We start from the raw sequence: 60,948 nt of genomic DNA on the forward strand, positions 1-60,948 counted from the left end.
CCCTGCTAGCGTCCTCGATGCCTGCCACAGAAGGCTGCATCCGACAGCAAAAGGGCCACCGGGAAGCCATATGTGGCACGTAACTTTTGACAAGCCAAAAGAGGGGCACATTTGCGAAAACCCCTTAACCATTATATCGGTGCTCAGGGAAAATGTGCCCGCCGTCCTTTTCACGGTTGAGGATTTTTCCATGCACGACGCTAATCGATACTGATCGATGGGCTGTGGTTGCAAATTATATTTTTATCTCCCCGTTTAATGCAGATGCAGTCCGTTTTTACACACCCGAGATCGGCAGTGTCGTCGTCTAACCACATTGTTGTAAATCGTTGCACTTGCATGGCGACTTGCATCGAGTGGCGCAAGTATCGAGTATTTTATTGAGTGCAAATATGCATGGCGCAGCACTAAATTACTGTGCCGCCGCGTGGTTTTGTCGTCCTGAGTGCAGAGGCGACAAAAGGACAGACAGAATAGACAGCAGAGCATGTCAGAGCAGAGGGATGGTTAGTTGTCGTCGGCTTCGCTCTCTGGTTCGCTCGTGTGGAACACGAGAATGGGCCCTTTTTGGCGGCGGTCTGTGTCTCATCAACTTTTGTTAAAGCGTCACCCCATTCGCATGGCGCTCACTTAATGCACAGAAAGTGCATTCGTGGGATGCCAATGGCCGGTTGGTCATATCATCGCCAAAGACCTAGATTCGCCGTGAGGCAATGATGAACGAAAAAAAAGGGAGAACCCGGTGTAACTTTCGGTAGGAGTCCCCGAAGTCAGCGAGTCCTTCCGAACTTGAACACCCGCGGGCTGTGATGGTTCATTCCGGAGCTTTTTGCGAGTGTTCATCGGCAGGCATTCCCGAATGGAGTGGTCGGGTTGTTGATGGCGCTCACTACTCATCGCTCCATGATTGCCCTGAAGAAGTGCCAGGGATAAAAAGTAATTCCGGCTCGATGGTTTGACGATGGAAAACGTGCTGCATTTGGCGTCCGACCTAGTGTATCTAGCTAACGAACGCAAAACCAGAACATCGTGGGTGTAATGATTTAATGCGGTGTTTGCTTGTGACGAGTTTTATTCCGAGGGTGTGTGTGTGTGTTATCATTGGTGTAATTTGACTGTCCTGTGTGCTGTTTGCTGGTTGTTTGCATTTTTATTCTCGCAGTGGTGAGTGGAAACTCTGGTGCAAAATACCGTCATCGTTCGATTGTTTTGCAGCAATGGTGAAGTGTGGGGTTGGTAGGGTGGCTCTCTTCTGGGTGGTTTTTGCACGCTCCGTTGGTGGAGAGAACGGAGTGCTTCCGAGCACGGATGAGGCACGGTTTATTGCGAAAATTTAATTACTCCCGTGGAGAGGCCTGGCAGCATGTTGTGTAAATTATCATCTACATTTCGTTATGCTTTTAAAAGTGTGCTTCCGTGGGTCTTCACTATGAGATTGACCTAGTTCTCAATGAGAGACTTGCATTTTTCGATTCTGTGCGAAGTTCGGTGGAAATTGGTAGAAAATAAGGATGCGAATGAAGACCAGCATAACTGGATGCATTCAACAGTGCGTTCGTCCTGTGAGGTCCTTATTGTGGACTGTATCACGTTCAATCTACAGACACACATTGAACACAAATAATGATATAGCGAAAAAATCCTCCATTCCGCAGCTTTGGCTGTAGTAAATCCATTCACACGTGTTGATTGGTCTGAGCCAAAACTTTCCCATATAAATATTCTGCTAGCACGCGTCACACAACGATTCCGTGGAATATTAATAATTCCCATTTGACCTAGCATTAGCTTCTCGCCAGCCGTTCGTTCCATCGTTTGAATATAGCAAAGAGCACACGCCTGGTGGTGGTTCACCAGGCGCCTCCATGAGCTCTAGTGCCCTGAACCGCGCGACACCGGCGAACATTAATGACCGAAAAGATGCAGAGGTTGATGACTTACAGATTTTGCTTCTCTTCTGTTTATATTTTTCCCATGTTTTCGCTGGTAAATTAATGTTTTTTTCTCTTGTGCCTTTGCACATTCTGCTCCATTCCTCGCTGGTGGTGTGGAGAATGTCGTGTGGAAAATGATTCCCAATTAATCACTGGTCTGCGAATGGCAAGGAGAAGACAACCATTACCACACGACGACGATCCCTAACCAAGTTAGAGTGCATTCGAGTCGTTCTCAAGCTTGCGTGGGTTGTTTGTTTGTGACATTCGTTTGTATTTTTTTTTTTACTTTCCTCCCTTCGTCGAGAGGAAAAGTGTTGTTGCGTTCGTTGAAGAACGAAAATTCCTCGACGAATTTTCCAAGAACATTTTCCCAATATTTTCTACCCTACACCAAACGTGGCGTGTCGAGGATGGCAGGTGCAATTTTTCTTCCCTTTTCTAACATCCACATTAACTGGGCTGTAGATTAATGCGCGATTATCTCGAGCTCGAGAAGTGCCGATGGAAACGTTCAAGGAAACCACAATGTTGGACCGCACGAATATAAATTGCGACTATTTACTTTTTTGTTGCTAAAATTTTTTCCCCACCCTTTTTTGTGAGTTTTTTAATCGAGTTCCGTGAAAGTGAAATTTACGCTCCTTTGCGTTATTTATAGAAATAACAAAATCCCCGATGGAACTGCTAATGATGCGCGCAGCGTGTCATTAAAATGTTTTGCCTTCTCCACTGAGACTACGAAGAATCTCGTCCCCATCCTCGCTAAATGGGAACCGATACGCCCAACCCCCGTGACTTTAGGTCTCTTTCTCCTTCGTTCGGAATTCGTTCCGTTCGCAATCGCGTAAACCCGCGTCGGTCGTGGTGTAACCTTGAGTCGAACTCGCTTCCATATCCAGCAGCGACGAAACGGAGCGGATCATATCGCTAACAACACCCCAAACCCCATCGCAATCTTTCTCACACCCTTGTGGCGGATAACCGACGAAAGACGTGTGTCACCACTGACCGGGCGAATCGACGATCGTCCCCCTAAGGCACAATGCGGTCAATGTCGGTCTAAAGGCGGCAGAAGAGTGTCAGTCCTCTCACATGCAGCCACTTGCTCGTAGACGGGCGCCTCGTTGAGCGATGTTACACGTTGGCTGCGTTATGCGTGCAGAAGAAGAAAAAGGTACACAACACACACACACGACACACATTCGCAGCGAATCGCTGCTAATGGTTGCTTTGGCGCGCTACGATCGATGGGTGGCTTCTTTTTCGGCAACGCCGATCGCGAGCGAGCCAAATTCACAAAATCCGGTCACTCGATCGAGGGTCAATATTGGGGCGTGTGTGTGTTTGTGTGCTCGTGTGGCGTGTGTGCCAGCATCCCAATCGAAGGCGCGAAAGTCTCGATGCTGAAATGAAGCGATTTTTTGCCACACGTTGATCGTGACTCGTTTGGCTGGCGCGTTTTGAATGTGGCGCACGTTGTTCAAACAGCATGGCTTTTGAAATTGTGAGATTAAGTAGAAACTGTTCTAATAATGATGACTGCTGGGCTGCATTAATAAGAGCTTGACACAAATATTGAAATCTCACGGCAGCAAAAGTCTAACCTCCTACCAGCTGTGTAGAGAGTCAAAAGTGTTATTTTCACATGCACCATCTGGGGACCACCTGTGGGTTTCTTTCCTTTCTTCATTTTCCTACTCCATAGTGCGTGCCGGGCACCTATTCGGCGTAGTAAACATAGCGTCGAACGATCTCTTACAATCACTGCTCCATCTTTCATAGCTCTCCACAGCCCACTCCGTTCGACTTATGCTCTGTCGTAGAGAGCGAGAGCGAAATCCGGTCTCGCACCAAATCATAGGTAGCATTGATGGGGAGCTGTGAACCGCGTGTGTTCGTGTATGTGGAGAGTGTGGAGCTGTCAATTAATGGGACAAGCTCCACGCGGTCGCTATCGGAAGTTGTGCTCTCCGAGGCGTGGAGAGCTTCCCGTGCACGCGTTCGCGAGTTCGAATGAACAGGAAAAATAATAATAAACCTACTGAACGATCACGTTGCTGGCTGGTGTGTGATTCTTAGTTCGAGTGTATTATCGCCCGCCATTAGAGTTAGTGCAAGTTCTTCTCTTAGTCACTGCCGGGAAGAAACTACAGCCTTTCCGAGCGTGTTAATTCCTTGTGTTTCATCTTTTAACTATTTTGCGTAATCACTGTATGTGCGTTGGCGTTGTTGGCTGGTGTGTGATTCTTAGCTCGAGTGTATTATCGCTCGCCATTAGAGTTAGTGCAAGTTCTTCTCTTAGTCACTGCCGGGAAGAAACTACAGCACTCCCGAGCGTGTTAGTTCCTTGTGTTTCATCTTTTAACTATTTTGCGTAACCACTGTATGTGCGTTGGCTTTTCGCAGCGTTTAGTTTTTCGGGATACTTTTCATTTTCACGCCCGCGTGGTTAAGAAAACCGCGCCTGCGTTGCCGTTTCGTGGTGGATGTTTGACGCTAGAGTAAAGAGAGATAGAAAGATTTTGAGATGGTTTTCATCATTCAGTGGACTGAAAAAATCCCGTACATCGTAGTAATTTAGCGCGCACCTCACATTCAACATTGACCACTCAGCTCAGCTCACGATTCAGTGTCAGGGTCGCGGTGCTTCAATTGCTGCGCCATCCACGAAAGCCGGCCGACCGGTTCGCAGAGCGCACGTGAGAAAGCGAGAGAAAAGGAGAGAGATCCTTCACGCCTATAGGCCTTTACTCGGGCAGCCTCACAAATTGTCCATCGGGAATGAGCTAAGCAAGATAAGAGAACCGTCTGGGTCGGTTTTCCCTCTCCAAACGAAAGCAAACAGCTTGCACGGTTTATGGGTGAGACTCGTCACCATACAATTCCTCGCATACTACGGTGGCTGGTTGGCGAACCGCATGGTGCTTAGTGAACGGTGACGTTTGGCAATATTATTTTTGCCACTTTTATGGTTTCACGCGTGGTTCCTTTCGTGCTGCTACGTCGAGAAGTTGCCGGCGTGAAATTGAACGTGAAAAAGTCCCCAGAGTGGTTGCAGGTGTCGGAACATTGTGACCTGGGGTTGTCCGTCATCAGTCTCTGCATCTGCGCACCGACGTGGAGCTGATCCCGTCGGTCAGTCGCGCACATTCCGTTACGGTAACACACGGCCATTGGATTTTTGCACCGGTTCGGAAGGAGTGTTATACCGATAATATGTTCGAAAGCATTCTTAAAATACTCGTTACGTTGCTGTACTCCTGCTGTACATGGTTTTGGCAAAATGTATGTTTGTACTGTGTAACTACAAAACCTGTATTTTATTTCATCATTTCGTGTATGGCTCAAGTTATCACAAAGTCACTTTGTTGCCATGACAACGATTGAGTTTGAAGAAAGCAATATATGTTGATGCAAAGTAGGTAAACATTTCTAATTCAATTGTTTTTTCGCTCTTTTAGATAACTACCAAATTTGCGACCATTATGGACTTCAAACAAAACGGCTCAACGACATCGTCACAACCCCCTCACACCCAATCAGCCGTAAGCGGTGGACTTTACGGAACCGATGGCCGTAACGGAAGCTCAGCTATTCGCCTGCAATCCTTGAAACAACAGCAACCAGCCACGACGGGTACGAATGGCCCAGTTACGATGAATTCCTCGGTCACCGGTTCTGCTCCATTGCGCCGGAGATGCCGCAGTGAAAGTCTTCCAATGGCACCATTTCTCTACGGGAGCACGGATCAGCAGGGACCCAGCAAAACTAGGAAAATGCTTCCAGGGAATAGCCATCAGTCCCATCACCATCATCATCTCAACCATCATAAGCAGAAGCTGTCTGGCGGAGGAAACACGACGATGTCCTTACATGATCACCAAGTATCGATGTCGCCGGGCGGACTGTACATCGAATCCTTTTCTCTGCAACAGCAGCCTCATCACGGTAACCGAAAAGTGCTACCATTGCCCACCCACGATCTGCTGCCAACGATCGGCACAAACTCACATGCCACCGGAAACAGCGCTCAGCAACCCGCGAAAGAAAACGTTGCACAAAATCATCTCTTCGGTGGCGGTGGTGTGAATGCGAAGGACTTGTACATGAGTGAATTGGACGGTCTGCGGAAGGATCGTCGAAACGGTGGATACTTCGTCCCAAACGAATGGCAGCTTGAGTCACGATTTGCGCGCAATCTTGAAGCCAATTTTACCACCCGTGCCACCATTTTGGAGCGTAGTGGGCGCAAGATGCGTGCTCGAAGTGAATCGGAACCGCAGGAGTTTATGTACCACAGTGCCCACAGAAATAGCGGCCTAATTTCCGCCAACACCAGTCTGCTCACCGGACAGCGGACTATCGCGTCCTCCCAACGTGATCGACAAAGTAGAGATGTAAGTGTTGGTGCTGCTAACCGGTATCCTGGAGCTTAGTAACATGCATTTTCTATTTCCTCTTCTTCTAGAATACCTTAAAACGGACACGGGATACCATCTCCCCAACACTGGAAGCGGACGAATCCTTTGCCATGTACAGCAATGGCGAAGGCGCCTTTGGAAACGAGTCGCTATCATCTCCAGCCGTCATCTCGGTGATACCTCTCTCCAGCCAAAAAGATTCACCACCTTCGAAAATAGTGAATGCGGCAGAAGCGATGGACGTTAGTCCAACCGACCATCTTCAAACGACTGGTAGGGTTGTAGCCGGGCAACGCACCAAATGTTCAAAGGCCTTATCCGGTTCCACGACTGGCCAGCTTCGTTCCTCGAAAGTGGCAGTTAGGGCAAATCGAATTGCACACAATCGGCTGAAGCCGAAACTAGCGAGTACACTTACCAGTACTGGTGTCGTCGGTACGGCTGTACCTTCCGATGGTTGTCGGAAGTCTACTTCCCCACAACCGCTAGCTCAAAAAGGCTCGATGACTTTGCCTATAATCGGCATAGTGCACAATACAGGCAACTGTTCGCCAACTCCGTCGGGTGTTTCGATAGGAACGAGCGGCGGAGAATCGGTGCACACGCAAGATCTCGACGCGGAAACGATCGATCAATCGGATGCCGGTGACGATGATGACGATCTGGACGATGAATGTAACGGAGAGGATGATGATCTTGACGATGAAGTTGTGATCAGTGGCGATGAAGTGTTGGATGATTCGTTGACCGACTCGGAGGACAATTATCGCTCGTATCTGGCTGCGGCCTATCAGAAGCCAAAATCACAATCCGGTTCACCGTCTCCGTCTCTCGGTAGCAAAACGCCCGTAGTCACATCGATCGGTGGAGTAATGGGAGGATATGCACCGGAAGGTCCCCTTGCACCAAGCTTGTTTCCGTACGTTCCTCCGTATCTTACGTTTGCGACGCACGAGGAGAAAGGGCCCCCGATGCCTCCCGCCATCCATAAAGTGTTGAAATGGAAGCTGACACTCATTACCCCAATCGTAGTTCGAAAGGTGCTACTCAACAGTGGATTCCGTTTGTTGAAGAGTAAGTAGCATAAATTTATCTACCTTTGATGACAGCGCTATAGTTTCAACTACAATTTTGTGGGTATTTTTACAGAAACAAACGATTGGATTGGAACTTGGGGAAAACACATGAAGAGCACGTGTTTCAAAACCTTGCGACCGTATCAAAAGTTCAACCATCTTCCTGGAAGTTTCCAAATCGGCCGAAAGGATCGAGTGTGGCGTAACCTGCAGACGCAGATGAACCGCCATGGCAAGAAGGAGTTTGGTTTCATGCCTCGTACCTACATCATACCTCAGGATTTAAAAATGCTACGCCAATTGTGGCCCCGCTACAATCAGCGCAACTGCAAGTGGATAATAAAACCGCCGGCGTCGGCCCGCGGTACAGGCATTAAGGTAGTCAATCGCTGGTCACAGATCCCAAAGCGGAAACCATTGATCGTGCAGCGTTACATCGAGAGGCCGTTGCTCATTAACGGCAGCAAGTTTGATCTGCGACTGTACGTGCTAGTGACATCGTTGAATCCGTTGCGTGTGTACATGCACACGGATGGGTTAGCGCGGTTCGCGTCAGTAAAATACAGCGAAAAGTCGGAAACGCTGAGCGATCGGTATATGCATTTAACGAATTACAGTATTAACAAACTGTCAACCAACTACAGCCAGAACGAGGATGCGGACGCATGCCAGGGGCACAAGTGGACCATCAAGTCGCTCTGGTCGTACTTTGCGGAACAGGGCATCAATGTCGATCGGTTGTGGAGTGCACTGCGTAACTTAGTCCTCAGAACAGTACTCGCCGGTGAAGGGTCTATTCATGCACTGTCGAAAGTAAACGTGGGGTGCAAATACAACTGCTATGAGCTATTTGGCATCGATGTGCTGCTCGATTCAGAGCTCGTACCGTGGCTACTGGAAGTAAACATTTCGCCTTCGTTACACTCGGCTTCCTCGTTGGATCTTTGTGTGAAAGGACCTCTGGTGAAAGCGCTTCTAAATACCGTTATGTATCAGGTGTGTAATCCTTTGTTGCTTCTCGTCACGAAGTTACTCGTGGAAAACACGTTTGCTTAACGATTGTCGTTTGTTTCCGTTTCATAGATTCCTCCTAGAATACCAATGGCCGAACAGAAGGAAATTCTTAAAGAGCAAGGTCTCGAGGGACCACTGTGCTTCGATAAGCGCATCTACACGACCGGACTGTCCAAGACCGAAAGACTGAAACATAACCAATTCATCCAGAAAGACATGTCACGTGAGGATGTATGTTGAAGGGTCGTTGTATGCATTGGGCCCAAGTGGTTGATAAAATTCATTGTTTTTCTTTCGATTTCAGTATCTCAGCAGTATATTGGAAGAACTAACGCCAGACGATGTGCGATGTTTGCTGCTAACCGAAGATGAACTTGCCCGTAGTGCACCCCTGGAAAGGATCCTTCCGGCTCCGAACAGTCACCGATACATTGGGTTTACCGAGCATCCTAGGTACTATAATCGATTGCTAGATGCTTGGGAGCATCGGTACAGCCAAAACCGATCGGAAGGAGTCGCACTGCTGCAGTCACTTTGTGCACGAAAAGTGCATCTGCAGGTTCCTCCCAGCACATTGAAAAAGGTAAGTGTCGTGGGAAAGGGAAGCAAAGCGCTCTGGCTAGTTCATGTTCTCGAAAAAGTATCTGGGTGAATGAAAGTCAAATCAAAAGGTTTGCTTCAATTTAGATATTTTCTTGAGCTCAGAATTACATAAATATATCAACCACATACATACATACCTTCGCTAAGGAGCGACAAAAAACTACACCTTTACATCTCACGTTCCAAAAGAAGAGGGGCACCAAGTGCCAATGGAACCAGGCCATGTATGCCATTATGCGGCTAACCCTAATTCTAGCAGTACCTAAGCACAAACACGTAAAGCACACTCCTCCTTCTCACACCGAACCACACAAAATGCGTCCATTATTTATAGCTTTATGGTTTTCATGGACACGCTGTTGCATCCTGGCATTGCTAGAATGCGACACTTTTACATCTGGACTACAGATTTTCAAACAACTTTCATACATGGCTTTTACTCATTTTGTAAAGATTCTGAACACGTGGGCACTCCTCTATTTATTTTGGTTCTCTTTTACTACATCTTTCTCTTGTTACTCTCGTTACTTACATTTGAACTTAATATTTCGATACATTTTTCTTGTTATACTTGACCGTTTATTATACTCTACAAACATGTACATATAGCCAACAACAGTCAACACACTATGTTCTCTTTCTCTGCTCTTGTTGTACACTGCTCTATTATCAGTATACACACACTAGATAACAATCGATTCTGCTGAATCGGATCACACAAAATTATTGTGTTTACTAAACGTTTCTCTTTCTCTTACTGAATTTTATCGATCTCTGGGTCTACATTCTTCCCTCTTGTTGACTGCAAACGTAACATTTTTGCTAATTTTATACTACTGGGAAAACCAATTGAATCACAACCTAATAAATTTGATGTCTAAAACACTTGTATAATACCAACATCTGATAAAACGATTCCGGCTAATCGAACCGGGCAATCAATCGAATGCAAATATTGTTGTAAAAAATAAAAATGAAAATGAGGACAGGATATTTGGTCAGCATTCCGAGCCGCGTACTGGCGTTGTCGAACGATACGGGGTCGTAAGTGTGAAATCATCTCTTTCTAGGTTGATTTGATTTTTGACATTTTTTTTTGTTTAAGTCTTGTAATGTCTCGAAATGTATGTTTATTTTTTATCGTTTATTTCTTTTTCATTTAATTTATCTTCTTGTGTCTTTACGTCAAGAGAAAATTCGCGTAAAAGTGTGTTTCATTTACTTAAAAGTCCGTATGCTTACAATTGTTTAAAAAAAATTATCGCTTCGATCAACATTTTGGCAGTGATGTTTGCCGATCCAATGAGTTTTATTTGTCTTGTTGAATTGTTTCCCTTTTTTAATTAGGATTGTTAATATTGAGTTTTGATTATTGTTCTATTAAAATATGCCGTTTTTTGAATTAAACTATAGACGCCACACTTGTAACTATCGACCAGCTTACTCTTGGATATTGTATAGTTCATTAGCGTTGTGTTGAATTAAAGATGCATAGATTTTTCGTGAATACTAGTCTAGTGGGTTGCAATAAACAATTTTCGATTATAATCTAGAATGTTTTACATGCAGAAATTGCCACCAATGGCATTGTATTCATACTGCTAAGGAAGGTAGTTTGTTTTTACGTCTATTTTAGTGTTTCGTCGAATAGTCTTATAAATACAAGTACTATCTCTTAGCGTTATTTCTTCCTTCTAGAGTTAACAACAGAGCAAGCTAGTTTACACTCGTTACGATCCACTCCCATTGTGATAGTTCATATTCAATCAATTTTTCCAACTCAAATATTCTACTGAACAACAACAACTACAACAACAATTGGAACACTAATCAGGTTGGGAAATTCTTGTTGATTGTTTTTTTTCACGATTTTCCAATTTGCTACATGTGACTATACGCTGCAGCTGAAGCAGTGTATTCCATTCTAATCGAACCATTGCAAAATGCTCTTTTTTCTTTTTTCCTTTAAAATGCTCGTCTACCATGCGCTCAATAGGCGATCGAAGATATCATCGAAACGATCAATAATGGTGGTAACAATATTTGGGGAGTTCCAAATCCTTACTGAAACCATTGGACTCGTTTATCCACCCCTGAGACTGAAACGCATACCAACTGGGTCTCTGGGGGCAATTTCGGTTCAAACATAGATCCTTTCCTTGCACAACGTTTATCAGTCCGTCTACTTCAATGTGCCCAATATGTCCTTGTGTCCCTCTCAAGAGCCTTTATCTTCCTAAGGTAATATCGATAAAATAAGTTTCCGTAAAGTGACGTGAATAACTCCAATTCCAACTAGTCTAAACGGTTGCTTTGATTAAAGATACTGTGTTGGTGTTTTTAAACAAAATTCACAATCTGCATTCCGTTGGATTTTGAAAGTTTTTCCCAACAACCCTATAGCAAATTTCTCACTGCCTAATTTCGTAGCGTGTTCAACGTCCTCTTCATAGATTTTCGCATCGATGCCTGTTTAGTATTTAGTGTGTTCGGCCATATGGCCAATCAATTTTTTTTCGAATGTTTCCATTGTCTCTATTACGAAAGTAACCTTTAACTACGTTCAAAAATCGATCTTAGCGAACCAACTACCCATAATTTTCGTCATCTTCATTCACATAGTAGCGCAAAAAAAACGACATTACAACTCTCTCATAGTGCTGGAAACATGTCCTTATCATGTTTATTCATTCCTGTTACAATTGTATCACCCCTGTCCTATCGGTGTTGTAAAATGGCGGTTACTATTTGATATAACATAGCATTCCCTCGTCCTCTATCTCATGGTGTAACATTAGCGTATTTGCATCGTTTAATTCCATCATGCCCATCACATTACTATCATGCTACATCGTTTCGTGTCACTTTGGCATTGAACCGTTGTTATAATCTTAAACTTAAAAAACCGCAGCCATATCGCAAACGCATCCTTAGATCAAATCGTATTCTTCTCAGCCGTTAGCTCGGTTCTATTCTAATGTTGTGATGTTTTTTTCTTTCCCTCTTATGCTCGTTTCTTATTTCCCACCCATGGCATGTGTTTGAGCAACAGGACTGCAACAATAAGCCACAAACGGATAGTACAAACAGTGAGAATGGTTCACAAGACAGCGGGATCCACACGGACCTAACGAGCCTGTCCGAACTGCCATCGCAAGAGTCGTCTTCCGTCTATCAATCGCAGGAATCGATTGACCAACTGCCCGAGGACACGCCGCGCCGTACGGTGCCAGTGGGTTCCGTCAAAAGCACCGTAGAGCCGGCGACAAATGACGATTCGCTCGTGGTCACCGCTCAGCCGATAGTAATCCGTGCCATTTATCCGCCCGGCAGCGATAATCTGCTAAGCACTCAAACAATACAAGTCCCAGTGGCAGTGAGCACCGAATCTGCTGCCGATGCTACCGTGAACGATGCGGCAAGTGGGGACGTTCCAAAGACAACACCGACGCTTGCGGACGACGATGGCGACAACGTGCGGTTGGGGGACAAAATTAAGAAAATCCTAGACGATGCGTTACTGCTGAAACAACAAGAATGTGGAACTGATACGGAAAACGCGATCATTGTACAGGAATAGTACTATCGGGTTGCATTGTAACAAACAGGGCACGTTTTCCAGACGTGCCTAACAGCATACAATAATGCCGTGTGTTGTTAGGATCGGTCAAAATTTTCCGCACCCTGAAAAGAGATGTCTTTTGTATGCTTGTTAAAAGTTTGATTTTTCGTTCGGATTTTCCGTTTGAATGTTTTGTTCGATTGTGATGTTGTTTCGTTTCGATCACATTCGTGCGCATTGTTCCTGTTTGGAGCTTTAGGTGGCTCGGCTTTGTAGTATGCGACAAATTGCAGCACTATCGTCGTCACACTCCTCTCTACTGATAAGTTTTCGATAAAGCTCGCGGTTTACAGGGAAATTTTCTACATATACCATTTCCATGCTCATGTTAAATGTGTACGAGACTTGTGATTAGAATCGAACGGGATTCCTCATTGCAATGCAGTGGGTGTGTTTCCTTTCGCGAAAAAAAAAAACAAAAAAAACTGCCAACTGCTTAATCGTGCAGACAATGAAACGAACGCTGTTTGCGATGATCGATCCTTGACAAACGCACTGAATCTCTCCTTTTCGAGGGACAAATGAAATCGCGTACACCAACTGACGGCCAACGACGCTTGTGTGGTTAGCTAAACTTAAATTGTGAATTATTAGGCGTAATCGAGCGCCTGTACCATAATGTGTTGAAGTAGTAACACTCAACGACGGAACCGGTCGTTAGACTACGCATTATATATAGGAAAATATGCGACGGGCATTAGTATAAACCTCAACAGGTTTAGGATGTTTAGGATGGCATTAGTCAGGCGAATTGGTAAGCAAAAACATTTCTCCTTGTACTACTATTTTCTTTGGCACACGGAATTGCTCCCGGTATTAATGGTGTGGTAGAAGTGTGTTGTTAGTACACCATGTCTGAGTTGGGAAAGATTGTAATCACTTATGTCAAGCTCATACAACACGGAACAGACGCCTGGTTTACGCCGTAGGAGAGATTAAACACAGTATGGGAATAATGAAAAGAACGATATATTTGTAGTACATCAAATCCGAAACTTTGAATACGCGAACAACTCATATACATAAAAATTTACAACTTTCAACATTCCTCAGACCAGGCTTCTATAACCCCCGAACAGATTGGCGAAATTTCCCATTTCATATATTGGAGACATTTTCTTTGTCCTTCTCGTCCGATATCGTGCTTTGACCTACTAGTTTTCCCTTGGTAACATTTTTCTTGGCAAGTGCCGCTATTCTTTGGCGCAGCATCTTGTTTTCATCTGCACATTTAGTCGTGATCACCGCACGTACCATGCTCTCTTCCACGTGGCACCGCTTGCAAATGATTTCAACCACGTCGGCAACCACCTTCGGATCCAGCCGGTCCTTTACCGGTTTGTCCGATTGGGTTACATACGCTGGTGAGGGCCTTCCGCTGAGTGAATGACTGGCGAGTTGCTCTCGCGAGAACACCTCCAGCAGGAGCTTCCGGGTGGCACATTTATAGTTCGTCCACTTGATCTGCTCAAGCACGGACTTCCGGACGAGTGTGTTGTTTCCGCCGATCGCTACCCTGTCGCCCGATACGTCATCCATTTGCATTTCCACCGACAGTCGTTTGTCGTGCTCGTTTTGACCATCCGGGACGATGACGTCGTTCCGTTTTTCGTCCTCCTTCAGCGAATCATCCCAGTCGTGTTTGATCATATCATACACCTCTATGGAAGATGCGGATTTTCCTACCACCACCCGTCCGTCACCAGTGTAGTTGGAGTCCAGCGGCTCGAATTGCATTTCTGAGTTTGTTTTCAAATCGTCCATGCTTACGGATGCCACGCCGTTTCTCGAAGCATGGTCGTCGATCACGATTGCCGCGTTGACGGACGAGCTCCAGCTCTGGTTACTGTTCACGTCTTGCTGCAGCTCACCGACGCAATCTAGTCTCGATATGGTGGTCCACTGATCACTGTTTGAGCCTGTCTTGTGATCTGCCAACTCTCGATTCTCACAGCTTGTCTCGTACGCGCGCATAACCACAACTTCAGCTCCAGCGGATGGTGGTTGATAATTCTCGATCGTGTCGGGTTCCCGGTTTTCCCGTGTGGACATTGTCGTTGCATTGCGATCCTGCAACGCTGCCACCTGCTTGCAGAGGCTTTTGAGGAGCTTCTCTTGGACTTGCATCTTTTCGTGCAGCTCGTACAGTAGCTTCCGGTTGTACTCATTCTCCATGCGCGAACCCTTCTGTTCGGCCATGACACTCTCGAGGTACGATAAAATCTTGTAGAATTTTGCATTTTGATACGAGTTGTTCTCCGTCGATAGATTGGTCGTTTGTGTTTGCTGATCGAACGTCATTGGGGCGGTGGGTTGGCTCATTCGATTGATCCTATCTACGCGAGCAGCCATGGTTCTTCCCAATGGCGCTTCACCAGACGATTCCAACTTTACAGGTACAGCAACGTTCGCACCGGCCATACTGTCGCGGTAAACGTTGGACACGTCTGGTTCTGTTGGTCCCAAGATCCTAAGGTTTTCGGAGCCGGAATCGTTACGGTATCGTTTTGCCCGTCCATTTTCCTAAAATGTGAATAAACGAGATGTTGGTGGATGAAAAAAGTTCACCACGATCATGTGCACGTGTTAACGGAAACGTACATTCTCGTGATCATCCGGAAACTGTCTCGATGCTGGCTTCGTTGCTTGCGTCTGTTGAGTGGAACCAGACTGTTCTTTGCTGTAGTAAGGTTGTCCCTGTTGTGGCTGTTTCGGGTGATATTGATGACGGTTGCTGGATTTAGCGATCAGGTTATTCGCAGCCATGATTCTTAGCTGCTGGAGTTCTGTTTCGATGAAATTTTTGTCCTCTGCAAGGGGTTTGGTACGACATAACCGAATGTTACTCCTCGTAAAGAGGTGGGAGATTTTGAATGGATGATTGACTTACCGGAAATGATCACGATTGTTGCCGGCATAATGTACCGTCCCCGCATCACGTGTATCATCTTCCCTGTGTAGAGTGCCGAATCACGTTTTCGCTGCGTCCCCTCGTCAACCGGCCGGTTCGTATCACGTGCAATTTCAATGATTTGTGACGAGTCTATCACCGTGTACGCGCTGGGTTCGTCGTTTGTCGTTTCAAATTCAACCAACGCCCAGCAGAATGGGATGGAACATCCAGGTGCTGCTGGTATACTCCGTTCAGGACTTTTAGGCACCGTATTATGAGTAGGATATTGTTGCGACGAATACGTCAGTGTTCCGACAGCATTTTCTCCTTTGTAATCCGATGAGACGGTTGCTCCCGACCCGCCAATGGGCTTTCCATGTGGCAAACCGCTTGAGCACACGGGCAGGATCTTTGAAGGAGCCACTGCAGTTTCAAACACGGCACTGGGAGCCATTACGGTTGCCACGGATGTATTCACAGCAGACGGTGCGTCCGTGCCGGTAGATATGTACTGTACTGTGTACGTGGATGACGCACTGTTCGATCGCAACGACGGATTGGGCGGAATGTACTGCATTCTTGCACTTTGCTGATGCATTTTTCTTTACTAGCGGGATCGCTTTAACCAACCAACTCTGCACTTCTCACAGTCGTTACTGTTCTAATGAGAACTGAGCCAACTGTTCGATGAAAGCCAAAGAAACCAGAATAAGGACCCTCGTTGCAACTGATCCTGCAGCAGCAGCACACATACACATACACCACCCTTAATGTATGTTTCTCGCCAATTCTTTTCAATCTTTTTTTTCTACCCATCCCCTCCGCATAGCAGAGCATAAATCTTTTCTGTTGGATTCCTGCAGGAATCGAAGGGAGAATGGCGCACAGGTAAAGACCGATACCAAAAGTGGTACGTTACAAACATGAGGGGTAGAGAAGATCCTCATCAGAGAAGGGCTGTGGGAACACGCTGGTTTACCTGTGGTTTACGAAAGGAAATTTCTCAATCTTCTAGAAGCTGTCTCAATAGTTTCGTTACCTCGTTTTCTTTCCCTTTTGAAGAAATCACTGCATTATTTCGTGTATCTTATAGCATATTCGTTTATTTGCACATGCAATAAAATGGTAAAATTTTTATTTTCTATTTTGGTAGTGGTTATTTTTTGCTGCTACGATGAAAACGAGTTCTACCAGCTTCTTTTACTTTGATCGACATTAGATGCGGATTGTAATATTTGGAAATTTAAAGACTTATAACTAACAAATGGCGAATAATGTAAAATTATCATTTTCATTGTATCTTACATCAGTAGCATGCTTCATGGTGCTATGTACAACGAGCTGGTATACCGGGTTATACCACCCTGCATACGATCTCCAAATGTATCTTCGAGATTTATCTATCTAATATCATTTGCAATACTTTGCTACCACTTCCTTTAGCAGGGCGTGCTGGAATGTGGTTAAATCCGACCGAAGGCACAATTCATCCCGAACTGATACCAACGATTCAACATCCTTCGCCTGGCAGGACACGACAAGTGACTGGAGCAGGAACACAAGATCCTCCGGAAGCTGTGGCTGGGAGTGGCTCGTGTCCCGATGGCCACCGTCACCGATGGTAGAGTATCGCTCGATGAATTTATGGTCGTACCGTACGGACGGAGGCAGCTGAAGCAGGCATAGCAATAACAGCCGGGACACCTCGATCCGCTTTACTACGTCTTGGTACAGCATTTCGCATTTGCGTTCCGTTAGGTTGTCGTATATTTCCGATAGCTTCTCGAATGCGGCAACATAATCCCGCGCAGCAATACTTTCCTCTGCGGATTGTTCCAGATCCCATATGCGATGGCATGGCGAGTTGAAATCACTTGTGAGCTCCACGTTCGGGTTGACTTCTTTTAGTTCCCGTATGATGGCCGCGCCGATGACCGATTTGTCGGGGAGCCGGGAAAGTGCCAACGTGTAGCATCGAAATGCGCCCTCGTGATAATCCTGGGTAACGTTTGTAGCCCCTATTCTGGTTTGCTTCTCGTTCGCGATTCGAAAGGATCGAGCGGCTCGGAGCAGAGCATCGACCTCGCCCATATCGTTACCGATGAGCTTGTCGCACTTACTTTGGCCAATGTAACATTTTGCGGCATACTCTGGCTGGAAGGCTTCGTTGAAGCTGTTGGCCAACGAGCCAAACTCTTCCGATACATCAGATACACTTGGTCCAAAACGTCTGGAAGCATAGAACAACAGAAACACATTGTAAAAAAGGTCTTTATCACAGCAGCTTGCAATTAACTCACTTGATTAACACCCGCTGTATTTTCTTCAATTTATTGCACGTAGTTTTGTACTGATGAATCAAATCGGGGCTAGACATTTTAAAATGCTTAACCAATTGTGTCTTATCAGAATATGGTTATGTTAAACGAATCAGATGTAAACAAAAGGCTGTCATTTCATAAATATGAGAAAAAGAAACGAAAAACGTGCCGGAAGTGTTGTGTTTGTACACAGCGAAATTATTCCCGAATAAACAGTAAGTTGATAAATTAGACTAAGTTTTGTGCTTTAAACCAAAAGGCAAGCAAGTTTGCTTCCTTATGCGTTGGTGTTTGTCGAACTAGAGCGATTGGGAGTTGTGCAACGTTGAAACAAAAGAGCATCGTTTATGCAACCTCATTTCAGACCATCCTTCTCGAAATGCATCATGCCAAGTTTATCGCACGCACTGTTTTAGTGCAAAAGAACAACGTCGAGGAAGCTTGCCGAGTCCTGAATCGCATTCTAGGCAAGGAGGAGATTTTCGATCAATTCCGGCGTACTCGCTATTACGAGAAACCGTTCCAGGTATGATTGTGCTGGAACAGCTGTTTGCTTTCTGGTTTTAATGATCTTTTTTCGCCATTCCAGACCCGGAGACGTATTAATTTTGAACGGTGCAAAGCTATTTACAACGAAGATATGAATCGTAAAATCCAATTTGTACTTCGAAAAAATCGAGTAGAACCGTTCCCGGGATGTAATTGAGCAGTGTTACCTAACGCATTTTTACTCTGTATCTAGTTATCTTTTTGAAAGCCGAAAACATGGAAAAAGAACAATAGAAGATTATTTGATAGTTTCCAGTCAAACACTACCAAATCATCAAGCCAATGCAGATTATTTTAATATCATTCGATTACCAGAATCGGTAGAACTTTGGGTAGTGAATCACAGTGTGTGGTTTAAGGACAAAAGCGTTCATACATTAAGAAACTACAGTAAGTGGCGCAAACTTATATTTTAACCTCACAAAAGAGCAGTAGACAAAACAAAAATCCACAAATGCTCGTTCCAAATATATTTATTCCACAGCAGGATTTCCAAAGATATTACAGAAAACTCGTTTCGGTTGAGTTGCGTAAAACGGAAAGTAAAATATCCTACATTGTAAACCATCCGCCGATATAGAATGTCATCTGCGGCTCGGATGACAAGACAGAGAAAGAGTCAAATAGCAAAAAAAGGAGAAAGGAAGAGCGTGTAAGCAAGAAGATACGAAGAAGAAGAAACAACCGTAGGAAAAACGCTAGGAAAAACTGTGTCCCGGGTTCCGCTAAAAAAGGTTGTGTTTTCGTGCTAGATTTTTCTCTCCGGGAAAAGAAAAGTCGGGATAAATTTCGGCTTCCCTCTTGCGCCAACGTCTGTCTCCGGTTAATACTAATTTGCCGGGTGGGTGAGGTGCGGATTCGGCCTGTGCCGTCGGTTTGCTGCAACGCGTTCGGTGGCAGGTTCTTGCGTGATAATTAGTGGTCTTCGTCCCGGTGTTGGCCACCAGTAGAGAAGGTGCATAAGAATAACAGGAAGGTGGGCCGAAAACAAGCTGATTTTTCGCTTGCCAAGTCTGCTGTGTCGTGCAGAAAAACGCAAGGGAGGCATTTTTGTCCATGCGTGAATGTATGTACCAGTCGTTCCTGTGTGTGTGTTTGTGTGCCGTTGTGTGTGGCTAAAAGTTGGATCTATCAGCGAGGCAAGTGGGCAGCTCCACCATCAGGGCAGTAGTGCGTGTAGTGGAATCAGCCTTCCAAGCTAGGCGGCGGCGTTACAGTCTTCAGGAAACGGTGATTTTTAATTAATTTGCCCCGCATAGAATTGCGAATTGGTGGGTTTTTTCAAGCGAGAAAAACCAAAACGACCCTCGACAAGGAAAGCCAAAGATCAAGTGGTAGTGGTAGTGCTTTGGCTGCGAGCAAACGTGAGATCACGCACAAGGAGTGGCAAAAACATTCGCGAACCGCCGAATTAAGAAAGTCAACTGGGCCACGAAGCAAAAAAAAAGACGCTTCAAGCACGTACAGCCAAACCGAAGTAGTACACTACCTCCACCTTGCCAATCGCTGCCGTGGCATTGTAAAAGCAACATAGGATCCAGGGCAAAGGCGATTCGCTGTTTGGATGAGCAAAAATGATTCTGCTGGAGATCAACAATAGGATTGTGGAGGAAACGCTAACAGTCAAGTATAGAAATGCAATCGCAGGGTGAGTAATCGAGCTGCTATAGCGGCATCATCACGTCATCCATGGACAAGTCTCGGAGTTTTGCAGTTCTCTTTCCTAGCTACTACTCCACAAAGCCAGCTGCCGTTGCCAGCGCAACGAGTTACAAAATCATAAATGTCATTTTTTAACCACAAGCGCTGTCCCCTTGGTTTGCTTGGCTAAAAAAGTAGCGAAATGTCTTGCAAACGTCGATAAGCAGGACGTAATGCAGTTGCAATCGACACTTTTGGCTCGCGAGCGCATAAACATAGAGCCCCGTCAATGGCCTAAAATGGAAACTTGTGCTCCATCGGTGACGCATCCACATTGTGATATGTATGAGGCATAGCCGCCTGGACAAGAAACCCCAACCACCCGACGGTGATGTGTTCCATGTGCCCAACCCTCGACTCCACCACGGTAGCTAACATCGGGGCGATTTTCTCTGCTGAACGCCGTGGCCAACACCCAACCGGTCGGATCTATTGCAGAGGGGAAAACGGCCAAAACTTGTTCGTTATCGCGCGCTTATCAACGTAAATTTCCGCCGCTTAAATCGACACGAACACAGAGAGATCGCAAAAAAGGCGCTCTTCGGGATTGGTGTTTTCGACTGATAAAGCGCCACTTATCTTTTCCTGCTGCAGTATGTTCCTTTGATTGTCCATATCGGTATGGAATGGAAGTGTTGACCTAGCAAAAGGTGGTGAACATCGTCGTTTTGAGTTCGATTTAATCGAACTGATGTAGGGCTAGCCAAGACATTCGATGCAATCCTTTGGAGACTTTAGCTTGATGATTCACACGTGCGATGAGCATGCGACTAGAGTGCAGCATTGGGAGACATTAAAAGTATATTCGTTTCAAAATGTAATAATTTAACATATAGTATACCTCAACGACAGATAAGAAGTTCGTTTTTATGAATCTCTTTTGTTGAGCTTGGTCTTATCTTTCCGATGGCGAAGTATCTTTCGTTCACTGTTATCGATTAAGTAAAGATACTTGCCGATGCAACAAGAGAGCAAAAATTCCGAAACTTTGTCATAATGGGTATTGCTTTGTTTCTTGTTTTCATAGTCCTCAACAATATATGTAACGCATGGTTGTAATGCAAATACTTCCCATCTTAATTGCAGAAACAAAGCGGAATCCATCGATGTGACCGTAGCCGACTTTGACGGAGTGTTATTTCACATTTCCAATATCAATGGCGACAAAACGAAAGTGCGAGTACGTATTCCTTCTAGGCAGCATTATCGACATTAATCGTAAAGCTATTTGCACGGCAAAGCGCAATGTAGGCGAAATGCTGTTTCCATTATCCAATTGATGGCCGCTTAGTCTCTTGGCGACGACAAACAATCGACCCGCTTAACATGGGACGTGTCGCAGGTTTCGGTATGGAGAGAAGAGTAAAGACTTCCTGAAGGTTGTCGACCGAGGCCAACGAAAGCAATGCCTAACGACGATACTACTATCCCTCAACCAAGTTGTTAAAGCCAATTTCTTGTTGTCTGATTGTTTCTTCCTCCATTTGCTGTATATTGTTCCAGACAAGCATATCGCTAAAGTTTTATAAACAACTGCAAGAACACGGGGCCGATGAGCTGCTAAAGCGAGAGTACGGTGAGCTGCTAGTTGCACCCGAGGATGGCTACAATGTGTCGGTGCTGGTCGATCTGGAAAACATTCCGGAAAACTGGGAAGAGACGGTGCGAAAAATCGGACTCTTGAAGCGAAACTGTTTCGCGTCCGTCTTCGAGAAGTACTTCGACTTTCAGACACAAGGCGAGGGTGAAGGCGAAGGGCAAAAGAGAGCAGTAATCAACTATCGGAATGATGAAACAATGTGAGTGGTTCCACGATAAGCAGGAATTGGATAGGAGCCATCCTTTGGTTTTGTGTCGATATAAACGAAACCCATTTCTTTAATTGTTGACTGGGCCGTAAAATCTCAAAATAACTTGTTCGTCTTCCACGAACATAACAAAACAGCGTTAAAATCGTAAAGGAAACAGATGGATTAATGACCAATTTATTGACGTTTTATTGATCATAGGACCAAGTAAAAACTGTTTTGTTTCTTTTTTTCTTCTCCTTCATAGGTATGTTGAAGCCAAACCGGACCGTGTGACGGTCGTGTTTAGTACGATATTCCGTGATGAAGACGACGTAGTGTTAGGCAAAGTATTCATGCAAGAGCTGCGCGAAGGCCGAAGGGCATCGCATACAGCTCCGCAAGTATTATTCTCCCATAGGGAGCCCCCACTTGAGCTGGCCAACACGGGAGCTAGGGTCGGTGAAAATATTGGCTATGTCACGTTTGGTAGGTGTTTTTTTCTTCCCACCGTTAAAATTTTATTTTACTAATTTTGATTTTTCAAATTGCGTTTCTTTGCAGTTCTTTTTCCAAGGCACACCGCAAAGGAAACGCGTGATAATACGATCAATTTAATTCACATGTTTCGTGATTACTTGCATTATCACATTAAGGTACGTAGCAAAAGGATTCCTCTAGCACGTTTGAACTGTTCGTAAAAGGACTGATCAAACTCTAATCTCTTTTGTGTTACAGTGTTCGAAAGCGTACATTCACTCGCGAATGCGTGCAAAGACTTCAGACTTTTTGAAGGTGCTCAACCGTGCTCGACCGGAGCAAAAAATTACGGAAAAGAAAACTATAACGTAAGCATTTGTACTCTTTGGAGGCTTTACGGATTATTAATACGATTATTTTTTATCTAAATTATAGCGGTCGAACATTTATCAGGAAGGAATGATTCTAGAACTTGTCGGACGTCTAGTTGTTAAATGTGTAAGTATTCAAACGAACCTAATAAAACAAACAAGTAAAGAAGCGAAAGAGCAATGAGTGGATATGAAATGGTCTCAAAAATGATTTTCCGCCCTAGCGGATAGGATGCATTTGGTTGGGATAATGGAAAAATGAAACCAACATGGGGCAAATGCATGCCAAAGCTTCCGGTACATCTTGTTAATTGAAGACCATATGTCTGCGATACTTCATCGTTGATGAGTACATTCATTTTCAAGCATGAATCATGAGCATATATAAATTGCAAAAAAAAGAAAGATGAACGATGGCAGACATTTGTCCAATGAATAGTAATGCAAAAAACAAAACAAAAAATGCGAATTTAAGCATGAAAAAGCTAACTGTTGCAATAGACTCTTTAAGCTCTCCCCAAAATCGGAAACAAAGATACAGCAAATATTCTTTATTCAAACACACCACACTACGCCTATACACTTTGACATCTAATAGTAAAAGTTAGTCGAAAATATACACTTCGAAATACACAGACACCGTAAGTAGAATCGTATTGGAATTTCTTAATCATCGCTGCCAACATAAACGTGTCTGTGAACTGATGTAGGGCCGGGACAGATAACATACAATTCTGAGTGTAACTATTGCCTAAAGAAACTGGAAAGCATTTAATTGAGAGGTAAATTACTGCACCGCGAACCCATATAATCAGTTCAATTGGAAGGAAGTAATAGCAGAAACGAAAGAGTGTGCAGTAAGCTAAGAAAATTAATTTTATAAAAGAAAACAAGTAGATGGCAAACATCGTGCAGGAAGAAACAGGTTTAAATTAAAAGAAAGCATCTACTAACAATTGCACTTTTATAGAGGTTGCATTTATGGGTTGAAACCAATTGCGGTAACGTATGGCAATCCTTGGATAAGCTTGAAGGATTGTCTGGAATATGCTTGATGTGGAAAATCGAGGAAAATCGCACAAAGATCAAAATGCCAATCACAAGCCTGGGGGCTGTTGATGCATCCAATCAGACGAGAGATACTACTCAATGTACTAATCAATTCAATGAACGATAGAAAAAGAAAGCTACACTCTGCCGTCACTTGCAATCGTTTGTTACGATGCCGTTCCAGAATCAGAATCAAATGAAAAGCAAGAAGCACGAAAAGGGTAGCTAGTATTTTGAACACACCCTCCAGTAAAGAATGCGTAAGCGCAGCAGAGGAACGCTGGAAAAATGCAATACTAATCACGACCGTTAAGAGAACCGTGGCGGAAGCACGGAAGAACAGAAAATGAACGTAAGTATTGTTTTCCTCATCGAATTTTACCAAACCACACAAGAAACGTTGTTTACTAGTACTACTACTGCTAATACTATTATTACTAGTAGCCTTTAGAAAAGCGCAAGCAAACGAGGGTAAAATGAGGGTTCCATGACTAAAGCAACCGCGCAAGATACAGAAAGAGAAAAAAAGAGCAAATGAGAGAGCAAACTAGTAAGCATATGTTAGTTAAAGATTGATCCTCGTTTATGGTTGGCTCGGGGTTTGATTGGATGGCCATTTACCATTTTACTAACATCCGTGGGATCGACCTACCGACGCCTGGCCTGGCGATCGAGAAGATTATTCTTTCAGTTGTTTGTAGTATAGGCCGAGGAAAACTAGTTATTGCTGGTGGAGAAGGCTATTGGCGATAGGTACGAAACGAAGAGTGAAAGCTGATGTGCATTTATTTACCGGCGAACAAACACAAAACTCCTTTCCTGATCGTAGCCGTTTCATCGTCCTGAACAAGTTGTAACCGCCCTGTAGAAATGTTGAACGATTCTGCAATTTGCAATGAACGGAGAGAATTCGATGATAAATATCTCGGAACAAATGAATAATGTGAATGTAACATAACTTCCTTTTAGCTAGCGAGCAAAAGAGCGATAATTACTAACTTCGATCATGTTTTCCCTATGGTTGCTGCACATTGAGATGAATTTTTTCATTGTGCTTGTAGCTATGGAGGATCTTAATGCCATTCGTTCGAGATGGGGTCTCGTTTGTTGCAAGCAAAATAGATCCACTAATTGATCGTCGTTTGTGACAAGCGGGATTTGGAAAACTAAAACGGAAAAATATCTCGATTCCTACTGTATGAAATCCGCTCAAACCATTTGTTGGTAAAAAACACACGTAGGCAAAGGTTTACCGTGAATTACAGTTCCAGTAGAGGTGGCAAATTTCGACCGATGAATAATGTTCCCCTAGATCGGATAATGCAGTTTAAGGAAGTAAAAATGGATTGCAAAACTAGACTCCAAAAATGCTATGAAATCAGCAACCATCTTCAATAAATCAGACCCATCAACTATCCAACCTGATGGAACAAGACGTCGTGATGCGAACGGTCTTGTGTTTGCGCTAAGAGAACTGTACTGAAAGAAATATTTCCGTTCTACGTTTTGCATCACCCTGATTCATCCTAAAAGATGATGAAACGGGTCCGAAACTGACCCTTTGTTCGTCTATCGACCGCACACTTTGCACACCCACATCGTTTGATGCCGGAAGCTATCACTTAACCGACTCCACATCGTTAACTGTCGTTTCAATTTCGAATGCAACTGCAGGTCACACACATGAAGGCCATGAGGGTCGTAAATGAGAGCGAATACATGTTGCTTCCGGCTCGACCTTTCAAGATGATGTATGGTCAACGGCCAAAATACGCTCTAGGCGAACGCTAAGGAGCCGATGAATTTGCAAGGATAGATAGATTCACTATGAGGGCGGCTGGGTGCGGCTGTGGAAACGGTTACAATAAAGCAAGCAGCAGGTGGGACACTCCCTTATTTTGCGCGTCCTACAAGCAGCCTTCTGCTTGCTTTATTTCAAACAGGCACTCCCTGCTGGCGAGCGAGCAAAGGATGTGGAATGAACGGTGGAACTAGGAGTAACGTTTATCCATTCGCACCCACACAGCGACGACGGTGGAGCTACGGGAAGGATTCAAAAGGCTCGATTTGTACACTTGAGACAGTTGCAAACTCGTCACGTCACGAGTGGGAGTGATAGCGCAGGTCGTAAAGGTGGTCTTTTAATCTTACGTTCCAATTGCTTGTTTGGATTCGAACGATTGGATAAAAACGGCAAGAAGTAAAAGGATACAACACATCTGGCCGTGATGGTTGATGAACTGAGCGTTGAAACCGAGGCGGAAGCTATTCTAGAAACAGAATGGTTTTTTGGAATGCGTGTGTGGGAGTTGCTGCTGCTTTCCTGTGGGTCCGTGCTCGGGGTCGTAATCATGCTGTGCTGTTGCTTCCGCTTTAGAATCCCGAGAACCAAACAGGACATCGAAGCGGATTATCATCGAAAGAAGCTCACGCGAAAGTTTCGCGAACGGCTCGACTGCATGAACAATGCCGACATCGACGAGATGGACCTCGTAAAAGCTCTCGAGTGGGTACGAGATAACTATCAGGCGGTCCAGGACAAATTAGCTAGCAAGGAAGTGACCGAGAACAAGGACAATCAAGCAATCATTACAGTTTGCGATAATGTTTGAGCGATAATGTGTGGTAGCACCATAGCTGACGCTGATAAACGCATGTTAAGCGTTCGAAGTCCTTGCACCGTTGAAATGTGGGATTGTTTGCTTTGTCGTGTTTTGCATCCTTCCAATTCATACCAGTTATTTCTGTAAGGAATATATTTTTTTGTAAAGCTACTTCTTTTGCAACGGGAATTATTGCTGCGACAGCAGACTGTGTAATTTTACCATTTCCTGTATACTAAATAGAAAATGCGTTATACTAAACAGAACCAATAAAGAAATACAATTTTTTGTTTTGTGTTACAAAAGAAAAAAAAGCACAATTCCATTAAAACCTGTGTTTTAAAATAAATATTATCTTATGATCATTTATTACCAAATGTGCATGGCTGTTATGATCATTTTAAAAGTAATTGATCAGTTGCTCTACCTTAGCGAAATTGAAACAACAAATGAATTCCTACACTTTTCAAATTGTCCGAAAATTATGATCATTTAAAATGGATACGATCAGTTGATTATTTTCTCTCGCCGCTCTAACATCACTGTAATCTTAAACTACATACGAATTCCTACACAACAAACTAACGATATTTGTTGTCATAGAAAATAGGTATACTAGTTATAGTTACAAGCTTTTTTGAATAATGTAAATTATAAAATTAATGCGAAAATCAAATTTCGAAGAAGAATAAGAAGTATTATTGCAATTGAATCAAATCACTAGCAAATGTTGCTTGCAATAAGACTTTTCCGTTTGTATACAAACCTTGACTGAAACTGTCAAATGACAGGCCGATATGACGCATGAAAAAAGCGTTGATGCAACCTGGTGTCATTCAGTAGCGAAGTTGGCGAGCTCGATGTCAAGTTTTTTCGTCGGCTGCAAAACAAGATAAAAACATTTCTGCGAGTCGTGTGTCTTTTCCTACGACAAATTCTTTCATTACGGTGCAGTTATTCACGTGAAAGCAAAGTGTGTGTAGATTGCGGATTGTTTCTTGCGGCAGACATACAGGTAAAGCAAAAATTTCGGCTCATTCGTCGAGTCTCTGCGGGGGAGAATAGTTTCACAACAAAGGCTTCCGTTCGCTTTACAGTGGTTTCTTGTCATCGTCCAACCGAACACAGACGATATTCTGTAGTGTGGATCGCTTTCGAAAACAGCAAAGATGACCATCATCGCAAAATCAGCCACCAAAAAGGCGGAAAAGACTATCCTTCCGCTGGTTCTCCCGCGCTCCGATGCCGCCCCTAGTGCACCAATCGTAAGTACGACATAAAAAAACATACTTTGCTGAGGCGTAATTGTTTTATCGTCATAAAAATCGGATTTTTCCGCCATTGCTTGCACCGTCGGATAGCGATGGGGCGTTTATGGGTTTTTGAGTTTATTTTTCTATAGAAAACATCACGCTTATTCATCGTTGTGAAATAATTTTTTCTATCGTGAAGAAACCCGTCCTTTAGTGTTTGGATTATTAGCCAGCCCGCGGTGTTTGATCCGCCTTTTGCGCACGAGCGTAGCTCGTTTCCTTTCGCAACCACCGCACGCTAATGATGCTGATGAAGGGGTCGATGAGAAATCGAGCGTGTAAACATTCCGGAACATACGCCCCGCATACGTTGACCCTGCGGGGGAGAGTGCCCCGGACCGCGGTTGCCTTCCGGCCCGGTGCGCTGGCGTCACTATGCGTTATCAAACGCAATTGACGTGTGCACTCTCGCCCATAGTTCGACATAATGGCGTGCAGTAATTGGGCGCTCTCTCCGGAGTCTCGAAAATAATCCAAAGCACAATCATGCGGCTGCGGTTTGATGGAAATGACTAATGTCTTCATCACGCTCTGGGATGTGGTTCGGTGAATGCCAATGTGCACCCGAGAACCGTGTGTCATCTAAGCTGATAACGCGGCTTTAATCTATGCAAGCATTGGTACTGCAGTGCTGGCATTTCTCGAAAACCGATGCCTAGGTCTTCAAGCGGATTCAGCGTAAAACCCTTCCGTACACGGACGAACAATCGTGCCACTAAAGAACAACTAGCAACGGTTTTGTTGTGCGTCTGGAATGATATAAAAAAGCGCACTCGACGACTTTAGGCACGCTGCTAGCAATGAAAAACACTTTCCACGACGCAATAACGACGTGATATTATTGCTTTCAACTTATTAGACCCACCCGGTGGTGTGCTAAGCGTTGCGTGTCTCACCAAAGGGTGTACTTCTCATCCTATCCTCATCCCCTGGCTCCCTTCATTGCTGTGTGTATACCGGCTTCGATTATTGTAGCTGCGTTTACGTTTGGCTGGTCGATTGCCTTTGGAGCGCAAAGGCGCCCATGTGCATGTTTGGAAATAGCGGCCATCATTTAATTGTAAGAAACCCTCCCCCACTCTCATATAGCTATCAATTATTATCCAGTACCGGAAGGGAACGGCATACCCACTAGAGTACGTTGGGCATGTACGGACACTTCTCGGCGTGCAGTGTTTACTTGGTTTGCACGTCGGCATATTATTCTGCGCTATGAGATATTGGCGTTGCCGGGAATTACATTTAGCTATGATGCATTCCTACCGCTTCATGGGGCAATTCGTTGTGCGCTGTTTAAACGCGCCTTAAACGTTTTGCGCTCAGTCGACGACGTTCAGCAATGTGCAATCAAAAGCACACAAGTTGTCTATGTTTATCTAAAAATATTCTCTGTTGGTGGCTTTTCACGCAGATAAGAGAATAAGGATCGCTATCAAGCGAGCCGTGACGCTTATCTTTTTTTCCAACAACCGCAGCGATGGTTTTTGTTACTTTCTGTAACCCATTTTGTTATAATGTGGTTTGTGTCGTTTCCTGGATGTATTCTATCTTAAAATCACCTTAATGAAATTGTCCTTAAGTTCCTAGATACTGATTCATATCTGCAGCTATAATGAGCATTCGCGATGGCCATGGTTGAGCTATCTTTGTTGCAAAATGATGGAATTTCAATGTTTCCGAGTGCACAAATGTACGTGCTGGAATGGGCTGGGACACGAGTCACGAAAGGGACGTTATGTGGTCCATGCAAAGGCATTCACATACCCTGTAGCCTTACTTCCATGTCGATTATTGTCTATTTATCGGCATAAAAGATTTCTCAGAACATTCAAGAATGTGTGAACTTATTCCAATCATCCTTTGAAATGTTAATCCAACACGACATTGATGTAGGGCTGTTGTAAAGATCATTGATTAATTTTTATTACATCGTATATCGATCGTATCAAAAGCGTGTATGTGTCGTCTGGGGTTCCTTAATTCGTCCCGAAACGACAGGATCGGGTTAATGATTTTATCCCTTCCAACTTCGTCCACCGACTTCCCCTCGTGGCAGTTACATAACATATTAGTACTGGTCTCCTGTGTCGTCCGACTTGACATACGATAGTGCAACTTTGTCAATGCACTTCTTTGATGTACGTCTTTTATTACACTTCAGTGCGCTCTTGCTTGGGTGGAATCCTCTGCTTAGCCTGCTGCAAATGCAGCAGGTCTCGCCGAGGTAACGGTGACGGTATCCATGTAAACGTAGCTGGTCAACGTAGGCGTCACGGTGACGAGTTTCGTAACTCGCTGATCGAAGGCTATCACAGATTTGGTTCGGACTGGTGCTGGTGACGTGGCATCATTGACACCGTGGTTGGTAACCTTGGTAACGGTGTGCTGCTTTGTTAGAGTAACAGGGTCGAGGGTTTTCGTCACTGTCACGGAAACTGTATCACGAGGCCGCTCAAGCCCATCACCATATGCTAACGGTTGCTTCGGTGGCAGGATGTCCTCGGGCAGGACAAAATTGCTTCGTAGCCGCTGTTCTGCTCCTAACTGCTGTGAGGACGGTGGCAAGTAGTCGTTGCTGGGAGACGCCACAGGAAGATACTCGTTGTTCAACGGTGGCGGAGCACAGGACGCAGTAACGGTGGCCGTTTCCGTAAGCGTACGTGTGGCACGGATCGTTTCCGTCCGCGTAAGATACGCCGCTGATGTTTCCGTTTCCGTCCTCACGAGCGTGCTGAACTGTGTGGATGTAAGCGTACGGAATGATGTCTCCGTTACGAAGGAAGTATCCAACAAGGGTGGCGCGTAACTCGTCGAGATGTACGTGCTGTAGTAGGTGGTCGGATAGAGCTCTGTCACGGTACACGTGGAGGTCTGTGTTACCGTATCCGTACGGTATTCTACCACGGGAAAGCGCTCGGTGACGTACTCCACTCGCACGACAGGACTTGTTACAGTTTCTACCCTAGCAATCGTACTAGTCACCGCCGTTGTTCTTGTGACTGGTGGCAGAGTAACGCTGGCGGTGTGTGTCCTTGTGTGATAGTTGGTTTGTGTTTCCACCGCCCGATGCAGCTCGGTTGTAGTTGTTGGAACGATCAACGTCGTCGTCAGGGTGGTTGGTACTTTGATGTATGTGACGATCGTCTCGGTGACATTCATCCTGACCGGCACAGTCAGGATCGTGGCTGATGCCGTACACGAAGGCACGGGCTGTTCAAACAGTGGGCAGCTAGGTGTGGTGTAGTCATATCCGGTGAAGAAAGATGACGGGGTCGGCGTTGGGTAGACATACCCATCGAAGGATTCACTGGACACAAACGCGGCACCAGCTGAGCAGAACAAACAGAACCAGAACAAGATCCTGCAATCAATCAAGCTGTATTTCCGCATGATTCTTTACAACAGCTTCTTCACGACACAAATAGACGTTTAGACTAGCTAGGATTCGTAAAATCCTTTCACTAATCGCACATACACTAACGGGAGTCACGTCCAGGGTCACACGTGGCCCATGCTAGCAGGTGCGTAATAAGGATGTAACACTTATGGATGGCACGGAACAGTTCTTCGCACTTCAGTAAATGGAGAAGAGGAAGGATTTGGCTTTTTTGTCTGGCTGACGTGATCTCGATTCAAACTCCTTCACAACCAATGGCCAACTAGTCGCGCACACGCCCGCATCTGCTCGTTTTATTGAATACTGTCCCCACATGTTTGGGAAAACCGTCGCGCACCTTCTGGGCTACGTGAAGAGGGATGGGTGGCCTGGCCACGGTGACGACTACCGCGCAAGGCTGACGAAGAAGATTCGCATGGAGAAAACACACATATGCCGCCCTCCGCTTGGCTGACAACGAGACACGGCAGCAAGGTGTCGGAATCCGCATCCCACGCCAACCGGTCGACGATGGCCTTACCTAATACGGGATCGATAGGCCGTACGTGTGTCCACTGTCCGTGGTTTGAATTAGGGGCATCTCTTTGTGGGGCGATCGCGCGATCGTGGTGGCACCACCTCTCTGCCAGGTTGAGACCATATCGAAGCTATATCTAAGTTCGCAGTGAGATGCGGCTGATTCTGGCTTCTATTTGTGGGAGGAGAGACCTCTTCCCTGAAGTGGCTATAAAATCGGATTAGACTTGAGCAGCGGAATGAAGAAAAAAAACGAGAACTAAACAGTCCGTGGGTGTAAGCATATCGCGGAGTCAAGCTCGAGATTTTGGCGCCGTTAAAGAGAGGTAGCATCATGAATGGCGACGGAAGGAAGAGCTTTATCGAGCGTATTTGGTAACCGCGTCAAGATCAAGTTCGCGGAGGAAGCGGTGTCTCATACCCGTTCCTTTCCGACGACGAGCATATCTCACGTGAATATCTCTCATTCGGATCGGTGTTTTTGGCCAGTTCGTTGGCTTGAAGACGCCTCTGTGTTCTGGTTAAAGCTCTGCGAGGAAGTCCGTTTGCTGTGTGCACGATGACATAAGAGCTTGCTGAGCGGAATTTTGTGGTTACGCTGGCGTAGGATGTGGCCACTGATCGCCGCTCCAACAGCGGAGAAGGAGCGTTTTATCATGCCGATGTTATTAATGCATTCTTTTAAAGTTTGGGGAGAAGTCAGCTGGAATTTAAAACAAACAGTCCGAAGTGAAGGATGATGTTATTCCCGGTTTGGATTGGCAAATGTTTCGTTTGGTGGCGTTTGGTTGCTATCGGGAAATGGAAGGTCAAATTTCAGTTCCACAGAACGCTCCTTTTACATTGGAAAACGAGCACCCAGTTGTGATTTTAAGGTGCTTGAAATGGTCCCATATCTTCATGGCAGTTCTGTGTTGTTAAGTTACTACGTATGAGTAAACTGCGATCAGTCCTCTGGCATTAGACCCAACGTAGGACGATGGCAAGCGGCTGAATCAAGCAGGACAAAACTCCTATGCTCGGAATCGCGCAGATCAGAGGCATGTGGAGAAAGTTATAAAAAGCTTCCCAGTACCTTATCTAATCTCGCACCGAGAAACCACAGTGAGTCGTTTTCATCTCTGTACCCCAGAGAGAAATACATACTAAATATAAATCCGTGAAGTGATGCTAACAATTCACGACACAATGCAACGTTTCTTTTCGCAAAATATGCGTTAACAGAACGTAGAGAGAGGCTTCCCTAAAGCGACAGCAGATTCCGCTTGTCGGGGTAATGCCATTCTACGAACGATGTTAGATCATCATACTAGCCACTATAAAGGAGGGGGTGGTGATCGAAAAGAAACGGATAAGGCCATACTGATGGGCGTCAACCAGCAGCGTTGACCTCAGCCGCCCGTAGTCGGTTTGTTAGCTCAGCGTCAAACCATGAATGTCTAATTAGAGTTGCAGATAATCGGCTACAAATTAAGCATTAACAATTAGTATTAAGGTTCTCTTAGGCAGCGTTTGTTGAATATTGATCTTCAGCTATGTGAGCTTTAGTCCGATGAACTGTTTCGTACCGGCGAAGTTCGCGGTGTACATTGCAGTTTTGCGGTTGCGGTAGGCTCATCACAACTAATTCCTTCTTGTTCGTTCTTAACGACGTTTGGTAGGACGACGGTACTAACTCGGTGGCATCTAACATTACGCTGCTGCGTCGTAGCCGTCAGTTGAAGCCGGCAACCGCTGCTATTCTGCTGCTGGTAGCGCTGCTTGGCTTCTCGATCGGTACGATTGGCGGGCTGTTTTACTATCGTCAGTACGCTCAGGCACGCAATCACATGCGTTATCACGGTTTCTGCAAGATCCCGTACGATGCGAGCAACTTTGAGCCGCTGTATCGCTCGATGAACGTCGATCGTGACATGGAGATTCTGCGCCAGTTCAACATATACCAGATGCCGAAGAGCCTGAACCCGCAAGGATCCACCAGTGACGACAGCCAATCGATGGAGAATGGCAATGGAAACGATGGTGGCAACACGGCCGACGATTTCTTCCGCGAAGAGTTTGAGCTGGGTCTGTCGGACGAGGAGAACTACTCCAAAATCGATGTACCGCTGTTCCGCGGCCAGCGTCCGGCTCGATTCTTGCACGACTTCACCTTCAACCAGTCCGGCATCATCGACAGTGCTGCGCGTCGTTGCTTCATTATGCCATTGGATCGCGAGACCGTGTTGCCACCTCAGTCGCTCCATGATCTGATCCAAAAGATGCAGCACGGTTACTATAACATCGACACGAGCGTGCTCAAGAAGACAATGCGCGTCGTCCTGCCGGAACTGACCGATTTCACCGATGTTTCGCCTCGCATCACGAAGGAGTGCGTCGACATGAAGATCTACGAGCTGGAGAAGATCATCAGCGGTGGTACGTTTTTTTTTGGGACGTGGAACGGTCAGCCGGCCGAAATGGGCTCCCTTCTGTTGTGTGTGACTAATTTGTGTCTATTCCTCTTCCATGTCCTCCCTTTTTGTTTGAACTTTCAGTCTATAAGCGTTCCACCGACATTCAGGAGCGTGCCAAGTTCGCCGAGTTTGGTGGAAACCACATTTCGCTGATCGACATCGCGAACCTGGACGAGCTGAACGAAAATTAGGAGCGTGCGCAGGAGAAAGTCAGGATACGTGTGCGCTGAGTTAGGTGGATAAGGCAGTGGTGGACAGAGAGGTGCTGAATGGGGTGCGGACGTCGATGTTCCTACAGGGAGGGAAACGAAGTGGTGTTTTGGTTTTAACATGCAAGTGTTTCGTGCAAGTATTGAACAACCGCCGATTGGAATGGGAGAGGGTTCTATTTTCGAATGTACCCTTGGGAACGCGATGAGCTGTGGATGTGTTTTAAACGAGACACCCCCGAGCTGCAGCATGTTGAATGCCCAAGAATAATTACGATTATATACATACATAAATATATATTATCCCTTTGATATGATCCCGTTTCTCCCTTTACACCTTATAAATGTTTGTGGATGGTTCTTGCCCGTTTTAACGTCCCGTGATTGTAGCCGTTTTGCGTTTGGCACGTATTTTTTCTCCTTCATATTCTTTATCTGGCCGTGCGTTATTAGCGACGTCACTGTTGCTAGTTTTTATATGTTTTGTTAAAGCTTCCCTTTCTACCATTTCGCTAGGGACTGAATACGGTGCGTTAAGCAGGCTCTCAGTTATGATTAACCGGTGTAAATGCAGTTACGAAGCATGCCAAGTAGGTCACAAAACCCTTTTCGGGGGCACACAAAAGGTCCGTTCTGTTACACTTCGCTCCCTGCACCTTCACTTACACGTAGTCCGGTGTGCAATTTTATGCAATTATTATATACCCATGCGCAAAATGTGATGATTCAGAAGAGTTAGTTTTCCCTGTTTCCCCGTTGATCTCCACAAGTTCGAAGATGCTTTAGCTAGCTTAGTATTACGAGACGCCCGAGTTAACTCTGCAGTCAACAGCAACAGCAGCAGCAGCAGCAGCACATACATTCCTGACGTACCACCAAACCCCAAAACCCCCGGCAGAAGCCGTAATCTATATTTGTTGGACACCGCAAGCAACAGAGCTGAGTCCGTCATGTGGCAAAAAAAAAACAGAAAGAGAAGTAAAACAAAACAGTAACATTTCTTAACATCCTTTAACAACCCTTTTAGAAACTACATTTGCAAGAGAAAGACAGCAGAACGCGCGGATGGAAACGCAAAAGAAAAGAAGTAATTATGTTTATTGGAATTGTAAAGAATAAAACACTATTAGTAAATAAGCGAAGCGTGTTTTTTGTTTGCTGGGTTGATTAAGCCAGACAGAGATTAAGACTCTCGACTAAACCGTAAAGCATCACAGAAGAGATCAGTTTATTGAAAGCAACGAGTTTGTTTGCTTGAGGCAACGTACCTGTCGTGAGATTGCAGTACTGAAAGGGCAGCTGATCAGTAGAGAGTACACAATCTAACATAGACAACGTAAGCAGTAGCGCAATAGCGCACTGATGGGCACCCACGTATCGATGAAGATCCAGAAGGTTTCTCAACACCGTACGAGATGCAAGACATGCCTCAGAATGCCTACTGTTGCTTGGTGAGTGGAGGCGAATGTTGAATCGCTGTTCTCCAAATGGCTTGGAGTGAACGTAATCTGCTTCTTTTTTTTCGAATGCTGAGAGAAAATGAATCAAAAACTTAAGTTGAGATATCGTAGAAATATGCGTTGTTTTATTTGTGTGTCAGGCTCGCTATCGTAGCAGTATTTCGGCCAAAAATTGTGAAGGTTCTTAATGGTATTGCGAAATTTCAAAGCCCTGTCACCACAGGGCTAGCAGAGGGAAAAGCTTGGGGCCTGCTAGGGTGCTAGGAGGTTGAACGTCCAGGACCTACGTCAGTTTCGTTCTTCTGTTTTCTTTTCTTCCGACGGAGAGGGCTTTATCCTTTTGCGACCTAAAGGATACACAGGACTTTCAGAACGTTCCTTCGTTCGAGGATGATGGTCCGCTGCTGCTTCGCTCACTCCACATCACTTAAATACTAATCAGTCTTGTAAAACGCGATAGCAGTGTACACGCTTCTACTTTGTCCTTTTAGTTCAGTCTCCGTGACGATGTTCTTTATGTATCTTTGGAACCGCCTTGCCACTACACCCAGCTCGTACCGATAGCGAGAAATTTTCCGTTACTTGTATGGTGAAATAAATGCACTTCGCAATATTTGGCAACGCTATTGTGTACCTACACGTGCATGTTTGAGCTATTTGTAGGGCACTTTTGTTTGAGGATATCCTCAAAAGTACTCTAAAATGATAAAATTTTTACTATCTGTAACCGACAGCGCATCATATCGCGCATTTTTTGTCGCTTGGTCTTATTCTACTGTCTTACTGCTACTTCTCACTGACGAAAGAGGTACTTTGGACTGATTATCCGAAGGTTTAGTTATCCTTTCTTTCTTTTTCTTTTTTACATTGCCTTTGGTTCATCGAGCTTTTTTGTGTTTTGTTTCAACGCTTCTACCGACCACTATCTTTTATCGTCATATAAAGTGGTCTCACGCCGCTTGGCTTGCACTATTCTACACATATTGCCTCATGGTTACGCTGGTTGTAAGGATAATAATGATGAATAGACTTTACAATCACAATCTTTTTTCTTTTTTTTTGTTTTGCCTTTTCCATTCCACTGGAAAAGGGGGCTTTCTCTTTTTATACTTTTTGGATTACTACTTAGGTATTTTTATATGCTTTTTTTGTATACGCGAAACAAGAACAACAAAATCAACTTGCTTACCGATAAAGGAAACCTTTGTGTGCTGTGTGTTTGCTTATAAATAGACTCGATATTACGCCACTAAGGCTTATGCCCACCCACTTGGGTGGTAGGAAAAATTGGCTAGTATAGCATAAGAGCGTCAGACTTATCAGATTAGTGAACGCGCGGGCATGCGGGTTTGTGTAGTCTAATAAGGAGCAAAAAAGGAGTAGGATACGCCGAATGCGATCGGCAGCCTTTGAAACCCTTCTAGCCTAGGGGTTCTGTCTTTTGTAATGGTGCCGTCAGTGATTTCGTCGCTGGGCAGTGTTATGTATGTCATATTTTTACTACTTATGTGCTACTTATGGGTCCTAATCCCCCGCCATTCTAGGGTACATGCCCTTGCCCTCTCTAATGCCTGAGCCCTAAGTGCGGTAACCACTACGGTATGTAAGTTAAATATTTCTTTCCATTGCACTGCGGTTCTTTTTCTCTACCTTTTCCACCCTATTTCCTTGTCTGGACGGTATGGGTTTTTTTGTACTGCTGAGATTTTACTATCAGATTGGCTCTGCCCGTATTCGAGCAAAGCTAGGGGTCCAATTGGTTGGGTTTGGTTCTGTCCTCGGGCTATTCGGCCGTTGACTCCTGCTCCTCCTGATCATCCGCGGTTATGTTGAGCCGGATTCGAACTCGAAGTGGTTCCTTCGAGCCACCCACGCCAGCAGGGTGCTATAACGCGGTCGTACTGGTACTTCGCGTGTTGACCGTCATCGTACCACCGCTCATTCCGTGCGCCGATCCGGACGGAGACTGCGGTGAACCGGTGCCGGCTCCATCGATTGTCCCATGCGAAATCGTGCCCCGTATCGCGGACATGACTTGCGGCATGACGGTCCTTGCCGGTGCGGCTGACGTGTTGCTCCTACCGAATCCAAACATCGGCATATAGCGGAACAAGCTGTTGTTGCTCCTTGAGACTTCCGCATCTCGCTGCAACAGCGGTTCGATCGGATTGTATGCGTTCGTTTGGTTAGCCGACGTTGTCGGACGCTTTTGTGTCGGCTCGCGATTGTCTTGCGATAATTCATCCAGTGGGTTAACGGTGGTAAAGTCCGTGGCCACATTCAGATCGTTCAGATTGATTGCCCTCTGGGGGTTGGTGCGTTGAGCGCCACCCGTCGACATGATGCTGACGTTGTTATAACCGTTTAGGTCGTTCATGGTTTGTGTGCCGATGAGCAGATCCGCCGTCGGTTGTGACTCGTTATTTCTGCGTAACCCCGGCAACAGCTCGAACTGATCCGTGCTTGTGTCGACCATCTCGACCGAGGCGATCGGCACGTCCAGACAGGGGTTCAACAGGCGCGGATAGTTGGCAATGAAGTCCGACACCTCCGAAGCCATGGGACGCTTCTTGTAGTCCTCGTTCCAGCAGGCCTTCATGAGCCCTTCAAGCTGCGGTTTCACACCGGCGGGAATGGTGAGCGTTTGGCCCTGCTTCAGGTTCTCCAGCACCTGATTGTTGCTTAACCCTTGGAACGGGAACGAACCGAACGTGATGATCTCGTACAGCAGCACACCGTACGACCACACGTCGGATGCGGGCGTGAACAATCCCATCGTCAGGGACTCCGGAGCCATCCAGCGTACGGGCAGCATACCCTTCCGATTGAACCGATAGTAGTCGTTCTCGAACGTCGATCGTGCCATACCAAAATCACCCAACTTCACGACACGCTGCGCATTCACTAGACAATTCCGACAGGCCACATCCCGATGGACGTACTTCTGCTCGGCTAGGTACGAAAGCGCTCGCGACACATCCAACGCCATCATGGTGAGCCGTTTGTTCGAGATGTCCGAGTCTTCCGACTGCTTGCTGTTGACCAGATGCCGACGTGCCAGCAGATACGTCTTCAGATCACCGTACAGCATGTACTCCATGATCGTGTACACCGGTTCCGACTGCAGGCAGACACCCAGCAGCATCACGATGTTGTTATGATCGAACCGTTTCATGGCTTCGGCCTCCGACAGGAAGTCCACCTTGTCCTCAGTCGTGGAGCCCACCTTGAGCGTCTTCACGGCCACTGCCGTCCAGCGTTCGCCATCGATCTGTGCTTCACCACCGTACACCGTTCCGAAGGCTCCATCACCCAGCCGCCGGTTGATCACGACCCGATCCTTCGGGATCTCCCACTCATCGAGGGTGTACGGGTTAGTCGAGGGAGACAACAGATCAATGCCAAGTTTCTTCAAGTATTTGGCCGACTTCTTGATCTTGCGGTCGTAGCGCACCTTCCAGTAGAAGAAGGACCACAACGACAGGATCGTGATGCAGGTGAGACAGGACGCCGTAATGACGACGATCGTAACCTGATCGCAGTTGATGCCGAAGAGTCGCGCGATACCTGACAACGCGCACACGAGCGTTCCATCGTCTGGGATGCGGCCATCGTGCGTCATCCACACAATGGCGGACTCGTTCAGGATCAAGTTGCCACCGATCAGCTCGTACTCGCTCTCGGAGATGTTGGGTGTGAAGTAACCCACAATGTTCGGTGTACCGTTCACGAGCTGCACCACATTGACGATCGTGTAGCGGGATCCAGACTCGCCAAACCTGATCCTTCCGGACACACCCTGGAAGTCCGTGGCCTGGATAAGCTCAACCAGCCGCTTCGTGGTATGTACCGAGTGGAGATCACTGAAGTAGGACGGATCCTCGCGAAGTAAGCGATCGAACGCTAGGGCATACGTCCACACGGCATCGTACGCGTAACCGGCGTAATCCGACGCCATATACTCCAGGCTGGCCAGCTTTTTGGCGTACTTTTTCTTCCACTCGCTCACCGTCGTGCCGTCCACGTCTAGGTGGCTGTTATCTTCGGCGTACGGAGCGTGTGACAGCGAGAAGTGACCGTTCATGGCTCGCAGCAGTTCGGTGTTGGTGCAACTATGGCCTCCACTATTCGGAAAACCACTGGTACTTTCCGTGGTGCCTTGCGCTTCCGAGCTGAGGTTCCACACGTTCGTCAGCCAACCGGGCAGGAACCAGATGTATCCGTTTTCGGCTGTCATCTGTGAAGGACAATACCACAATAGTTTAAGTGAGTGAATGAACAAGGGATAGAGAGTGGGCGAGATTTAAGAAGCATCAATTCCCCGGTATCTGGTATCCCGGTACATCAACGAGCAAGTCGAGCTTAGTATCACATTTCGAATCGTCACAGAATGATCCCGCAATCCATTTAACATGCCGCGCACGTGTTCGCGCATAAGGAGTTGTTAGGTTGCAGCAAAACTGCAGTTGCATGCACCAAAACCCACACGAATTGCTCAGCACGTTTGGGTTTGGGCTACGACGTTTGGGAAGCGAAAAGGAAACACTCGCTGAAAGAAGCCACCACCGGCGTGTGTTGCATGTGCTTGACTTACTTAGCGCCCAGCGTGAGTCAAGGTAAGCGTGTGGAAGTAAAACCCGGATTCTTTTCGCGCGGTGCCGGTATTCAAAATAAAAAATGTCACCTATCGGTCCCCGTTTCCGGGGAAGCTTGCACTTTTTATTGGCAGTCGAATGGCAGCCACACCAAACATGATGCACAAAAAAATGGCTAGCAGCCACAACCGTTCTCGGATTATGTGGCCAACATTGTAGCAACGGTGGACGAACCTTCTGTCCCTGACCGCATGAGGTTATGTGCCGCTTTATACGCCAGACCTTGGGCTGTCATCGACGCGACGCCATGACTTCATTGTCGAGTTTCTGTGGTCTCTTGCTTAGCGCCAAATAGGGCTCAAAATACAAAAAAAGGAAATCGGATTCCAGGTAGCGAGCCTCCGCGACCCTGTTCGAGACGGCGCCATCCCAACGGACGGTCGTTCTTCCCGCGGAAATTCGAACAAAATCGATACCTGAACCTGATTACGAACCGCGGCCGGCTATTCAGTATCCTTGGTGTTGAGTTGGTGGTTCAAATTTGTTTGCGAACGATCGTAAAAAACAAAACTGCCTAGTCCGCTTTTATGCGATCGTGCTGAGACGCTGTAACACAAGCTGCGAATTTAAGGTCGCAAACACAAACCTGAAGCAGGAGGTCTGCGAACATCGTTAATGTCATGTTACCATCGAACAAAAAAAAAACGGGCCTTAACAACGTTATCGTAACAACGTTGCATCGAATTTGGAGAAATGATTGCAGTTGCATTTTAGCTGGTCCTCTTTCTGGCCCACACCTCACCCATACACACCACGGGTTGGTGCACAGTGGGGAATCCCTGCAGTAAAAGAAATAAAAATTGTCCAGTCATCAACTAACTGGTCGCCCGATCTCGGCCGGTCACATGTATTTGATAGCATGCACATTTTTTTTTGGGTCGCTGATGGCGCTTCCGGAGTGCTGAGCTGGGTATCGGTTCGGGTCGTGAGCGTTTTGCTGATGATTTGCACTTCTCGCTTACGGACCACCGAAAAGTCATCAGTCAAGCTAAACCAACCAACCGAAAAAGGATATAATCCCTGGAGCGCCACTTGGTGTGTGTGTAAACAACTTCGTAAGACGAACCAGCAGGTTTCCGATTAGGCAAGTAAGCGGTTTAGGTTTTGCGTTCGCTCTCTTACCGCTGATATTGGTACAATCAGTGTCGAATTAACGCGAACGATTAACTCGAGCCCGACCGAATGACGATAATTGTGATTAATTGCGTGAAGCGCAGACATCTGCTTTGATGTTGTTTTTTTTTTGTTCGCTTCCTTCCGAGGTTCCACGGTGCGAGTAGACGTGGCAAATACGCGTTTTTCGATTTGCCAATAGCATTCAAACGAATCGCGCGCGAAAGTGCCGAAGCCAAAGATGCGAAGGGTCAGTCGAATGAATATTCAAATGAAACCAAGCAACCTCAACCCGTTTGATCCAATGCTCCAACTCTACCCTTCCGAATGGGCGAGGCAAAACTTTGAATATTAAAGGGCTGCCTAAGGAATGGGCCAGCGATATGCATCCCTGAAGGACTCTACTAACATAACATTCCTTCTTTAATCGATCTTTTTCCCCTCGCTGTGCTATCGAGGCGCTTATTCTGGCACGCGAGCAGACTGCAGCAATACTTACATCCAACTTGTACGCCTCGCACATTATCACCTGGGCCACTTTGTCGTCCACATCTGCGATGATGATTTTGGCATCTTTTGACTTTAAATCCAGCAGATACTATCGAACGAAACATGGAGATCGCGTTAGAATGGGACCTAGAAAACAATCGAAAGCAAGACCCATCGCTTGACTATACCCTACCCGGTTCATTTCGCTGTACGCGCGATCGCGGGGAAACTTTTTGTTCGATATAAGATCGATGGAGTTCTCCTTCAGCAGCGTTTCCATGTACGAGATGTACTCGGTGGACTTTCGGCCGTCCTCTGTCAGGGCGGCTACCCGGTGCCAGTTCAATCGCGGTAGCAACTGCGCATACACGTGCTCGTACTGGCGGTTCTCACCGATCGTCCGGAAGAAGTACGGGTACGTTTCCCTGTCGGATAGCAATGCACCTTCCGCCGAGTAGGAGATGACGGCCAGGCGAAAGTGTTTAGATACACCTGCGGGAAAAAAATCAGACATGGTTGATCACGTTGGTCGCACGTGAAACTGGTCATCAACCAGCTATCGCTGGCCACTTACCAGCAATCGGTTCGGCCGTTTCACTGCATGCGGGTCCAAGCACCCCAATCATGCCCGCCTGGTACATGTAGTAGCTGATGAAGAACTTCATCACCATGTCCGCTCGGCACTGACCGTCGTTCTGCAGCACGGTCAGATGGAAATTTTGCAGAATTGTTGCGTTCGCGTTGATGTCTTGCTGAGCCATCAGAGCAGCGGGTGCTATCCCCTGGTACGATGGACCCATGCCGGTGAACGGGAATATTCCTCCGATGTACACGTCCAGCTTCTTCTGGCCCTGAGGTATCCACTTAGACAAAGTCAGTGCTTGGGCGCGCGTCCATTCGCAGGCTATCTTATCGTAATACTTTGACACCCCGAAGCGGGTGTATTCGGGGTTAGTTTCATCGCGCGCTGCCAAGATCTGCGCCTCGTACTTGTCGTACAGGTCGATCATAGCCAACACATCCGACTCTTCGAAGTACACATTTAGGAATGTTTGCAGGAAATCGGTTTTGCTTATGTGCTTGGCGTAGTACTTGAGTAGTGGCGTCATTTCGTACTTGCAGCCGGTGTCGTTACTCGCGATCATCTCTTCACACCGGGGCATCATTACCGGGACGTACTCGATCGTTCGGCTGTTGATCACCTCCGACGGTGTCCAATGGAACACCAGGAACTTCTTGCTGTTCTTTCGATCGCCACCGTAAACATTCATCATGTGCTGGATGCCCATCTTCAGCTTGTCACCCATCCATAGGACCTTCAGCTGGAACTCCATCTCCATGATGTGCTTCACGAGGAAGTGCGTGTACTCGTAGTGTGGCGCCAACACGAGCGCGCATTTGCGTTCCTCCGTACATTGCGGTGGAATGAACATGCCGTACTCGTTGCAGTCATCGGCACACATGCGCTCCGCGTACTGGTAGATCGTGGCGAGTATGGCTTCGGATATGTCAAACTTTTTGATTAAATCGTAGTACTGCGGATCGTTCACATTCTCCTGGAACATCGTGTATAGCAGAAGCTTCGGGAAGGCGTCCTCCTTGCGGATGAGCGACTTCGCTAGGAACAGCCCAAACCGACCCGGATTCATAATAGCGCCCGCTTCCTGAATTTCTGGCGGGATGATGTGGTAATCCGATAGCTGCCACACCTCCAGGTCGACTGTGGGGTCAGGCCACCTACCTTCAGAGCTGAAATGAATAAAGCACCACGAGAGGTTTCATTATGTAGATTGAGTTATCGAACTAGATACGCATTAATTACACCCGAGTGCGATGGAGCGCTCCGAGTGGAGTGACACCGAGAAAGCTATATTAAGAACAGCCGCTTGTTGCTGTTTAATTGTTACGTATCATATCGCACCTTAACAATGATTACTCAACGCCAGCAGGGACATTGTGGGTGTTGCTTCGAAAACAGACCACCAGAGTAGGTGTATGGAACATGCGTGCCGGTGCGAACGCTAGGATATCGAAACGCTCCGATTTAAAACCACTGTCCTCGTCTGCCAGCCGAGCACACTCTGCTCTGTGTTTGCCTTCAAACACGCTCACTTTTTCTGGGAGCTGTTTGTACAGCTTGAAGATTTTTGCTATATTGTTTCGTTTTTATTGTAGTGCTATTTTATGCGCAGACAGTTTTGATTTGCTTTTGCGTTTTACAATGGCTCCAATCCTTGGAAAAAGCCACTTATTGACACAACTGAATTCCGGTGATCAACATCATCCTCGCGGACAGATCTAGATGGACCTCGATCGTACTCTGACGATGATCTGAAGGGTATTTCAATGACAAAATGACACCAACGAGGCTCTCAACTTCAAATAGAACCCTCTCGCTTTTCTGTTCTGCGTCGCATTTTGTTTCTTAAACATGGCGGTTGGTATGGATTACAAAACAACACAACGATTGCGAGCACAAATGCGAGCATAATTAAATAGACTACGTACAACTCAACACTTGCCATATTCCAGCTCTACACAATGACGATCAATCAATTTGATCCTTCGACTCTTGGGCACCATATGAGCAGAGCAGAATATCTCTTGGCAGGTACTTCTGGGCACTGTTGACGGAGTCGTTGAAATTCTACACTCGCCACGTAAGCATCACCTGTAAGGGATCGTATTTTATGTGACGCGGAAGGCACCACTAAAAACTTGAACTAAACCTAATACACATAACCCATTCATAGACCAATGGAGGTGGCACGTACAACATGGGCAGCGTCTTGTGACATTTTGAGTTATGACCATCGACTCTTGTTTCACATTTTTTTTATGTTATCAACGGTTGCTGTAGACTCTTCGAAATGACCAACGCACGTGACTGTCATTTGAAAATGTCAAACCGCATGTTAGCGCGGAAACGGTCCAGGTCAGGTCTTGTTGCTTAGTTGACTGATATCGCTCAAATATTTCACATTTCCGCCCGGCAGAGATGGATATGTTAGATGGATGGACAGGCCTCAAGAACTGAGGTGCGATCGTACATTGATCCCTAGCCAGCGCTGTTGCCCTTTAGGTAAACTTTGTCTTAGGTCTTTGTCTTCGGTTTTGAGCGTTTGTCAGGTTCCGACGTAGAGATCACGCTAAATTGAAGCAGTAAATTAAAACTTGGTTTAGCGCTAATTTTAGCCAACTAATGCCATATCGCTTCTGCGTTTTGGCGTAATTAAAATCGCACCCGATTGGCTATCGGATTAGCGTAGTTTCCTTACAGCCCAACTGGACTTGGCTGACTGTTGTAACGCATCACGCCCGTAGCCTATCAGATTATTGTAATTAGCAAACAGCCGTGACCAGCGGTTTTTCACCGACTTGCCGCTACCGCGAGAGGCGACATAAATAGAGCCCCAAATTAAACGTCCGTCGCCGACCTGCGCTGGATATCGGACATTAATCCAACTCTCATTAGGGCCCGGCTAAATGGAACCGCCCTCCCGCCCCGGTGTCGGTGAAAATTCGCGAATGACCGTCTATGGAATCGCTAACGGATCGCGGTACGTCAGAGACGGCTAACAAGCGTATAACCGCAGGAGCAAAAAGTGTTCCTCGGCGGTGGTTCACGACGGTCACGCTTGCATGCGCCGCACCTCCAAGAGTGGAGCAGGTGGAAGGAATTGAATTTAATTTATTTACCACTCCAAAGGCACGGGTGGTTGTTTTCTTCAACCCCTCCCACGGCGGTCGCTGGAGTTGGAGCGAATTTTGACGACGCATTTCAGCAACGATCCGCGATCGAGACGATCAGTCGGCGGCGGATAGAACGATCATTTATGACCGATTTTGGTCACCTCGCGCCCAACATCTAACAAAGCGCGGCACTAATTTATCGCTATCCAGGCTCGTTCGTTGATCCTTCGCTTCTTCGTCTGCTTTTGGGGTTTGCTTTCGAGTTTGCTTTTCGAACGAAACCGAAAACTTGTTTTACGTCGCGTATTTAGCGGATTGCACTGGGGTGCATTTAGCGAACGACTTTTTGTCCCATCCATCATGTCAACCTTGTCTGGGTGATTGCGCTGGGGTAAACGCAAGCCACCGGGCCCACATGCTTTGTTGGAGTGAGTTTCTGATGCACGTCTGTTTTTGGACTTATTCCGTCTCAGGGGAAGTTTTTCAAAGGCGTATTTGATATCAGCGCCGCTTTTGCTTCCCAACAAGCGGGGTGTTTCGCTTCGACAGAACCTTCCAATTAAAAATCTACGATTTGCGGCCCGCCCAAATTTATGACCGCAGACGATCCCCATGGGGTCAACATAATATTACGCTCCAAAACATCCCTCGGCAATGCGCTTGAAACCGCCTTTTTCTAATCGTCCGCGACGTTAACGGAATCGTCCGGACCGAAATGGTCGAACGAACGTGACCACTACGCCGATGGTCTCATGGATTGTGTTTGGGGTCCGATGTCGCTGAACTAACCGACCGGTGGGAGGATTAACTTTGCATTGAATTATCTAAAACGTGCCGCACTAAAAAACCGGCAAATACTGTGCAGAACCGAGCCCGGGAAAATGAATGGATGCTAGCCACATGTGGGACAATGGTTTCAAGGTTTGGCGCAGACGTTGAAACGGAAGCGATTAAACTAACGATATTTGCTAATAAGTGAACACAAATTGGCTGTGCTCTCTTGCGCTCCGTTCGCGGTTACTTTACGTGTCCTCGTTTCGTACTCACCTGACAAGATGTTCGAGCGCGTAGAAAAGCCGGAACCGTTCCTTTTCATAAGCTGGCAGCGTGTCCCGATATTCGACCAGCTTCACGTTGCGATAGCCCATGATTTCGCGCAGAAAGATCGCGTAAACACGCGACGCTATCTGGTGCGTGTAGCGGCGCGTCACTTGAATGGAGATCGAGTCATTCTGATTTCGCGACGCGAATCGCGGTATTAGGTTGGCTGAAACGAAAGAGCGACCAGAATCGTGCGAGATGGTTAGGCAAATAAGACAATAAATTAACGAGACAAGCGAGGGTGCGTAGAGTGGGGATATCTGGTAAGCGTGGTTGGGCAAGAAGACGTACGTATATTCGAATCGCAGGACAAATTTAGATCTGCGATGACCTTGCGATGAGAACGACGCCACGACGGAAATACTCCACGCTCTTGACAAAGGTTCATTTTGCAGTGCAGCGTTTATTGCAGATCCCCATTCGTTACAGATCCTTATTCACCTTATTCGCTGGTGGCCATGCCAAGGAATCTAATTCCATCAGGGGCCATTTAACTCATCACCGTAGGATAGAAAGTTGTTCCGACATTTACGGCTTCCGCTCTTTTGGCAACTTTTATCGCAGTTACAACCAACAAGCAGGCATCGCTTCTCCAAAGCTCACAGTAGGCCTTGGGGTAGGCCAACAAATCTCACACGAAACAAAACCGATACGCAAAATCACCCTCGAGAGAAAAGCCAGCGTTGGGTGTTTTGTATCCGCACCCTAAACCACGCGGATGGACTCTCTTTCACCCTCGGTGGTCTACCGCAGAGGCCTTGAGGCGGGTCGAGAGCACGCGCGATGTCGCGAGTGTGGGAAGCTGTGGTTGGCGGCAGTATTTATGTCTCCAAATATCGGGTTTTGTGAAAAATAGCTCCCTCGCCGGTTTTGGTCGCGGGCAGAAAATGAATAAACACAGATCGAAGGCAACAAAAGAGCAAAAGGTACCACAGCGCACGCTGCGAAGAAAAGAAATAGATCGGCATCTTAAGCGCGAAATGGTGTAAACAGCCCCAAAGGGAACCCGAGGGGATGAAATAAGGTTGCGTTTCCGTTTGGTCACTTCCTTGACGATACGCGCCGTGCTTGTTGATGGGCGGATCTTGAGAAGAGCTGTTCGCGAAGTGTACGTACCACAAATTCTGACCGAAAGACACAACATACGAACCGGGGTGTGTAGGAATAAGACAACCGCGACAGCCACATCGTCTGAGCTGAAGATGGATTCATCGCCTTCACAACCCACCAGATCTTCAGCAGCATCTGTGGGAATTATTTGCAAGGGGAGGGATTGCTGTATCACTTTTTTCGACAACAGCAAATGACGGTAATAGATGTTTCTCGAACACAGTCGCAACAGTTCGTGAGACATAAGCATGGCGGGACGTGACACGTGGTTGGACGACAGTGTAGTGATAAAGCAAAGAACTGAAGCAGCAACCGCACTTTAGCATGATTTTTAGCCATCCTTAGTCGGAAGTTGTTACCATGTGTGCTTTAATTTCACTATCGGTCGCAGTTTTACGTACGATACTGCGGCAGGCGCTTACGGATCTAGCTGTCAGCTTGAAGTCTGCAAACTGCAAACACAAGAATCACCGAAACGGAGGGACTGAACTGGCTGAATCGTGTCGAACCACGGCCCTGCCGACAGGACACCATTTTATCGTTCAACGAACTTGAGATCGTTCGAGGCTGAATCTTTCCTGAATGTTTTAAGAATGCGGACTTCTAAAGGGTAACATAATTATGGCTCTTTCTCGTTCTTTCTCTCTAGCGTCCTGTTTTTTTGTTCAATCCAAGGAGATTCAAGCTTTCAACAGGGCGATTTCGTAGGCCTCTGAAAAGTGATTAGGCTGTCAACTGGAGCGTTTCCATCGCGCCACAGCGCTGGTGTGTAGAAGTCCGTCCGTCGTTTTCGTAGTTGCTTAACCATGATCGCATGATTGCTTGAGAAGATCATCCATCCGTACCGGCTCTCCGCTGATTCAGCGTAAACTGAGTTTTGACCGCCCGTGGCAAAATTTTGACCAAAAGCCAAGCAGTCTTCCAACGGTTGGAAATGAAAGGGTAGGAACGTGTATTGAAAACGTCACAAGCGTTTACGACGATGGAAACAGTCTGTTATTCACAAAAGTTCCTTTATATAATAGCATGGGGATCTTCTGTTTTACCGGCGATGATGCATGATCAAAACTCCTGTAAGAAATCGATAAGCATTCCACGCCATTAGCCATACAACATTTGCTTGTTGCTAATTCGAATACTTATGGAAAAACATTTATTCTCTTATTCCCCATCGCATATGTTAAGTAATGGGTTCCTTATTCTAGCGCATAACCCATAGTCGAGTCGGGAGACTAGTCAGATGGAATAAATTTAGTTCCAAATTGACTCGTTTCTTCCAGACGGGACGGGAAAATTCGTGCGCCATTAGTTTCTGCTCTGCTTTTCAACATTCGGTTTGTACCTGTTTTTTTGTGACTGAGTTTATGTTTCTGTCCCATGTCATTCTGTATTTTCTTCTTGTCTGATACACGCTGATACTTGCTTGAGTATAATATGTTCAAGTCAATCGTCCTCTTTGGTGGTAGATATGGTTTTTTGCAAAATCGTCCGATTCAGTGAATCCCAGAATCTTCTTCAGCTAGTTCGGAGAACTTTACCTTCAGGAAAACAATACCTTTTCTGGTCTTTTCTAATCCAACACATGGAGGAATAGGGGAACCGCTCCTATGTGCACGCTTTTAATATGAATACGAAAAACCTTCAATAGACACGAAGTGCGAAGGTATCGTCTCTGCGAAGATCAAAAGAATCACGAAGGACCGCGGCTGGGACGCGAGTGTTCACTATTTTACACGCATTTACAAACCATTCCCGAAAGCCGCCAGTAAACGTTGATCGTTCCATCGGATCATCGACCGCCTGGGGTGAAAGATAAATGGTTCATGGCCCATTGACCACCCTGAAGACGGTGGATTATTTTACACATTTTAGAAAGGACCGTCTGGGTGTTATTATTTTTTTTGCGCGCGCGCGCTGGTTTTATGTTCATTTGGCAGACAACAGGGCCATAAGCCACGTAATAATGGACCTAAATAGAGTCACGAGAAGAGGATCAGCTTGACGCCCCCCAAAAGTTGAAGTGAAATAGCGAGAGAAAAAAAAAACTAAACCCCAGCCTGTGATGATAGCCAGTCGTTGATAGCGATTGCAGAGGCGCCTGATACCGCCACAAGTGAGAAGCGCCGAAAGACCGAATGACCGAGAGAACCCACGGTGGAAGCGTAAGAAAGCAAGCTAACGGTCAGCGGATAAGATGTGGTCTCCCGTGGCCAAATTTCGCCACCGTCAACATCGACGTCATCGCGAACGAATATGCTTTCCTTTCCGTCCGATGACGTGCTGCCCAAATGCCGCCGTCTACGAATTTTCCAAACTGTGTCCAACTCGTCAAAATTTAGAAATATGATTCACTTGAACGGGACCGAAGGACACGATCGAATGGACTCTTCCCCGGCCTGGCAGAGGAAGGATGAACGGCGCCTGAGTCGGCGCGTAGTCTGTCTATTTATTTATGCCGTCTAGCTGTCGGGCGTGCGATTAACATAATTTTTTTTATGATCGCTGCTAATTTTACTGTCCACCGTCGGACCGGCCGACACTGTAGGGTAATCGGTCTAATTTGAATGTGCTCATTCCACGGTGGCGGTGCCTGATCACGCCGGCAGGGCGAGACAGGGCGATAAGAAAGCGAGAATGAGACATATTTTTTCGAAATGTTTTCAAGCCGAACGATAACACAGCTAGAAGGCACAAAAGAAACAGCTCAGTCAGAGTCAATTTCGCACGGACTAGAAATCTTCACAGGGACGTTTCTGAGATAAGTGAGGTGTGTGTTGTTTTGTGCTTGTTAAAATGTGCCGTGTTAGCAAAAACGATTCATTCAGTAAATCGAAGAAAAAACTGAAATAGCTTTAAAGCCACTCTGGTTTGAAATCTCACGCTTCGGCTCGAAACTGGCCGAATACTACGGTGGAGATTAAGCCACCGAAGAGGAAGTGATAATCACTACCACGACTGGCGACATTCTAGTAGTTCCTTCGTCGAACAGGTGCCCGCTCAGAACTGGCTCTTGTAGATACGCTTTCGAACTCGCAATATATGCAACACCTCCCCCATTTCCGACGTTTATCGACCGATCGAATCATTTTTATATGGTCACTTTCGCCGCGTCGTTTATTCGCAGCTGAAGCAGTGAAACGATCGCGAAAGCGTTAAACCGCAAGTAAATTAGCATATCTCTGAATGGTCGGACTCCGTCGGACGGGCACAAATAAACAAACAAACCACACGAAACAAAACAACACCGCCCCAAAACATGCCACCCGAAAAAGGTTCGCCCGTGAGAATGGTTCAGGTTGGGGTATTTCTTTTTTGTTTTGTCTTTTGTGCTCTCTTGATAGAGCGTTTTATCACGGATCGTACGAATTTTGGGAGCGGCCGGTTAGCGTAGAATCGCTTGCAAAAGAACACAATCTGGCGTCATACGATCGGACGACGACGCACTTGTTTGACGAGTTCCACGCCGACCATTGTTGGGGTTTGTTTTTACGCGGAAAAGCTCCGAACAACCCTTGCGCCAATAGTGTTCGCCGATGGAGATATCAACCGGCTTCCCAAAATGGCTTCCCTGGGCCGTACCCATTGTGAGGCATCAACAGTAAGCCTCACAAACCAGAGATATCACGCATCACGTTAAACTACGTATGATTGCACGTCGGCTGACGCGACAACACCCCGATTAGTTGCTTCCTAATTCGAGAAATCCCTGCTGGTGTTAGTTTTCTGCCCCGTTGTTTTGTTTGCGTGCTCGCGACCCGTCGTCTAGGCCACCGAAGACGAACGAAAAAAAATAGGGGTTGCGTTCGACACATTCGACTGTTTAATTACTATTTACCATTTGATGCTTTTGGCCTGTCCGCGTCGACTCAGCGGCAGCGGCAGCGGGACTCGTTTGGGGATGTAAGATGTGCGCCGTTAATAGTAGCCGTTATTTGCTTGTGTAAATATACCCTTTCTTGAGAGCTTGTTTATTTGTTTATTCGGTATGTGAACGCTGTTCAGTGGTCTTTTCGTGCATTTTAGCGTTTTCGCGCCAAGTAGCATGTGCCTTTCATTGATGAATGGAGCAGGTTTCCGGCACAATACCGCAACATTGACAAAATGATCGGCGGTAGGCCTTTTTTTGCAACCCTTTCCGAGAGATGAGAGAATGTTCCTTACAGGTGGACCGTGCATTTGATAAGCGTGGACACTGCATGTGTTGTTCTGTGAAAAAATAAAATGAATCCTCCCCAGTAAAGCTTACTTCCTAGCTTCACAAGCGTGTTCATGCTAATCTTTTATGGGCTCTGTCAGGCGTCTCCACCGGACAAACTTTGAATCTCGGTCACGAACCGGACATTTACAATCCCATTTAGTTTTGTACGAGGAAGGCTTTTCGTCTGCAACCCGTCTAACGACGCGCCTCACCCAACGAATCTCTCTTCATGCTTCTTTGTAATTGGCTGCTAAAAGCATTAGCTGCGCCACTATAATTCATTTTTATGGTACATTTTCGGACGCAAGAAACGAGCGACATGGAGCATAAGTTTGCTTTACAACAATTACATTTGCCTCCCGTATCCATCCCGCACGGTGGTTTGATTCGTTTATCGTCTCGGAAAACTACGCCGTAGCTAGAGCTGTTTTATTGTCCGTATGAACCCCCTTCGTTACATCTTTCAGATCCTCCGCACCGAGGGTCATTACATCGTAAATTGCTGTTCAATTTATGGTGCAGCCAGCGGCAAGCGTTGCTATCGAAGCGACAAATCACTGCTCGTCCTGCGTGTATGTAAACTGTGGAAACCTCGCTTCGTTGGCATGACTCCAGTCGCGGCTTACAATGGCCAAAACTGGCCAGCTTTTTTCTTCTACAGATGCGCACGATGGACTCCTCACTGGTCGGATGTTGTAAGAGAACCGACGAGGACATTAGGAGGAACCATACTGAACTCGCTTCATCTGAAGGGGTGCGTGTGTGCTTTTTTTTTAGTAATTTCTATTCAAATTTATATACATCCTCGTGCATGGAAAGACGTCGCAGATGGCGCGCCAAGGACGTCGACCCCTTTTTTCGTCCTGTTTTTTCGTGTCCTTATCAGCATTGTGGGGATGGCAACTGTAGTGCTCTCCCGTACCAACAATGCATGGCAAGGAAACGGGCCCATCGTCTTTTTCGAAATACAAACACATTCCTAGGCAGCTGATATGAAGAAAAAAAAACCCGTACCCAACTTCTTCCGTTTTCACAAGGATCGAGCTCCACGGTCGGATTAGACGACAGCTAAGCCGGCGCTATTCGAATTATACAAACATACCCTGCCCGATCTAATTATGTTGCCAGGGCGCGTAGCTAGGACCACGCTCGCAGAGTACCACCCGCCGGGCATCTAATTTGCCCGGCTCGCCAAGAAAGTAATTGAAAAGGAGCACCCCACGGATGGTCGTAAATTATTTCATTGCGATCGTAAAATATGCTGCGCTTATTTAGTGCCGCCGTCTATGAGCGAAATTTCGGTCGTCCTGGACTCTGGACGCTGGACCACACATACGTGATCCGTCGTTACGGACGATTTGTATTTTAATGACCGCGAACCGGGGCGGACATCCCGCGTGGTGTGCTGGCTTCCGAGGCTTAGCCGGGCGGTTTTTATTGTTGCTGCTGACGCCGGTGTCGGACGATGGGAACGGCTGGGATTCAATGTGCTCGAAAAGTAATTGAAAGGTAATTTGGGAGAATTTCGTGTACCGTTTCGAAAACATTGAACGCACCGCGTGCGGGATCGGATTTGTCGAAGAACGACGCAATACTCAAAACACCTGAATCAACACTCGACACGGCCGTGGCCGAGGCGATACGGCTACCTTGAGAAGGCGGCAGTTGACCTTGAAAGGGCTTTATCGGAAAACGCAGGCAGACGACAACCATTCCAAGAACCAAGAAGGCCAATCATGAAGGTCAGCAAGCAAGAAACCCCAAGCACGGTAGCATAATATGCTCGCTTCGGCTTATTCACCTTCGCTTTCTCCAGCATGGCCACATGAATTTCTCACGGTCCTGGACGCATTGATCTACGGCTGGACCTTCTGGTGGAGCGAGGAGCAGAAAAAAAAATCCCATCAATATTGACTACGAGATGGATAAACGTCATCAAAGGGGATAATGAAACACGAAGGTGCCCGGGGAAAATAGGTACGCGTAGTATGAGTAGCAACGGCAACGCCAAAATTGGCTTCTCTTGGCGCCTTTTCCGGTTCGTATGAACGGATGCTTGCGTGTTGGGGACGGACGAGAGTGAATTTCCCGCCGGCGTACGGCGAAAGCGAACTACCGAAATGCGTAACTGGTGGTGCGCAATGGAGCAAAATCCCTCGAAAATAGCGCGCCATCGTCGCAGCGGCAAACGGACACGAAGGAAAGCGACGCATTTTGTGGTGGAAATGTAAAAGCATCCCGGCGATTTTTTTTTCTCTCCCCCCATCGCACGAAAAGCCGGTCCTTTTCGTATACTCTATCTCTCTCTCTCGCAGACACACACACACACACACACACGCTAAACTCATCCTTTTTCTCCCTAACACAAGGCAGACAAACAAGCCCATTCTCTCTCACGCGCGCACGTTGCTCATACCACGGCCATTGAGAAAAGCTCCGGCTCGAGTCGACAGCACGCGCTTGGACGGGCTGGAAAGGATACGGAACGGGTCCTTTCCCTTCCGTTTGTGCCCGGTTTTCCACCCTTGGAAAGGAAATGAAATGAAAGCACCACACCGCCGTTCGGGCGTGCCTTTTTGGCGCTTTTTTCAGTTTGCCCCGACCGGTCGTCGGGCCACCGGTGCAAGTTGATTTTCCTTTCACGAAGCGCTTGTAAACGCTCCGGAAAGCAGATAGAAACCAGGCGACAAACGCACCCGATGGGGGCTTTCCGTTGTTCCCTAACTAGGAAGCTGACCTTTACCGTCGACAACCGACAACCATCCCTTCGGGAAGGAGCGGTCCTTTTCATTTTGATTTTTACCAAAACATTCCATCCCGAGGACGTTGCCACTGGTCGAGGATGGAACGGAATCTCTCCTGGGCTCGAAGATGGCGCAAGGCAACCGAGGTCCGACGACTGCGACGATCGATGAACGAAATGTAACGCTACTGCGTAGTATTGCGCTCCCAGTCCCAGGACGAAAGTTGTATCCCCGAGGGGTGAAACGTAACCAGCGATAACTTTTTTTTTTGCTCTGTCTTCTTCACCGTACGGCGGCAAGGACTCGGTTGCGGTGAGAGCGATCTGTCAGCCTTCCATTTTTGTCAAGATTAGTGTAGTATATCATTTTTGACGGGCTTTTCGTGCCTCATCTAGTGCTGCTGAACCACCTTGGTTCTTGGTCGGTTAACGAGCAGCGATTTGTTAATAAGTGTGAACAGTGTATTTTCCTACAGGTGAAGGAGCTTTTCCAAAACTTGTCGTGCCGTTTTTTTTATGTGCCCTCTTCGCATCCTTTGCCATCCCTGCCGAGCTACGTAACGGCGCTCATTTTTCTTTCTTTTTTTTTGCATATTGCCCTCACTGGAACCACCAGGCAACCACCAGGCTCGGTTGTGTGGTAGATGTTTATCAACCGGTAGTAAATTGTTTACGGATGCAAAAGTTGACTTTAACCCGCTATACTGCGCTCCATTCCATTTTCGTCCTGCGAGACCTTCCGGAGACGCCCAATATGGCGAAAATGAATGTTCATTTTGGGGACCCAAATTTATGCATATCACATACAACGGAGCCCGAAAGGCTCATCGTCGAGATAGACATGTCGAAAGGGTGCGTCTCGTCCTTGTCCTGCGAACCCTGGGAATTTTTAGAGAATTTGTTTCTTTGTTTTTTTTTTTAACTGAAACCTCTCCACGCCAGCACGAAACGTAGCCCATTTGGCGTGTGGGGCTTTCGTATCTTTTTTGTCGTTATGTTTATGATTTTTTTTTCGTTTTTACTGGCATTTTTACATGCTTCCCAGGGTCCAAGGATGGTGACATTTTGTGTGTGTGTGTGTTGCTGCCGGCAACTCTAAAAAGATAGGATAAAGTACGACAGCACTAAATCGACTCACTTGGAGCGAAGTGGAGGGACCGCAATTTTTCCGGCAGACAATATTAGCATTCCTGCCTCGCCAGGATCGCATAACATTAGTGCGCTCCAGATTAGCCGCTTCATTTACGGTTGATGGTTCTCTGAGCCAGCGGAGGTGACATGGGTGCGTTGATAAGGCTGAGAGTTATTAAAGTCGATGTTCACTTGCGGTGTCGTGCCATCGGTGAAATGAGCTACGCATAGGAGTATTAGTTATTCGATGTGGCTGCGAGGCAACCAATTCCATTGCGAGAACTTTTTTTATGCCGCATATATTTTGACTGCCAACAATTGCTTAAAAGTATCATTCAACGTTTATGACCGAATGCCAATGGCAATGTAATGACGTTCCACCTGTTTTAATCAAGCCCTAATTAAGCGCAAATGTTCGATCTCATCGTTCGTCTGTGAATGGTGGGCTTCAGTGTTGCTTTCCAACACGGATCGAGATACCGATCTGCTTGATGTAAAGAAGCAAATTGTAATGAGATTTTATTAGCGAACAAACAAATAAAAAAAGGCCCAGGATGGGAATAATTGCTCGCGATATCGCTATAAGCTCTCCTCGGGTGGTTCAATAACGTTGTACAAATCACATCCACTTATCATCTGTCTGCTTTGTGCTGGTAAGCGCCTGTACCAGGTTAACCGTACCATTAATTACAAACCGTACCGTCTTTCGTGAATGGACTTTCGTATCTTTGATCAGCGATGCCGCCCGGTGAGCTAGGTGAAATGCATTTACATCGTAAACGTCCAAATGATTGATTGTTTGGAGCGGTGGTTTGGACCCAGCCGGCATTTCGCGTATCCTCTTTCCAATTATATCTTGCACTCGTTTTCTCGTCAATTTTACTACGCAGTTGTAAAATTCAATTAACACATTCGTTGTGTCTGAGTAACGACTTCACAATGGCTTCCCATTCGCAAGATCTTGCACCACAAGGGCAGCAATAAAACGGCCAAAATGTGTTAAACATTACCGGTCAAATTCAACGATGAAGTTGTCCAAACATATCAAAGTCTATCGAAACCAAAAAAAACGACCCCTTTCGGTACACGCGTATTGATTGTCGTGACAGGAAAAATTGCAACAGAAGCGATGAGCAAGCGGCAGATAAATTTACTCCCAATTCCTGAAAGTGCGGCCGACTGCTGGCCCAAAGAGAAAAAAAAGCTCGCACCGGGATGGCAAGAAAACGTGGTTGAACGGAGCGAAACGCGGTTTACTTTCTTCCCTGGTATCAACCTTCTCCGCCCGGTCGTGCCCACGAGACGCAAGGCGAATGGAATGATAGCGGCTCATAAAATAGTCATTTTTCACGCCGATTTCATCGTTACCGGTTGTCGACACGGAACGGAAACGGTTCGCACCGAAAGTCAAGTCGTCAGGCGTCAACACTCTCGTGTCATCTGTCATCTGCCCCTTGGCCGACGGCCCCATCTTCTACGGACGGTTCTCTACCAGGCATTCAGTAATTGGTGATTGATGACCATTAGGTGTTTGACGCGATTCTTCGCTGCTGACGCCGTCGGTGGAATCGCATCACATAATCAGTTAGATGCGCATGTTTATTGGCAACATCATGTCAAACACAATTACGCTCGAGTGAGTTGTTAGTTTGACGCGTTTTCGCTACATTTTCGAGGGAAAATTCTTGAACCGATATTTCAAACACGCACTGAATTATGCCCACTCATCGCTCGCACTGCGACTTCATCGCTCTGAAGGGATTCCGTACTTTAGTGAGCGTTGTTTTTCCACTCTAGCGGTTGGGTTTGAATTGAGTAAATTAATAAAAGCGTCAACCGATACCGTTCAAATATGGTTGAAAAGCGAAAGAGTTTGGTGGCAGTGGAGTCTGGTAGAACAAGAAGTGCTTCTATTGCGTGTTAAACCACTGGTCACGTCGGGTTTTCGTGATTCGTGCAATAGCGTACGATTGTGGTCTTTTTGAGGCACGTATGAAATGGCAATTTGGTTCCGGATCTACCCACAGAAGACTGCTGCAATCGCTCATATTCCAGCGCCCAGCTGTATCGTATCTCGTAACACGATCAATTGCTTCTCCCATAAACAGACAAGAGGCAAATTGCAGACTAGTAGATGTTCACGGAGTGCTTACTTATCTCATTAGTAGTTGCATTTCCTACGACGCAGTAGCGCAGTGGGCGTTTCATGGTCATTTCGGGCTTCAACCATCATTACTCCGGGGAGGTGAAAAGCTGCATTCGCTTCCAATGGCGCCAGTGGGAACTATTTCCGGCTCCTCCGTACGCATTTGCATGCACACGCTGATAGCATGGGATACGTCTTGAACGTGCGGTCGAATGTCAACAAAGTGCGTCTGCAACAGGTCCCCAAACACTTTGCGGCTAACGTTGGGCTGTACTTTCCCCGTCGGGAAATACGATCATGTCGACCGAGACAATGGCCACGTGCCTTCTGTTATGTCGTTGACGGGGCGTACCATTGTCGTCAATGATAGCGAAGCAAATGTGTAGGAACGCTGGATAAAAGGAATTCCTTAGAAATCGTAGGCCAAGGACAGACCAACTCTCGTGATGTTAAAGAGGATGTAAACGACGACAACATCCAGGAATCGAGAGCGATGATAAGAAAGCGCTCGTTGAGGGAGAAAGTCGCGTAATCTGTCCGTGATGAAATGTACAGCATATAGATTGTTGCTCGCTCGCTGAAATCCTTCAATTCACGCACTTCCCGTGCGGAAATCATGGCATAACTTTCCTTTGATCCGCCCTTTTAGGCTAATGGGAGTGAAGCTATTTGCTTGAGGCGAAAGCTACGCTATCCTTCTCGAGAAGCGGCACCAATGGAACCCTTAACCACTCTGGTGAATAATTATTGATCTAAACAAGGAAACATCACGTCGAACTGCGTTAGCATCCATCCGTCAACAGCGGAGATGAATTAAAATGTTCCACCATTCCGGCCGGTTAAGGCCACATCCTTGAACGCTAATTGAATGGCTCAAACGCTAGGCTGTTGATGGAAGAGGAAAGTTCCTTATCCGACGTCTGTTAGAACTTCCGTGAAAGTTATTGAAGTTGTGAAAAATAGACCTCATGCGTGACGGGGCAATTTTTCTTGTAAATTTGGAAGTCGTTAATTTTCATTCGTCCGCACCAATTTCCGTTCTTCTGACCTTCTTTCCACGATCCACAATGTTATACAAGCGTTATTTAATTGAACGACTATTCCCTTATCGATAACCATGTGTAGTTCAGGATTCGCCGTGTCGAGAAACACTTACATATTGATTGCCTTTGTATTCGGTGACAGAGGATTTCAATCAGCGGCCCCATTTGATCCCCTCTCTCCACTCCACCAGCGAATTCCCACCCGTTTGTAATCGACCGATCATTATCATTTTGTCTGAAAACCGCCCCGCTCGAAATGGCTGTAGTTCCCCCGCGTGCGTGCGGCTATTCAAATTTATATGCATACAAATGGAAATTCCAATCGATCGCTCGACACGAAGCAATATGGAGACGCATCAGGGAAAGGCGCACGCGGAGACCTATTTTCAAAAATAGACCTATCCATTTTCCCCTGCATCGGCCAAGCCGAAAAATTAATCCATCCCCGTAGGCCATCGTTTGATTGGCGGAAAACAGGAAAGAGAAAGACCCAAAAGCTCTCGATTACCGAACCATTCGATCGTTCTGTGAGTAGTCTGGGGAGGACCACAACACGATTAAACGGGGGGAAGCAGAAGGAGGTCATCACTAACCAACACCAGGTGGACCCCATGAGGGCAGGTGATTTTTGGGAGCGATGAATTATGCAAACGATGTCAACGACATTTTGCTTTTGCATAAATATGCTCCCGCCGGCTGTGCCATTGTCGCCTTGCCAAAGGGGCTATCCGGTTCGGATTCCACGCTGCCTTAACCCGATTGAAATCCTTCCGCAAGCGTGCCATAAATTATCCCGGAATGCGACGGCCACGAGATGCCGTCGGATGGCGAAAGTTACCGCCACCGGTGGGCGCTGTTTTGGGTTGGTGAATACATCGTTGAAATTAATTTGCCGCGATTTGAAACCACCGTTGGCTGGATGTGTGAGCTGGAGCTGCTCGACCGAGGGAATACGAATCGCTTGCCTAAATTGAACCTTTCCTACCTTTTTCCGCTGCGGAATAACACTCGAACTCGAACTGCTCGTCCGATCTGTCTCCGGTGTCTTTGTGCATGAAGCCAACGGCTAGACTGATGCAACTGAGTAGTAGCAAGAACAGAAACAGCTCATGGAAAGGCACCATCCTGTGGATGGGGGTGGGTTTCCTCGGTGGAAAAGACCTCCGGTTTTTCCAAACCATTTTCAACTGCGACATTTTCCCTTGTGGTTGGAAGCTTCGTGCACTTCGATCACCAAGGGTACGCTGCAAAAAAAAGGGGAAAATAACATCGATTTATTAGTGAATGTCCGGTTTTAAACACGTGCTGGAAAGGAAATGGGTATGTCCGTGTTTGGCAATGCTTTGCAGAAATGAACCTCAGCTGGTAAGCAGTTTGTCACGCCTCCTTTGATTAACGCTGGCGAGAAACTTCCGAAATTGAACTGAAGCGTGACTCAAACTCCATCGGGCCCAGTCAATCGATCGGTTTTCAGTAGGCCTTGAGTTTCAGCCGCCAGAAGCATCGCAATCACCAGCCTTAATGCGACCATTTTTCGAACTCCATTACCTGCCCTCGGCGCACTTCAGTGGCGAGCCTGCGGTTTATTGCTAATGTTTAGACGCTTTTATCGCGCTCCACCCGGCTTCACGTACTCGTGCTTTCCGTGCGAAAAATCGCTAAGAGTGTGCGGGCTCAGGAAACGGGAATCGAAAACAAAAATCAAGAGCACCCCGATGAGGAGATGATGCTTTATCTTTCTCGAGTG

At 46.5% G+C, this 60,948-nt stretch overlaps 7 protein-coding genes across 8 annotated transcripts; 5 read left to right on the forward strand and 2 right to left on the reverse strand.

The window, feature by feature from the left end:
- The first annotated feature begins 5,002 nt into the window (after positions 1-5,002).
- On the forward strand, positions 5,003-13,623 carry LOC128722490 (tubulin monoglutamylase TTLL4-like). Its single transcript, XM_053816156.1, has 7 exons — positions 5,003-5,222; positions 5,399-6,334; positions 6,406-7,432; positions 7,508-8,430; positions 8,518-8,679; positions 8,753-9,031; positions 12,104-13,623. The coding sequence occupies exons 1-7, from the start codon at positions 5,154-5,156 to the stop codon at positions 12,629-12,631; spliced, it is 3,924 nt and encodes a 1,307-aa protein (XP_053672131.1). The 5' UTR covers positions 5,003-5,153; the 3' UTR covers positions 12,632-13,623.
- A 3,260-nt stretch (positions 13,624-16,883) lies between these two features.
- LOC128726410 (uncharacterized) lies at positions 16,884-17,943 on the reverse strand. Its single transcript, XM_053820218.1, has 2 exons — positions 17,867-17,943; positions 16,884-17,796 (listed from the first exon to the last, which is right to left on the reverse strand). The coding sequence occupies exons 1-2, from the start codon at positions 17,941-17,943 to the stop codon at positions 16,977-16,979; spliced, it is 897 nt and encodes a 298-aa protein (XP_053676193.1). The 3' UTR covers positions 16,884-16,976.
- Positions 17,944-18,045: 102 nt separating this feature from the next.
- Positions 18,046-18,610, forward strand: LOC128726180 (28S ribosomal protein S21, mitochondrial). Its single transcript, XM_053819973.1, has 3 exons — positions 18,046-18,102; positions 18,252-18,413; positions 18,477-18,610. Exons 2-3 carry the CDS (start codon positions 18,267-18,269, stop codon positions 18,591-18,593), a joined length of 264 nt encoding a protein of 87 aa, XP_053675948.1. The 5' UTR covers positions 18,046-18,102; positions 18,252-18,266; the 3' UTR covers positions 18,594-18,610.
- A 1,066-nt stretch (positions 18,611-19,676) lies between these two features.
- Positions 19,677-25,377, forward strand: LOC128727236 (probable actin-related protein 2/3 complex subunit 2). Of its 2 annotated transcripts, XR_008410838.1 has the most exons (8): positions 19,677-20,084; positions 21,224-21,317; positions 21,641-21,936; positions 22,193-22,413; positions 22,489-22,580; positions 22,663-22,772; positions 22,840-24,177; positions 24,887-25,377. XR_008410838.1 is itself a non-coding variant. In XM_053821124.1 (7 exons), the coding sequence occupies exons 1-7, from the start codon at positions 20,011-20,013 to the stop codon at positions 22,865-22,867; spliced, it is 915 nt and encodes a 304-aa protein (XP_053677099.1). In that variant the 5' UTR covers positions 19,677-20,010; the 3' UTR covers positions 22,868-25,377. The 2 variants fall into 2 exon arrangements, 1 of the variants encoding a protein (XP_053677099.1); XM_053821124.1 differs by having other exon boundaries at positions 22,840-25,377.
- Positions 25,378-25,806: 429 nt separating this feature from the next.
- On the forward strand, positions 25,807-26,689 carry LOC128725753 (transmembrane inner ear expressed protein). Its single transcript, XM_053819521.1, has one exon. The coding sequence runs from the start codon at positions 26,054-26,056 to the stop codon at positions 26,435-26,437; it is 384 nt and encodes a 127-aa protein (XP_053675496.1). The 5' UTR covers positions 25,807-26,053; the 3' UTR covers positions 26,438-26,689.
- Positions 26,690-27,281: 592 nt separating this feature from the next.
- Positions 27,282-35,354, forward strand: LOC128727149 (uncharacterized). The gene is made up of 4 exons (XM_053821023.1): positions 27,282-27,443; positions 27,526-27,693; positions 33,316-34,072; positions 34,192-35,354. Exons 2-4 carry the CDS (start codon positions 27,598-27,600, stop codon positions 34,299-34,301), a joined length of 963 nt encoding a protein of 320 aa, XP_053676998.1. The 5' UTR covers positions 27,282-27,443; positions 27,526-27,597; the 3' UTR covers positions 34,302-35,354.
- A 566-nt stretch (positions 35,355-35,920) lies between these two features.
- On the reverse strand, positions 35,921-60,325 carry LOC128727882 (uncharacterized). The gene is made up of 6 exons (XM_053821834.1): positions 60,187-60,325; positions 46,777-46,996; positions 42,611-43,785; positions 42,230-42,528; positions 42,047-42,145; positions 35,921-40,016 (listed from the first exon to the last, which is right to left on the reverse strand). The coding sequence occupies exons 1-6, from the start codon at positions 60,323-60,325 to the stop codon at positions 37,665-37,667; spliced, it is 4,284 nt and encodes a 1,427-aa protein (XP_053677809.1). The 3' UTR covers positions 35,921-37,664.
- Positions 60,326-60,948: the final 623 nt, after the last annotated feature.

The sequence above is a fragment of the Anopheles nili genome, chromosome 3 (genome assembly GCF_943737925.1).
Source record: "Anopheles nili chromosome 3, idAnoNiliSN_F5_01, whole genome shotgun sequence".
NCBI classification, from domain to species: domain Eukaryota; kingdom Metazoa; phylum Arthropoda; class Insecta; order Diptera; family Culicidae; genus Anopheles; species Anopheles nili.

What these genes read in the sequence shown, in the direction of transcription:
- LOC128722490 (XM_053816156.1), top strand. Translation starts at nt 5,154, where the DNA reads ATGTTCGAAAGCATTCTTAAAATACTCGTTACGTTGCTGTACTCCTGC. An exon ending in TGGATTCCGTTTGTTGAAGA is followed by an intron (nt 7,433 to 7,507) that starts GTAAGTAGCATA and finishes GTATTTTTACAG; the next exon opens with AAACAAACGATTGGATTGGA. An exon ending in TAAATACCGTTATGTATCAG is followed by an intron (nt 8,431 to 8,517) that starts GTGTGTAATCCT and finishes TCCGTTTCATAG; the next exon opens with ATTCCTCCTAGAATACCAAT.
- LOC128726410 (XM_053820218.1), bottom strand. Translation starts at nt 17,943, where the DNA reads ATGTCTAGCCCCGATTTGATTCATCAGTACAAAACTACGTGCAATAAA. An exon ending in ATACAGCGGGTGTTAATCAA is followed by an intron (nt 17,797 to 17,866) that starts GTGAGTTAATTG and finishes CTATGCTTCCAG; the next exon opens with ACGTTTTGGACCAAGTGTAT.
- LOC128726180 (XM_053819973.1), top strand. Translation starts at nt 18,267, where the DNA reads ATGCATCATGCCAAGTTTATCGCACGCACTGTTTTAGTGCAAAAGAAC. An exon ending in ATTACGAGAAACCGTTCCAG is followed by an intron (nt 18,414 to 18,476) that starts GTATGATTGTGC and finishes TCGCCATTCCAG; the next exon opens with ACCCGGAGACGTATTAATTT.
- LOC128727236 (XM_053821124.1), top strand. Translation starts at nt 20,011, where the DNA reads ATGATTCTGCTGGAGATCAACAATAGGATTGTGGAGGAAACGCTAACA. An exon ending in TATAGAAATGCAATCGCAGG is followed by an intron (nt 20,085 to 21,223) that starts GTGAGTAATCGA and finishes TCTTAATTGCAG; the next exon opens with AAACAAAGCGGAATCCATCG. An exon ending in ACTTGCATTATCACATTAAG is followed by an intron (nt 22,581 to 22,662) that starts GTACGTAGCAAA and finishes TTTGTGTTACAG; the next exon opens with TGTTCGAAAGCGTACATTCA.
- LOC128725753 (XM_053819521.1), top strand. Translation starts at nt 26,054, where the DNA reads ATGGTTGATGAACTGAGCGTTGAAACCGAGGCGGAAGCTATTCTAGAA.
- LOC128727149 (XM_053821023.1), top strand. Translation starts at nt 27,598, where the DNA reads ATGACCATCATCGCAAAATCAGCCACCAAAAAGGCGGAAAAGACTATC. An exon ending in CCGCCCCTAGTGCACCAATC is followed by an intron (nt 27,694 to 33,315) that starts GTAAGTACGACA and finishes GACGTTTGGTAG; the next exon opens with GACGACGGTACTAACTCGGT. An exon ending in GGAGAAGATCATCAGCGGTG is followed by an intron (nt 34,073 to 34,191) that starts GTACGTTTTTTT and finishes TTGAACTTTCAG; the next exon opens with TCTATAAGCGTTCCACCGAC.
- LOC128727882 (XM_053821834.1), bottom strand. Translation starts at nt 60,325, where the DNA reads ATGGTGCCTTTCCATGAGCTGTTTCTGTTCTTGCTACTACTCAGTTGC. An exon ending in GCGCTCGAACATCTTGTCAG is followed by an intron (nt 43,786 to 46,776) that starts GTGAGTACGAAA and finishes TATTCATTTCAG; the next exon opens with CTCTGAAGGTAGGTGGCCTG. An exon ending in GCGAGGCGTACAAGTTGGAT is followed by an intron (nt 40,017 to 42,046) that starts GTAAGTATTGCT and finishes TGTCCTTCACAG; the next exon opens with ATGACAGCCGAAAACGGATA.